General features: G+C 34.3%; 1 protein-coding gene and 1 pseudogene across 1 annotated transcript; one reads left to right on the forward strand and one right to left on the reverse strand.

The window, feature by feature from the left end:
- Positions 1–12,051: 12,051 nt before the first annotated feature.
- On the reverse strand, positions 12,052–13,440 carry LOC141691502 (uncharacterized). The gene is made up of 4 exons (XM_074496239.1): positions 13,139–13,440; positions 12,712–13,015; positions 12,559–12,609; positions 12,052–12,480 (listed from the first exon to the last, which is right to left on the reverse strand). The coding sequence occupies exons 1-4, from the start codon at positions 13,438–13,440 to the stop codon at positions 12,052–12,054; spliced, it is 1,086 nt and encodes a 361-aa protein (XP_074352340.1).
- A 38,472-nt stretch (positions 13,441–51,912) lies between these two features.
- LOC141691503 (potassium channel AKT2/3-like) lies at positions 51,913–59,816 on the forward strand (annotated as a pseudogene).
- The last annotated feature ends 4,247 nt before the right edge of the window (positions 59,817–64,063 follow it).

The raw sequence follows: 64,063 nt of genomic DNA on the forward strand, positions 1-64,063 counted from the left end.
AACTCCTTCCTAACCCAATCTGATAATTTCAGACATTTTCCGTGTTTTAACTTTTTCGATCCGGATTACAGTTTGACCTGTGCGCGTCCAGGTGCAAAATTTTCGGTACGATAATCATTTCGGTAGATCAATAAAACCCGTATTCTCGGGAGACGAGGTATTTTTACATTATTTTTTTATTGGGTGTTTTATAAGAAGATGGGTTTTGATAATTATCCAAATCTGATATTAAATTGTATCGTTTTTATAGTTACTTAGTGGCTAAGTAATATATTTTTGGATCCGATATATAAGTGTAAATTCAGTATTAAATTCCAGAATGTTTCAAAAATCATGAAACTTATATCTTATTAGTATATGAATATTTCGAGAATCTTAAAATTGTTTCGGAAATTTTTCCAGTTTTATTTACCCGCACGTTCGTTCGATAAATCGTAAAATGCGGATATGACGCACGATTTGTAAATGTTTTAAAATTATGAAAATTTTTATTTGTTAGTTTTTAAATATTCCGAGAATTTTACAAATATTTCAGTTTCATAAAAAGTATCAGACCGGGCCCCTATCGGGACGTAAAACCTCACAAAAATCAAACTTTCATTTTTATAAAATCGTGGGACTTTCAAATATTTTATATTTTCACATTTTTGAAATATTCATAATTTTTGAAAAAATTTGATATTAATTTTATATTTATTTGATTTAATATTATTCCCCGCTATTTATGAATTTTGGGCTAATTTTAATTATGTCGTATTAATTTTTAGTTAAAAGAAAAAAAAAAAGAAAAAAAAAAAAGAAAAACGTGCCACGGACCCCCGGCCCCCAGTATACTACCTTTCCCCATTTGTTTGTTTTGGTAAAAAGAGTACTCCCTCCCCTCTTCTGTTTCTTCTCTCTATCGTATATTTATATACTTTTAATTTTCAAAAAATCATATCTCTTCAACCGTTCGTCAAAATTTCAATTGTTATATATATAAACGATCATCGCTTGATACCTACGCATAGGTATATATATTTCGAGGTTTTGAGAAGAAAATTTGCGGAGCATATTTTCCGTTTTAATTTATTTTCGGGGAATAAAAAAGGGGTTTGACGGTGTTGATTACTCCACATGGCATCTCGGCGTGTATATATCTATCGTTATTAATCTCGTATTTTTCTAGAGATATTTTCTGGACATCAGATATTCTCCTCGGGGTGATCAAAATTTATTTTAGGTAACAATTCCGAATTTCCGCCTTCGTACTTGTGTATATTATAGATTGTTAGTGTTAATATATTTATTTCATAATTTTTAGAAGTTTTTGTAGAAGTAGCTTTTGGCCGTGTTTTTCGTTTCTGGCATGTTTATACGTCCAAATATAAATTATCGTGTGTTTTAAATTTATTGATTTTATTAGAGTACAGTTGGATTGTGTTGTTTGGGATTGATTTTGAGGGGTATGACCCCGGGAGAAGTCCGTTTTACAAAGACGTTATTTAAAAAAAATTCTAAAATATTTATTTCGATTTCAAATTATTATCATTTATTATTTTCGAAAATCACAATTTGATTCAATTATTTATGATTTGTTTTGATTTATTCTTATTTTATTCATATTAAATAAACTGTTCATCCGTTTAATAGGAAACGAACGAGTAAAGACGCAGAAAACTATTCCGCTTTCATTAAAAATACTTTCTAGACCTAAATTATTTTGTTTCGGGAACTCGATTATTTTTGAAAATCATTCTGAGTCGTTTATTGATCAATAAATCATATTTTTACCCGTTTTAAATTCTTAAAGTACGGAGTCGACTATTTTGACGAACCGAGTTATGTGTTATATGAATTATGTGATACGTGAGTTATGTGAATTACGTGCGTACGTGGGTCATAGGTCTTGTATATAGATATTTTATTTAAGTGTGGGCTATCGTATGGGTAGACGGTAGGCTTTTGACGCGTAGTTCATCGAGTAATTATCGTTTAGACGATTAAAGTTATATCTTTTAATTATAGATGCGGATCATTTGATTTGATCAGGACAAGACATTGGATAAAGAATGGAATGGAATGGTATTGGATATCTGGATTCTAGCAATTGCAGGAGCAGTATATCAGTAAAGTGTTGAAAAGAAAGACAGTGATGTTTTGAGACAAAATGTTAGAATATATGTGTCATTGCGAGTGTGAGTAACTGCTAAATCTCAAAGGCAAGTATCCCTATCATCACTTATTGTTCAAGTGATATTTATTTTAAATCTTATCATGCAAGTATTGTTTCCTCAGTTCGGAATAGATAAATGTTTTACATATCACTGAATTAAATGATTTTATTTATGCAAGTACTCTTCTATTATTCTATGTTCAGAATATCTAAGTGATTTTACTTATCAAATTACTGGATTTATAAATGTTTTGGATTTTGAAAAAGATGATTTGGTTGCGAGTATTCCTACCCAAGTAAATGGGGGAATAAAATTATTTTGGGTGTCAATTATTATGACCCCTCTCAATAAAACATTTTGAAATTGGATCATAATTGCATAAGTGACCGGGACTGACGGTCCAGCGTAGGGCTATTTCTAAGTGTCATATGGAATATTATCACACAATTTTTGCCACAGGCAGGTATATTGCCTTTTTATTTGAGTACTCATGTTTTTGGGGTCATGTTTCTACGAATCATGACTCAGTGCTATCACACGGGCTGATCAGCATGTGATAGTACGTCCGTCAGAGAATGATCCCAATATAAATTATCATATTGTTTTTTATAATAATAGAATAAATGATTTATCAACTGTTCTGTTCTGAATAAAAGGTAAAATGCCCTTTTGATTTAGTTTCTGCTTGATATGGATATTTAGGTTGTTGTTAAATATCAACGGTGGTATTAGTATAGATGATTGATGTTGACTTCAGTATGGGATGTTGTGAGCATCCAAGTTCATATTGATATCTAATTTGATATGACAACAAAATTAATATTAATATCAAGATTTTGGTTTTGAATTAAGTTTATGATTCGTTCCAAAGTCATTGCTTGGTGTTATGGTTGTTTACGATATTTCCGTAAACACTATTTTACGAGTTTTATTCTCATCAAGTTTCAAAGTATTGCTGAAGTAGTTCGCTCGAAAATATCAAAAGGGTTTTGAATACAGTGCGAAACAATTATCCGATTCTTTAACAAATTTTCTGTTTCAACAATTATGATTTTAAAATGATCAACACTATTGTAGATGTCAGTTTTATATCAAAATGACCCTTTATTTGCTATAATGATTTTGTTGAGCATTTCTTTTTCTCATACTTGCTTGTTTTCAAATTTAACCTCCAGTGAGGATTAACTTGCGCAATTTAGTTGCGTAATTCGAGGAAGCAAAGAAGAAGCTTTTGGAAGGCGGTTGGTCCAGGGTTTGCGGACTAGTGTAAGTTTTATTGTATAAAGTTGTTTATATTATATTATATTATATTATATTATATTATAGTGGTGTATTTTATAATTAGGCCTAGTATACTTCTTTTCGAAGTTATACTAGCGGGTTAAGTTTTGAGATTAAGAATTGTTGAAAAGAGTTTTAAAAGAAAGTGAAAATTTTATTTATGGAATTTGGATATCTTGTTTCTAGAACTGTAACCTTAAAAGATCTTGGATTAGTTTGGGGTCATAGATGCTAAATATCTTCCGCTGACATTTGTTTATTGATTAAACATGTTAATTTGGACTGAGGTTTCATAGTGACGACCAAATCCCTTGACCCCGGATTTGGGGGCGTTACATAAAATAGTTTGTCCAATAATCATCTAAAAAGGAAAGACAGCTAGGCAAGTGTTTGCTACCAAATCAATTTTATTTGCTACCAAATTAATGGTCTCCGACATAAACTCTTAAGATTAAAGACAAAAACTAGATAATAGGATTCTTTAAATCTTTTTGTGTTACTTGTTAAGCTTTTGGGGGTGATATAGATGTTCTAAACTATTTTTTAGTTTGCCCCCATGATGGCATTTGGTCTAGTTGCATGATGGAATTGTCTAACATAAGGAAAGCAAAATCTAAGCAATAAGAAAATTTAAGGTAAAAATGAAACTAGTTCACTTGCAAATGAAGCAGTAAAAACTACTTACTAAATCTCTTAAATTAAGATGACTTGAAAAATAAGGAAAAAATTACCTCGTTGCCTTGACGAAACTCTTACCTCAAAATTCTTGAATTGTGTCTCTATTTTATCCCCCTTTAGGCACCAAGCACTCTTAGCACATGTTATGGTCACAATTATTTAGGGCAGTACATTATTGACACTGCCAGGCATCTGTCAATTGGACATTCTTTTCTTTCACTGGAGTAACATCCACTTCAGATAGCCCATTTTCTAATCCTTTGAGAAATTTCAAAAAATATCTTCAAGTTACCTTAGTTAAATTTGTAAACTCCTTATGAAAAACTTTATTAAATTCTTCTGAGCAAGCCTCATCCCTATAGTATTTTTGTAGCTTATACTCTGCATAATCATAGAGCCTTTCTAAAGCCACCACGGCGTTACCTTGTAGTTACTCAAATAGTTCTTTTTTCGTATATGCTTCTGGTGGCATAAAATATCCATAAGTATAAGTCCATTTTAACACTCACCTTCATTCAACAATCTGCTCCCAAGCTTCCATAACAAATCTTAACTATTCTCCTCGCTGACAATGCTTTTTCTTGAGTTTCTGAAGTTTCTTATGTTTTATCTCACTTTGATCTGCTAATGCTTTCTCTCTTGACTTTTCAGTTACAACCCACCTTTCGTAATAATGACCATATCTCTTGATGTATTCCTGAGCCGATGCTCTATGCCTAACAAATTTACATTCTCCTCTCCTCACAGTCTCCTAATAACCGTTACACGCCTTAGGATCATGTGTATTCCATGGTTCTAGGCATATCCAACAAAACTCGTGCTTTCAAGGACGCTTACAAGTACACAGTAGCATGCTCCAATTATACATACAAACATCAAAAGATCGTTTTCTCTGATTTATATGATAGGTACATCCAACATTTTTAATAATAATAATTATTTTATGGGCTACACATAAATATATCAATTGTATTTGCTATTTATTATATTGGGTTAAATTAATTGAACAAATAAGAAACCCGATTAATTATAATTTATTGTATGGACCTAATAAGTGGATACCTAATATCAAGCCCAATTGAATTATAATGGGAGATTTAATTAGGTGGTATACAAAAGGGTACTTGGTTGAGGAAGATAATAATCAAGAATATTATTCAGATTCAAATATCGTTACAATTATAGTCTTATGGATTCAGGTACGCTTCCGTCTTCGGTTTTAATCTCGATAATTTGATATGATGACTACGGTCCTAGTCTCTATCTTAGAGAATTATATGTTTGTAGAATTGTTAGATTCTATCAATTGGCATCAGAGCCACTTCACATTTGATTACTGAGAACTTATTTATGCGAATATGATTCGTAATTCTTTTTTAATTTTATTCGGTTATTGATTTCCGAGGCAATCTGAACAATTTTATTTTCTATGCTCTGAGGATAGAACTATATATGTTTTAGGGTACAGGACGATCATGACCATTGATTAGTTTCCCAGTCTATATGTTTACATGACATGTTCACCTTAATTAAGTATGATTCTTATAATCATTGTAAAGTGCTTTAGTATTTTATTATAAATTATAGCACATGGTGTCTTGTGTTATTATAAACTTGTTTTGCATGGGATTGGATTCAGAGACTATAATAGCCTATTGCATCAAGACTTTTTTTTAATTTTATTTTCAGTATATTATACTATCGAGTTTAATTTATTATAAGATCAAATTATTCTTTGATTAGCAGTATGAATGAAATTAGATATACTGTAGGATGTTGTGCTTGCATAATTTGGTTAGTAAGTTGCATATAAAGAATATATTATATTTTTGAATTATATTTATCATTGGAAAATTATTATTAACCTATTGATTTAGGTGATCAAATATTTTTTAAGTTAATTGATTGCAGCAATATGTCGCCAAAGTGACCTCTTTTGTATAGATTAATCAATTAAAAAATATTATTGTGACGATAGAATATTTAATTTTATGCAAATTTTATCGGCCCAAAGGAAGGTAAGGTTTGGCCAAAATTTATATATTCTTGTGATAATAAGTATATAACAATATTAAGTTTTTCATGTGAATAATAAGTCGGTCCAAAGAAAGGCATGTTATTTGACATAAATTAATTGTTAATACTTGATTATTGCGTGGAGAGTACCAATTGTAAATTAAATTTTCTGTCCAAAAACTAAAATTTAATATTACACTAGGTATCTTGTGATGGTGTTGCCAATATTTAAAATTTATCAAAGTATTGTATATACTATTATTGAGCATTATGTTGTCTATTTGTTTTCGATTACAGTTACTGCTTCTGTTAATTCTGCTTCCGCTCAATTGAGCATGATTCCAATGTTGAATGGGACAAACTATATCACATGGAAAGAGAATGTTGAAATCGTTCTTGGGTGTATAGATCTTGACCTTGCGCTAAGGAATGAGCAACCAGTTCCCACTACAGATGATCCTAAAAGGGATCAAATTGAGAAATGTGAACGCTCTAATCGCATGTGTCTGGAGATCATGAAGCGAACGATTCCAACTGGCTTTCGGGGCTTTATTGCTGAGAGCACAAGTGCCTAGAAGTTCCTCTCTGAGATTGAGCAATATTTTGCTAAGAATGAGAAAGCGGAAACGAGTAATCTTCTGTCAAAACTCGTGACCATGAAGTATAAAGGAAAGGGGAACATAAGGGGGTACATTATTGGGATGTCTAATCTTGCTGGCAAACTCAAGGAACTCAAATTAGAATTTTGGATGAGTTACTTGTTCAGTTGGTTCTTATTTATCTTCCTCCTTAGTTCAGACACTTTATGGTGAGTTATAATACTCAAAAGGAAAAATGGACTCTTAATGAACTCATCTCACACTGTGTGCAAGAGGAAGAGTGGGTCTTGCGAGAGAAGACTTAGAGTTCTCACTTGGCATCAAGCTCTCGTGATAACAAGAGAAAGAGAGGTAAGGATATTGCAAGTGGAAAACCCAAGCATCAATTGTAAGAGAAGCAGGATAAGGGAATAACCTGCTACTTTTGTAAGATGGTTGGACACATTAAGAAAGAGTGTTCCAAATATGTTACTTGGCATGTGAAGAAGGGTAAGACTTCTGTTTTTGTTTGTTCTTAAGTTAATTTCGCTTCTATACCTAAGGATACTTGGTGGGTAGATTCCGGTGCTATTACTCACATAAATGTACCTATACAGGGTTGCCCATGGAGGCGACCACCAATTGATGCCAAAAGATTCATCTATGTGGGCGAAGGCATCAGTTGAAGCTGTTGGAACATTTAGATTATTATTAAAAACTGGTGTTTATTTGGATTTATTTGAGACATTTGTTGCACCGTCTTTTAGACGGAATCTTATTTTTATTTCCTGTTTGGACAAATATGGCTACACTTGTTCTTTTGGAATTAATAAAGTGTATTTCTCTTTAAATTCAAATGTGGTTGCCACTGGTTCTTTGATTGATAATCTTTATATGTTTGATACTGTTGCTTTTAATAATGAATTTTGCACTCAAGTGCAAGAGGTACAAAGCGTAAGTTAAATGAGAATTCTGCTATGTTGCGGCACAAGCGATTAGGTCATATCTCTAAACAGAGAATTCAGAGGCTTGTGAATGATAAAATTCTTGATCCCTTAGATTTAAGTGACTTTCAAGTCTGTGTTGAATGCATTAAGGGAAAACAAACAACTTGAGAAAGTTAGGTGCCAATAGAACTATAAGTGTCTTGGAACTAATTCATACCGATATATGTGTACTATTCCCTATGGCCTCTTGGAATGGTCAACTATATTTTATCACATTCATAGATGATTACTCTAGGTACGGTCACCTATACTTGATACATGAGAAGTCACAAGCTCTGGACATATTTAAAGAGTATAAAGCTGAAGTTGAACTTCAACTAAACAGTAGTATTAAAGCTGTCAGATCTGATCGTTGTGGTGAATACTACGGTAGATATGATGGATCAGGTGAGCAACGTCCAGGACCCTTTGCTAACTTCCTAAAGGAGTGTGAAATTGTCCCTCAGTACACTATGCCAGGGAAACCAAATATGAATGGTGTTGCTTAGAGGCGAAACCGTACTTTTAAAGATATGGTGAGAAGTATGATAAATCATTCTTCCTTGCCTGAATCACTTTGGAGAGATGCACTAAAGCTCCAATTTATCCTTAACCGGGTTCCAACTAAAGCAGTGGCTGAAACTCCATACAAACTTTAGACTAAAAAACACTTAGTATTAAGCATTTACATGTTTGGGGTTGTCCAGCTGAGGCAAGGCCATATAGTCCGAATGAAAAGAAACTGGACTCTAGGACGGTCAGTTGCTATTTTGTTGGGTATCCGGAATGTACTCGCGGATTTAAATTTAATGATCCCGCTACTAGATCCTTCTTTGAGACTGATAATGCAAGATTTTTTGAGGATGTTGATTTTGGGAGGGAAGATATATGTAAAAGTATTATCTTTGAAGAAGATAGACATGATCTTATTTATGACTCTGCCGAGAGCAATGATCAAATTATGATAACTATCATTGTTCAAGGCCCTCCGGTTCAAGAAATACTGAAATTCCCTATGAGGAACAAAATGAGCAAACTCAACAACCTCATGAATCACAAGAAGTGCCACTAAGGAGATCCAATAGAGAGAGAAAGAGCGCAATTCCAGATGATTATGTTATTTTTCTACAAGAACATGAAGATGGAATTTGTATTAGGGAAGATGATCCTGTAAATCTTCAACAAGCCATGTAGAGTTCTAACTCTCAAAAGTGGATTGATGCCATGAATGAAGAGATGCAATCTATGAAAGACACTAACGTCTTGGATTTTGTCGAATTGTCTAAAGGCTCAAAACTTATTGGTTGCAAATGGGTATTAAAAATCAAAAGGGATTCGAGTAGTAACATTAAAAGATATAAGGCTTGTCTAGTCGATAAAGGATTCACTCAAAAGAAAGGTATCGACTATAATGAGACTTTCTCTCCAGTTTCCATGAAAGACTCATTTAGAATTTTTATGCCACTTGTGGCTCATTATGATCTAGAGCTACATCAGATGGACGTAAAGACGATGTTTCTTAATGGAAACATTGGCGAGACAATTTATATGGTGCAACCTGAAAACTTTGTCATTGGAGATCCAAAGACTGTGGTTTGCAAATTAAAGAAGTCCATCTATGGTCTCAGGAAGGCTTCTCGTGAGTGGTATCACAAATTTCATCATGTAATCACATCATATGATTTTGAAGTGAACTTGGTGGAACATTGTGTATATCACAAGTTCAGTGGGAGCAAATTTATCTTTCTTCTCTAATACGTTGATGACATCTTACTTGCTACTAATGATATAGGCTTATTGCACGATATCAAGAAATTTCTCGCTAATCAATTTGAGATGAAGGATCTTGGTAACAACTCTTTTTTATTAGGAATTCAGATACATCGAGATTGCTCTCGAGGTATTCTTGGATTGTCACAAAAGAGCTATATCAAAAAGATCCTGGAAAGGTATGGCATGAAAGATTGTGCACCATTGGATACACCCGTATCTAAGGGAGACAAATTTAGTCTCAAATAGTGTCCCAAGAATGAACTTGAGATAAGGGAAATGCAAAGGATACCATATGCATCGGCGGTGGGAAGCCTAATGTATGCTCAAGTTTGTACTTGTCCTGACATGGCATTCATTGTTGGAATGTTGGGAAGATATTTGAGTAATTCGGGAATGGAGCAATGGAAAGCAGTGAAATGAGTCTTACGGTATTTAAAGAAAACAAAAGACTATATGCTTTGAGGATGCAGAGATGCAGAGATGCAGAGATGAAAGAAAATCTACTTCGGACTATGTCTATCTATTGGATGGTGGAGGGATTTCATGGAGGACTGCCAAACAGATGCTCATAGCTTCATCCATCATGGCTGCAGAATATATAGCATTTTTTGTGGCATCCAATCAAGCTTTATGGCTACGAAACTTTGTCACTATTTTGCGTATCCTTGATGGTGTTGAAAGACCATTAAAGATATTTTGTAATAATAAATCAGCAGTGGAGTATTCAAACAATAATAGGAGCACTACAAATGCAAAATATATTGATATTAAATTCCTAGTTGTTAAAGAAAATATTCAGAGTGGACAAATTTTGATAGAACACATTGGCACTAACTCCATGATTGCGGATCCGCTCACTAAGGCATTAACACCTAAGGTCTTTCATGAGCATATAACTCATATGGGTGTTACCTTATGTGATACTTTGGTTCAGTGGGAGTTTGTATTTTGGTGTTTTATGTAATAAACCTTGAATTTTTTATGTTCTGTAGAATACAGTTGATGGAATTTTACTTTTGTTCAATTTTCTTATTATGGTTTAATATTGGGTTGAGAAAATTGGAAACAATCTCGTTAGAGATTTTCTAAGGACTAGTTTGAAATAGACATTATATAGATCACGTTACATGTAATTTCCATGCCACTTATCCATACATTGATTCATGTTGTTGAATATATATGTTTTGTGACCCTGGAAGGTTTAGTCACGTAGAGTTTGTGACGAATGCCGCCAGAATCTCATACATATATAGTAGACATACCAAATTGTTTTGGTAAAATCTAAGGACTATAAATAGCATAAAGTTGCGCACTAAAGTTTTGTATAATTGATTCTGGATTCATATTAAACCCAAGTGGGAGATTGTTTTTTATTATTTTTAATAATAATAATTATTTGATGTGCTACATATAAATATATCAATTATATTTGCTATTTATTATATTGGGTTAAATTAAGTGATCAAATAAGAAACCTGATTAGATTTAATTTATTGTATGGACCTAATAAGTGGATACCTAATACCAGGCCCAATTAAATTATAATGGGAGATTTAATTAGGTGGTATACGAAAGAGTTATATTCCCCAATATATCAAGTACTCTTCTACCCATCAGAGAGAGCCATTGAGAAAACCCTAAGGAGTACTTGGTTGAGGAAGACAATAATCAAGAATATTATTTAAATTTAGATATCGTTACAATTATAGCCTTATGGATCCAGGTACGCTTCCGTCTTCGGTTTTAATCTCGATAATTATATATGATGATTACAGTCCCTCTCTCTATCTTAGAGAATTATATGTTTATAGAATTGTTGGTTTCTATTAATTTATGTATAATCATAAAAAAGTTTATATGATTAAGCAACAATGCCATCATAAAATCTTACATAAGTTATCACCATCTCCCTGTATATATGATCATTAAAAGACTTGGCCATACTTTAATACCCAGATATTTTTTTTTCTAATTAGTAAAATATATATTATATTAATTAAGTGTTAAGTTGTATAAAAAATTATTAGAAAAAATAATACAAGGCTTCATCACGGTAATCTTTAAAGTAAATAATAGCAAATTGGCAATAATTAGTAAAATATAGCTAGTAAAGAAGCTAAAGAAGCTTGACAAGTAAATAGTTATAATATCGTTGATTGATTAAGCCTGCAAATTGTAAGAGAGCATCCACTTATTAGAGGCATATGTCTACAACTTTTGTAGAAAATTTGGCATTGGTGACTTGATGCAGTTAAATTTTGTGGCTTCACCCTCATAAATATATGATTAAATAACATTCAAATCTTAATTTATTGAGGATTAAAAGATATTCAAGTTTTAATTAAACAACTTTGCAAACTTAGGGGACCATTCAATTTATTTTTAAAGAGATTAAAATAATATTTTATTGAGCCAATTAACAATTAGCCATTTACCCTTTCATGAGGGACACTTGTATAGTCCAGTTTCAAAAAATCCCATATGTGTATAGTTCAGTTTCAAAAAAGCCCATATGTAGTTTTGGGAAACCACCAACAAATTATGAGTATGCATATATCTTTTTTTTGACCAAATGCAATTTATTTACTCAAAAAGATCATTCAAGATACAATGCTTAACGTTGATTGGAACATCACTCCAATCAAATATACGATCAGGATACACATAGGACACACGAGCAAGTTCATGTGCCATTATATTTGCAGACTGTTTAATAAAAGACAACCTTACATTGTTTATTTCATTAATTAACTTCCTGCATTCTGCAACCACCTTGCCAAGTCTGGACCGTAGAGGAGTCACACTACAAATCAGCTGAACAACTGCCAAATAATCTGATTCAAGCACCACTGTATTCCTACTCCACTCTTTTAACCAGCTTAAGGCTTCTTTAACGGAGAGAGCTTTAGCTAGAACCGGGTCAAAAACCTCATCATAACGCCTGGTTTTTTCTAGAATCAGATGGCCTTCATGATTACGAGCAATCAATCTTGTACCAGAAACTCCGTAGTCCTTAAATAATGTTACGTCTGCATTGATTTTTACTTCATTGAATTGTGGCTACACCTAGTAAATTGCCCCATCTCCTACCTTAGAGGGACGAAGAGGAACATTGACACACCTTCTCTGAGCTAATTTCCACTGTGAAAGATACTCATTTGCCTTAGCACCAATTCTTAAAGGACTCGAATATTAATTGTTCCACAATAAATCATTCCTTGATCTCCATATGGACCAGCATACAGTGATAATCCGTTCTGTTAATGACGTAGACTGCCCAGATAAAATCGTACTCCGCCAATCTGCAAAATCAAAACTTCCATCCGTACTAATTCTTTGGTTCAGAATTTGCCAACATGAAGATGCAACTTTAGACTGCACCAGACTATGGAAGATTGTTCGCACTTCTTCTTTGCAGACAGGACAAACATTGTCAATTTGAACATGTTTCGTTTGTAGAATAGCCTTAGTAGGTAAGCAGAAAGACGCAGCCCTCCAAACTAAGCTCAACACCTTTGGAGGGGCTTTGATGTTCCACAATTTCCTCCTGAAATTATTATTTTGAGAACCAGTCCAAGCACCATTTTGTCTTTGTAGCAACTTGTAAGCACTTTAAACAGAGTATTGTCCCGTGTTTTCAAGGTTCCAGACTAGAATGTCCCTGTCCAACTCATGCTCCACCTTAGTATTTGTGATACAGCTTCTATCTCGTTCTTCAAAACAATCGGTGATCACCTCCATGTCCCAATCTTTAGTTCCAGGATGAAACAGGGATTCTACAACTTGATTTGCCAGCACTGGGGAGACTGTAGAAACAAAAGGATTGTCTGCAATATTAAGTAATGGTTGACCAATAATCTGTATGTCTTTACCTGTACCAATTCTCCAGTTGGACCCTGCAGAAATAAACTTCTTTGCCTCAATTATGCTTCTCCAAATGAAACTTGGACTACTTCCCAATCTAGCATACATGAATTCGGTATTACTATGCATATATCTTAATAATCTAAAAATCATTGTTTCACTTTAGAAATATATTATCGACAAATATACATATACATATATTACTACTTATTTAATATTTGTCCTTATCATTTTTGTAAAACAAATGTAACCCTTACTACTAAAATAATATATTTTTGGATATGCTATCTCTTACTATCCAAAATTGCATAATATTTAAAAATGTGTGTTTTATATTGTTGTTAAGTTACATTCTACATAACATCAAAAAAATAAGTATATTGTGCATTGTGCATTCTATTCGAATAATTTATTTTTAAATATATATACCTCTCATCAATTAAAATTACATATTATTTAATAAAAAATGTGTCTTTCAAATTATTACCATAACAAAAAAGTCCAACTACCACTACTAGAAATAGTAGATACGACATCGGTGCTTAGACATCGGCATGTAATGCTCCTGATGTTAAAATGCAGTTTAACATCGCATTTACAAAAAGCGCCGTTAAATACATATACTGACATCGGTTTCACTTAGTAGGCGTTGTCTATGTTCAGCAATTTAAAAGGCCACAAATATGCTTTTAACTTTGACATCGGTTGATTTTGTTAACCGTTGTCTAAGGCCTTTTTTAAAAATAAAATTTACTTGTCTTTTCCCCCTCATTTTCGGTACACTTTCCCCCCTTTAATTTTAACAAAAATTTCACTTACCTTATTCCCCCCTTTTCCGGAATCAATTTTCCCCCCTTTTAAGTACACAATTTCCCCCTTTGCCAAAAATATTTTCCCGCTTTTAACTCATTTTTATTTCCCCCTTTCATAAAATATCTCCCCTTCTCTCTCAATCCTCAAATATCGACTCTCTCTATTTCCTCAAACCATGACTGAATCTCAAACACCCGACTTTCTCAAATCCCAACTCTTTCTCCCTCCCCTCTACTCTCTCATTCTCTCTTTCCTTTCTCTCCTTTCGAAACCCCAACTTTTACCCCTAAATCGAGCTTATTCCTATTTAACCTTAAATCATGTTTGAAATTGGTCAGATTCGTGCAAAATAACCTTGAAAGGATCTATAAAATAGTATTTGATAATTTTTTCTGTTGATTTGACTTTTTGTTCTTGTTATGCAGCCTCTGTATGTAGTGAATCCCATTCATAGCACCCAAGGTTCTTCCTCTTCATAGCATCCAAGGTTCTTCCCTTTCTTTTTGTTTATAAAATTGATTTAAATCTTGTGAATTTGTTTTTTGATATTTAGAATTTAGATCTTTTGAATATGCCTTGGATTTTTCGGGTTTTCAATCAATTTTTTGTCCTTGAGATTTGTTCTTATTTTGTTTATTATATGTATATATGTCACACTGGGTCTAATTAGAGCTATTATTGTTTGTTGTATAGAAAAAGAGTTTTGATTTGCGGCTGAATCTAATTGGAATCATTGTATTTTTAGTACAATGAGGTTCAATCTTGTGAATGAGGTTGCTTATGGAATGGGTTCAGTAGAAACCAGATCTTGCTTCTATCTTGTCTGTTTAGTGTGTGTCTGTTGGATTTTATAATTAAATAGACATTAAATTTGATATTTTAATTGGATACAGGATTTTTACGAGGACTTGTTTGAGGAGTTAAGCAAGTATGGTGAATTTGAGAGCTTGAACATTTGTGACAATCTCGCTAACCACATGGTATGTGTTTGCACTATGTCTTTTATACATATATATATATGGTTAAATTCATTTTAAATAATTTGTGTGAGCTTAATGACTTTACTTTGAACCAGGTGGGGAATGTTTATGCTCAGTTTAGAGAGGAGGAGCATGTTGCAGCTGATGTGCAAGGCCTCACTAGAAGACTCTACACAGGCTAGTTATTTTACCCATGTTTCTGTTATTTCCTATGTGCAACACTTTTCAATATTTCAATACATTTTCAGACGTAATTAAAATCACTTTGCAGTCTTTTTTTTATTGCTGTGATGAATAATGTTCATACTCTGTGTCGAGTGTATGTATTGTGTTTACTACTAGCTCAAATAAAAATGTCTTGTGATGAGTTTCTTTCTGTTTGAAGAACTAGAAGTATTTGATCAGATTTTAGAAAAAGTAAGCTGAAAAGGGACATTCCTGCTAAAGATTTTTGTACTACCCATTTTAGCCTACTTTAGTTACAGGGGTGGTCGTAGTTTCTCGATGCCAAATTATCTTTTGGACTGGCAAAAGTGACAAAGGAAATGACATTGATTTATACTTTCTTATCTATTTAATTGACAAAATTATCTTTGCTTGTAGGCTGGTTTTGGCTATTAGCAACAGCTGGTACCAGGGATGAGGCATGGTGGAGGTCCATTGCCAAATTTCTTCATGTCAATGGTGCAGCAAGGTAATTAACTGCTAATCATGAGATATAAATGGAAAAAAACTTTCACAGTCAATAAGTATCCCTTAAAATTTGAACTTAACTTTCTTTTGCTTCCAAGCATTTTTTATTGTAATATATTACCTTACATATAAGACAGTACCGAGTATTTAATCTCTTACTAAAAAATTCAAATTAATCTCACTTTCTAGTGTTTCTGCTAGGTGTTTATTGAAAAAGGGATTTTTAGTTAATACTCCTTATTTCATATTAATACATATCAAGCCAACTTGATGAAGAGCTAATATGTTAGTGTTCATGAAAAATATTACCCAGTGATATATAAATTATAAGGTTTATATTTAATGGCATAGACTTGATGGTCCTAGTAAAAACCTGAGCAAATAATTATGATACAATTTTGGTACAACATCAAAATATAAATAGATCGACACCCATAGTTAATTGGGATTTTAAAGTCACTCAGAACACTTATATATGGTTGTACAGACTGCATCTTGGATAATGTCAAGAATAATGATGGAAGAGCAGGGCCTACATTATTGTTGTGAGCCTGCAAACCGGTTGTGTTCAATCATGAAGATTTTAATGACGTAACTGAAAGGATGCATGATGAACGGTCTCCTACAGTTTTGAAGAATATTATTCAATGTTATGTCATACTGTCCGATGATCAAAGGTTAGCCAGCAACCTTTTTAAGCATATCTGTCAAGTTGTTGTGTAGTTATTGTCTTATCGATTTAGAACGTGTGTAAAAAATGTCTCTGACCTTAGGGCTTTCTGCTTGTTGTACTTAACAAACATAATTTGATATAATTTGAATGCATGAGGGGTTTCCTCCTTCTGAGAAGTTTCATTCCGCGAATATTAACGACTGCTCCATATAATGAAGACCTTTGTGTAAGTCCATCTAGATGATCTCTTATATCCATGTAAAAACTGGACTCTTTTTTCCCATCATCTACTTACCTAGTACTGCTTAGTAACATGTTTAGAGCAGATTGATGTGCAAGAATCGAAGGAACCATGTAAATTAAAGGAGCAAGTACACCCTGTTAACTGCTCATGGATTCGATGCTCCTCAGACCATTAAGGTATTGGTATTAAGCATCAATTTTATAAATTGGATCACCGAGGTGAATTAAATTTATTAAAATTAGATAAGTAACAAATATTGATGTGTATCATTTACTTGTAGAAAAACATCTATATCTAGAGTTATTTATTTTTTTTTATTTTTCGTGTTTCTTATTTTCATTTTTTTATGGTTAATTAAGTGTGCCCTTAATAAGCATATATAAATAAATAAAACTACAGGGGTGCATTCTAGAGATGATGATTTTGATGTGGCTATGTTTTCACAGTACATTACCATTGCATATAAGATCAGACCTAATTCTGCACTATTAGTTAGTCACACATTCTGCACAAATTTTTAGTTTAACTTGTTTCCTACTTAATATAGACAAGGGTAATGTAGGGTACCAAGGTGTCGCAAGCAGTCCTCTAGACAGCAAACTTCCAGACTTGGGCCAAAAAGGAAGCACCTTCAAGCCACGAAAATATACTCTTGGTTGAGGATCACATACAACTATATCATTTTCCTCGACGCTAACAACATATATTTGTCAGTTTGATCTTCATACCTCTCATATAGTGCTCGTTCATGTGGATGTGAACAGTATCAGGATGGCATGCAATATACAAAATATTAACATGACATTGGTAAATATAAAACAATGTAAAAAATATAAGAAAGACATCAGGTAAAATAATATTAAAAGAAAAAGAACTAAAAAACCAATGTGAAACAGTCATTTGACATCGGTCCTGAAAAGAAACTAAATGTATTTTAAGTCAAATAACATCGGTTAGAGAAACTGGCTGATGTTAAAAAAAAAGACTTAACATCGGTTTCGTTAAGAACACCCATGTCTTATCTATCATTTCACATCGGGGGGCTAATTTAACCGATGTCTAATCAAACATTTCACATCGGCCAACTAATCCAACCGATGTCTCATCTAGCATTTCACATCGGTTTGTTCGAAAGAATTTTAATAAATGACTTTTAGAGCTCGTAGATTTCATGTTGTAATGGATAAATACCTCATAATATACTCATATTCACCAAAAAATACTGTAATATAAGCTGAAATTTGTTGCAAAGACATCATATTTAATCTTAAAACAGATGTATAGCACTGTAATAGACATCGGCTGTTAACCGATGTCAAATGCTGATGACATTTAACATCACACACGAAGACATCGGTTTTTTTTAACATTGTTTCTTAACCGATGTCTGATCCCATATTTCTAGTAGTGTACATTATATATAAACATATGTAAAAAATTGTACTTTATTTTTTACAGCTACAGATATCACAAATTAAATGAGTATTTATGAAATTTGTATTTAAGGATGTTATCCAACTCTAAACATAGGTTATACTTTGAAATCAATGGTAATGTTATTGACTTATTTTTTCATATCCCAATCTATGTTCCTATACACAAATAACAAATTAAAAGAGTGTCCTTTTTTATGTATTCTTGTATAGAATGATAGTAAGGAAACCTCTCATATAATGATAGTGTAAAAATATTTAAATTTGTAAACAAAAATGTGTTATAGTTTATCAAATCCATATAATTTGAGGATGTTCATGGTACATCATTATATTAAAAGTAATTTTTTTAAGATAATGATGTTTCATGAACAATCCTTAGATTATATAGTTTTCTTTTTTTAACTATTGTTTTCATAGAAATAGAAATGCATATTAATTAAAGAAAATTAGTGATACAATTTTATTTTATATTATTAGTTAATTATTATTGAGGATTTATGAATGCAATGAGTTGTTTCAATAATTTGGAAACTTAAGCTAATATGATCCTAACCATATGGGAGATGGGATTGCAAAATCTTTTTGCCATAATTTTTATTTTTCTATTTATTAATTTTAATCATGTATGTTTATATTCATTGGTGAATATAATAGTGGGGTACGGTGATACATCACTATATAAAAATTCAAATATTTAAGTGACGATTTATCATACTTTAGTTTCTAATATAAATATGTATCAATGGTAGAAAAATAATTAGCTAATTTTGTGAATGTGGCTATTAAGTACTTTTGTTACAATCGATTTTTCATTTGATGAAGAGGTCTTTGGAAAATCATCCAATGTCTTTGTGGCCTATATGTTATCTAGTATATCACACCCGTAAGTCCATTGTGATCCGCTGATGTGTGTGTAACACATTTTATAAATTTTCATTTGACATGTAATCGTGGACTACGGGATAATGAGTTTTACTTATGATACTAAAGAATATAGCTTTACAACATTCAAATATGGTATCGAAGTCTTACAAACCACTATTTGAATGTGGTCAGGATGTACTATAATATCACCACAAGTGACTGGTAAATGCTAGTTTAATATGATTGCATGTCAAATGAGAATATTTTACATCGATTATCCACGCGTCAATATATTAGAGTAAATTGGGGTGTCTCATACTATATAACACTAGGAGCTGCAGGGATTGAAGTTTCTATTTTATGATGGTGATATGCCTGTAAGTAAACCATAGTAAATAAAATGACTTGTAATTAGAAATTCATTTCAATTAAATCTATTTGATGTTCCTCTCTTAGCCAAATGAATAATTATACGATGAATAGAGGACGTAAATCGAAATATTAGGGAATGCTAGGATTGATTTGCATATGTTATGATGGCACCAACAGAGAAGTAGTTTGCACAATCTACACGGGTTCAGTCTTGCTCTAGCCTTCTGTGTAATCCATGGAAGCGACAAAGACCAATTTATAATTATGGACCATGTATAATTTTCTCTAAAACAATTGGTTGAAGCATCAAAGAAGCACATATATGTTACTGAATGCATAAATTATTTAACATTAAGTTTACGGATTCTTCACTTTTTTAACAACCTTGCGTATATTCCTTTCTATTTTTGCCTATGTTCCTTTGTGCTTTGAATTATGTCTGCATTTTCTAGCGAGTTTGGATATGAAATTTAATAATAAAGGAATACGAATTTGATGGATTTCATTTAAGACTAAACAAATAAGTAATAATAGTATGTCGCCATTTATATGTATAATAATTTGAATTATTAGCAGGGAATTGGACATCTGTAGTCCGAGGATGTTTCTGTTTGTATTAGATGAACGTGTTCGAAGTGGATTGGTAGCTTAATCCATTTGTGGTTCGAGATGTGAGGGACGTTTGCAGCTCTTTCGCTCCTCATCAAAAATAAATTTCTTAATTTCTATATTCAATTGTAATTTATGATAATATTTTAGCTCCTAATATGCTTGACCCCCAGGCCACAGCCAACGGTTAGAAACAAAGAAGTAGGAGGTAACTGCTCTTTCAGTGAATTATAAGAGAAACAATAATGAATACTTTAAAATAGTTTGTCCAATAAACGTCTAAAAAGAAAAGACAGTTAGGCAAGTGTTTGCTACCAAATTACTATTGTTTGTAACCAAATTAATGCTCTCCGACATAAACTCTTAGGATTAAAGACAAAATCCAGATAATAAGATTCTTAAAATCTTTTTGTGTTACTTGTTATGCTTTTAGGGGTGATACAAATGTTCTAAACTATTTTTTAGTTTGCACCCATGATGGCATTTTATCTAGTTCCATGATTCTCGCTTAGGGCGCGAGAGGTTCTGAGTTTAATTCTCGGAATTCCCCTTTCTCCCGACTATTTTAATTTATTTTTCATTGATCAGCTTATCACAGAATACTATAAGTCTATAAATAGTTCTCCACTTTCATATGAGATGTAGAAGACTTAAAATCACTTCATAGAAATTCTACTACATAGAAACATTAAAATATAGGAATTATCTAAGCAAAAGAAAATTTAAGGTAAAAACGAAAGCAGTTCACTTGCAAACAAAGTAGTAGCAACTACTTACTAAATCTCTAAAATTAAGATGACTTGAAAAATAAGAAAAAAATTTCCTCACTGCCTTGACGAAACTCTTATCTCAAAATTCTAGAATGGTGTTTCTATTTTATCCCCCTTCAGGAACCAAGCACTCTTAGCACATGTTATGATCACAATCATTTAGGGCAGCACAGTATTGACACTGCCAGGGGTCAGTCAATTGGACATGCTTTTCTTTCACCGGAGTAATATCAACTTCAGATAGCCCATTTTCTAATCCTTTGAGAAAGTTCGAAAAATCTTCAAGTTACCTTAGTTAAATTTGTAAGCTCCTAATGAAAAACTTTATTAAATTCTTCTGAGCTAGCCTCATCCATATAGTATTTTTGCAGCTTGTACGCTGCATAATCATATAGCCTTTCTAAAGCCACCTCGGCGTTACCTTGTAGTTACTCAAATAATTCTGTTCTCGTATATGCTTCTCATGGAACAAAATATCCATAAATATAAGTCCATTTTAACACTCGCCTTCATTCAACAATCTGCTCCCAAGCTTCCGTAACAAAGCTTAGTGTTCTCCTCGCTGACAATGCTTTTTCTCGAGTTTCTGAAGTTTCTTATTTTTTATCTCGCTTTGATCTGCTAATGCTTTCTCTCTTGACTTTCCAGTTACAGCCCACCTTTCATAATAATGAGCATATCTCTTGATTTATTCGTGCCGATGCTCTAAGCCTAATAAATTCACATTCTCCTCTCTTCACAGTCTCCTAATAATCGTTACACGACTTAGGATCATGTGCATCTCATGGTCCTAGGCATATCCAACAAAACTCGTGCTCGCAAGGACGCGTACAAGTACTCCGTAGCATGCTCCAATTGTACATACAAACATCAAAAGATCTTTTTCTCTGATTTAGATGATAGATGCATCCAACATTTTTTGAAGACTACAAGTGTATCATTATTGATATTTGTATTCTCAGGACAATCACAAGAAAGTTTTTATGATTAAACAACAATGCCATCATAAAATCTTACATAAGTTATCACCATTTCCGTGTTTATATGACCATTAAAAGACATGGCCATACTTTAATACCCAAATATATTTATTTGATTTTCTAATTAGTAAATTATATCTTATATTAACTAAGTGTTAAGTTATATAAAAAAGCTATTAGAAGAAATAATGCAAGGCTTTATCACAGTAATCTCTAAAGTAAGTAATAGCAAATTGGCAATTATTAGTGAAATATAGCTAGTAAAGAAGCTAAAGAAGCTTGAAAAATTAATAGTTATAATATCATTTATTGACTAAGTCTTCCAAATGTTAGAGAGCATCCAGTTATTGGAGGCATATGTCTACAACCTTTGTGGAAAATTTGGCATTGGTGACTTGATGCAGTTAAATTTTGTGGGTTGATTAAATAAAAATCAAATCTTAATTTATTGTGAATTAATAGATATTCATTTTTTAAATAAACAACTTTGTTAATTTAGAGGACTATTCAATTTATGTCTTAAAACCTTAAAATAATATTGTATTGAGCCAATTAAGAATTAGTCATTTGACCATCCATGAGGGACACTTGTATAGTCGAGTTTCAAAAAAGCCCATATGTGTATAGTAGAGTTTCAAAAAATCCCATATGTCCTTTTAGTGAACCACCAACAAATTATGAGTAAGCATTTATCTTAATAATCTCAAGATCATTGTTTCACTTTAAAAATATATTATGGATAAATATATATATATATACATATAGAGTAAACTTCTATGGAGTCCACCTTTAATTGGAGTCCTCGGATATGTTCTGCAAGTAAAATATAGCTTAAAATATTGCAAAACATATTATTTTTCGACAAACATCACTATTCTATCAAAAATCTTGTAGATTGCATACATTTTACAAGCAGAACATTGCAAAAATATATATTCTACAAAACATGTTTAGTTTGCAGAACATAAATGTTCATGTTGCAGAACATATTGCAGAACACACATATTGTTCCGTAAATATATGAGATTTGCATGATTTTGTTGAAGTTATGCTATTTGTGTAACATATTTTGCAAAATAACACGTTTTACAATATATTTTATTTGCAGAATGTAGATGGACTCCGAGGACTCCGATAAAAAGGTGGACTCCATAGAACTCAGCCCTATACATATATTACTACTTATTTAATATTTTTTCTTATCGTTTTTTGTAAAAAATGTGCCCCTTACTACTATAATAATTTATTTTTGGATATACTATCTCTTACTATCCAAAATGGCATAATATTTAAAAATGTGTGTTTTATATTTTTATTAAGTTATATTATACATAACAACAAAAAAATAAGTATATTGTGCATTGTGCATTGTATTCAAATAATTTATTTTTAAATATATAAATACCTCTCAACAATTAAAATTACATATTATTTAATAAAAAATATGTCTTTCATATTCTAGTCATAACATAAAAGTCCAACTATTGTACTTTATTTATTACAGCTGTGTACAGATATCAAAATTTAAATGAGTATTTTGCAAATTTGTATTTCCTAGATGTTATCCAGCTGTAAATATAGGTTATACTTTGAAATCAATGATAAGGTCATTGACTTATTTTTTCATATCCCTCTATTCTATGTTCCTATAGACAAATTACAAATCAAAGAGTGTCCTTTTTTTTATGTATTCTTGTATAGAATGATAGTAACAAGACCTCTCATATAAATATAGTGTAAAAATATTTAAATTTGTAAATAAAAATGTGTTATAGTGTAACAAATCCATATAATTTGATGATGTTCATGGTACATCATTATATTGAAATTAATTTTTTTAAGATGATGATGTTTCATGAGCAATCCTTAGATTATATATATTTCTTTTTTTAACAGTTGCATTCATAGAAATAGAAATGCATATTAATCGAAGAAAATTAGTGATATAATTTTATTTTATATTAAGGTTAGTTATATTATTGAGGATTTGTGAATGGAATGACTTGTTTCAATAATTTAGAAACTTGAGCTAATGTAATCCTTAACAATATGGGAGATGGGATTGCAAAGTCATTTTTCCATAATTTTTATTTTTCTGTTTATCAATTTTAATCATGTATGTTTATATTCATCTATGAATATAATAGTGGGGTATCAGTGATACATCACTACATCAAAATTCAAATATTTAAGTGATGATTTATCATACTTTAGTTTGTAATATAAATATGTATGAATGGTAGAAAAATAATTACCTAATTTTATTAATGTGGCTATTAAGTACTTTTGTTACCTTGGATTTTTCATTTCATGAAGAGGTCTTTGAAAAATCATCCAATCTCTTTGTTGCCTATATGTTATCTGTTATCTCACACCCTTAAGTCCATTCTGATAGCTGTGTGTAAAGGGTTTTATAAATTTTCATTTGACATGTAATCCTCGACTACTAGATAATGAGTTTTACTGATTATATTAAAGAATATAGCTTGACCACATTCAAATATGGTATAGAAGTCTTAGAAACTACTTTTTGAAAGTGGTAAGGATGTACTATAATATCACCACAAGTGACTCCTAAATGCTAGTTTATTATGATTACATATCAAATGAGAATTTTTTAGATCGATTATCCACAACGTATTAGAGTAAATTGGGGTTTCTCATACTAAGTAACACTGGGAGCTGCAGGGGATTGAAGTTTCTATTTCATGATGGTGATAGTGATATGCCTGTAAGTAAACCCCATAAATATAATGACTTGGAATTAGAAATTCATTTCAATTAAATTATTTGATGGTCCTCTCTTAGCAAAATGAATAATGATACGATGAATATAGGAGGTAAATCAAAATTTTAGGCAATATTGGGATTGATTTGCAAGTGTTGTGATGGTACCAATGGAGAAGCAGTCTACATAAACTATATAGATTCAGCCTTGCTCTAGCCTTGAGTGTAATGCATGGAAGCGACCAAGACAAATTTGTAATTATGGTCTGTGTACAATTTTCTCTACAAAAATTTGTTGAAACATCAAAGAAGCACATATATGTGACTTAATGCATAAAATATATAACATTATATTTATAGATTCTTCACTTTGTTTAACAGCCTTGCATATATTCCTTTCTATTTTTGCCTATGTTCCTTTGTGCTTTAAATCATGTCTGCATTTTCTAGCGAGTCTGGATATGAAATTTAATAATAAAAAAGAATACAAAATTGATGGATTTCATTTAAGCCTATAAAAATATGTAATAATAGTATGTCGCCATTTACATGTATAATAATTTGTATTGTGAGCAGGGAATTGGACATCTGTAGTCCGATGATGTTTCTATTTGTATTAGATAAACGTGTTCGAAGTGGATTGGTAGCTTAATCCATTTATGGTTCGAGATGTGATGGACGTTTGCCGCTCTTTCGCTCCTCATCAAAAAATAATTTCTTAATGTATATATTCAATTATAATTTACGATAATATTTTAGCTCCTAATATGCTTGACCCCCCAGGCCACAGCCAACAGTTAGAAACAAAGAGGTAGGGGGTAACTCTTGTGCCAGTGAATTACGAGAACCCATAAAGAATACTTTAAAATAGTTTGTCCAATAATCGTCTAAAAAAGAAAGACAGCTAGGCAAATGTTTGCTACCAAATTAATGTTGTGTGCTACCAAATTAATGCTCTCCGACATAAACTCTTGGAATTAAAGACAAAAACCAGATAATGGGATTCTTTAAATCTTTTTGTGTTACTTGTTATGTTGTTCGGGTGATACATATGTTCTAAACTATTTTTTAGTTTGCACTCATGATGGCATTTGGTCTAGTTGATTAATTCTCGCTTAGGGCGCGAGAGGTTCCGAGTTTAATTCTCGGAATTCCCCTTTCTCCCGACTATTTTAATTTAGTTTTCATTGATCAGCTTATCACAGAAAACTATAAGTCTATAAGTTGTTCACCACTTTTATATGAGATGTAGAAGACTTAAAATCACTTCATATAAATTCTACAAGAGTCACATTCCAATCAAATAAACATTAAAATATAGGAATTGTCAAACATAAGGAATGCAAACTCTAAGCAATTTTAAAATTTAAAGTAAAAACGAAACGAGTTCACTTCCAAACAAAGCAGTAGCAACTACTTACTAAATGTCTTCAATTAAGCTGACTTGAAAAATAAGAAAAAAAAATTATCTCGCTGCCTTGACGAAACTCTTTCCTCGAAATTCTTGAACGGTGTCTCTATTTTTTCCCCCTTTACGGACCAAGCACTCTTAGCACATGTTATGGTCACAATCATTTAGGGCAGTACAGTATTGACACTGCCAGGCGTCTGGTAATTGGACATGCTTTTCTTTCACTGGAGTAACATCAACTTCGGATAGCCCATTTTCTAATCCTTTGAGAATGTTCAAAAAATATCTTCAAGTTACTTTAATTTAATTTTTAAGCTCCTTATGAAAAACTTTATTAAATTCTTTTGAGCTAGCCTCATCCCTATAGTATTTTTGCAGCTTATACTCTACGTAATCATAGAGCCTTTCTAAAGTCACCTCGGAGTTACCTTGTAGTTACTCAAATAGTTATGTTTTCGTATATGCTTCTGGTGGCATAAAATATCCATAAATATAAGTCCATTTTAACACTCGCCTTCATTTAACAATCTTCTTCCAAGCTTCTGTAACAAAGCTTAAGTGTTTTCCTCGCTGACAATGCTTTTTCTCGAGTTTTTGAAGTTTCTTATTTTTTATCTCGCTTTGATCTGCTAATGCTTTCTCTTTTGACTTTTCATTTACAGCCCACCTTTCATAATAATGAGCATATCTCTTGATGTAGTCCTAAGTCGATGCTCTAAGCCTAACAAATTCACATTCTCATGTCCTCACAGTCTACTAATAACAGTTACATGCCTTAGGATCATGTGCATTCCATGGTCCTAGTCATATCTAACAAAACTCGTGCTTCCAAGGAGGCTTACCAATACTCAGTAGCATGTGCTTTAATTGTACATAGAAACATCAAAAGTTCATTTTCTCTCATTTAGATGATACATGCATCCAACATGTTTTAAAGACTACACATGTATCATTATTGATTTATGTATTCTCAAGACAATCACAAGAATGTTTCTATGATTAAACAACAACGCCATCGTAAAATCTTACATAAGTTATCACATTTACTGGTCCAAACAGTAAAGGTTGGACTACACATGTGAAATAACTGTAAAGGTTCTTCAATTGATGATTCAAGCTTCTTTCTGAATGATGCTTTAATCTGTTTTCCCTTTTTGCAGGCATCACACAATCCATCCTTTAAAAACTCCACTTGAGGAATACCTCTAACCAAACCTTTCTTGACTAGCCCATTCATGGCTTTGAAGTATAGATGGGACAACTTCTTGTGCCATAACCAACTTCTTGCTAAATAGACAACTAACAGATTCTGCATTTGATGAGTTGAAATCACCTAAGTACACATTTTCTTTTTTCACTCCAGTGAGAACCACTTTGTTACTTCTCTTGTTGATCACAACACAGAATTCAAAACTGAAAGTGACTGAGTTGCCCTTATCACAAAGCTGGCTGATACTCAACATATTGTGCTTGAGTCCATCCACTAGGGCAACCTCTTGAATTATGACATTATCCTTTGAAATCATGCCATATACCACAGTATAACCCTTGTAGTCATCCCCAAAGGTGATACTTGGGCCAACTATTTCCTTGAACTTAGTGAGCAGGGTAGAATCTCCAGTCATATGCCTTGAGCAACCAATATCTAGATACCAAAGATTCTTTCTGTTTTCCTGCACACATTAAAATCAAATCAAGTTGATTTTGGTACCCAAGTTTCCTTGGTTCGTGCCTTGTTAGGCTTTTTTTCTTTTGTTTCTTAAGTTTGACCTTATTTGACTTTGAAATTTCAGATTCATCCTTAATCATTTGAGTTGGACCTTTGAGACCAATCATTCAAGAAAAATTACCATGCACATTTTGATTAACGGGAAAAGGCATATGTGTACAACTTCTGTTGAAAATTTGGCATTGGTGACTTGATCCACCTAAATTTTGTGGTTTCAAGCTCATAAATAAATGACTAAATAACCTTCAAATCTTAATTAATTGAGAAAAATAAAATATATTCAAGTTCAAATTAAATAACTTTGCAAACTTAGCCGCCTATTTAATTTATTTCTAAAGAGTTTAAAATATTATTGTCTTGAAGGCCCCCCAATTACCAATTATTATTGTCTTCAAGGCCCCCCAATTACCAATTAGTCATTTACACTGCCTATTAGGGACACTTTAATTCTCTAGTTTCAAAAAAGCCCATATTATTTTTGGTTATCCACCAACAATGATTGAAATTAACTATGAGTATGTATATATCTTAATAATCTAAAAATAATTGTTTCACTTTCAATATATATTATCAATAAAAATACGTATACATATATTACTACTTATTTAATAGTCGTCCTCATCATTTTTTTAAAAAAAAATTTGCCCCTTACTATTAAAATAATTATTTATTGGGTATAATATCTCTTACTATCCAAAATTACATAATATTTAAAAATGTGTATTTCATATTGTTATTTGGTTACATTGTACATAACATCAAAAAAAAATACTTAGATGGTACATTGTGCATTCTATTCAAATAATTTATTTTTAAATATATAAGGACATGTGATCAATTAAAACTTCATAATATTAAATAAAAAAATTGTCTTTCATATTATTGTCATAACAAAAAAGTCCAACTACATCATATTTAAATATATGTAAAAATTGTATTTTATTTTTCCAGCTATATACAAATATAACAAATTTGTCTTTCCTGGATGTTATCCAGCTGTAAACATATGTTACACTATGGAATCAATAGTACAGTTGACCTTATTTCTTGACATCCATGTATTCTACTTTGAATAGGTGCTCAATCTATGGTCCTCATACAAAAATTACAAATCAAAGAGTGTCATTCTTTTTATGTATTCTTGTATAAAATAATATCACAAACTAAATAAGTATTTATCAAATTTGTTTTTAGTGGATGTTATCTGTAAACATATGTTACACTTTGGAACCAATAGTACACATTATTGACCTTATTTTTTGACATCCATGTATTCTACTATAAATACTGAACAATCTATGTTCTTCATAGACAAATTATAATCAAAGAGTGTCATTCTTTTTATATATTCTTGTATAGAATGATAAGAAGAAGAGCTCTCATATAATGATAGTGTAAAAATATTTAAATTTGTAAACAAAAATGTGTTAAAGTTTATCAAATCAATATAATTTGAGGATGTTCATGGTACATCATTATATTGAATTTTTTTTTAAGATGATGATGTATCATGAACAGTCCTTAGATTATAGAGATTTCCTTCATTTTTTAACAGTTGTATTCATAGAAATAAAAATGCATATTAATTCAAGAAAATTAGTGATACAATTTTTTTTATTATTGGTTAGTTATATTATTCAAGATTTGTGAATGTAATGAGTTGTTTAGATAATTTGGAGACTTGAGCTAATCTGATGGGTAACCATATGGGAGATGGGATTGCAGAGTCTTTCTGCCATCATTTTTATTTTTCTGTTTATCAATTTTAATCATGTATGTTTAAATTTATGGGTGAATATAATAGTGGGGTAGTGGTGATATATCCTTGTATAAAAATTCAAATATTTCAATAATGATTTATCATAATTTAGTTTCTAATATAAATATTTATCAATGGTAAAAAATGATTAGCTCATTTAGTTAATGTGGCTATTAAGTACTTTTGTTACCATCAATTTTTTATTTGATGAAGAGGTCTTTGGAAAATCATCAAATCTGGTTGTCGCCTATACGTTATCTCGCATCTACCCTAAGTACATTCTCATCGGTTGATGCGTGTGTAATCAGTTTGATAAATTTTCATTTGACATGTAATCTTCGACTACCAGATAATAAGTTTTACTTATGATACTAAAAAATATAGCTTGACCACATTCAAATGTGGTATAGGAATGTTACAAACTACTATTCTAATGTGGTCAGGATGTAATATCACCACAAGTGATCATAAATGCTAGTTTATTATGACTACAAGCCAAATGAGAATTTTTAAAATCGATTATCCATGCGTCAACATATTAGAATGAATTGGAGTATTTGATACTAAATACCACTGGCAGCTACAGGAGATTGAAGTTTCTACTTCATTATGGTGATATGCCTGTATGTAAACCCGATAAATATAATGACTTGTAAATCAAAATTCATTTCAATTAAATTCATTTGGTGGTCCTCTCTTAAATAAGAAATTTTTTTATCTCGCTACCGTGACGAAACTCTTACCTTGAAATTCTGGAATGGTGTTTCTGTTTTAGCCCCTTTTATGCACCAAGCACCCTTAACAAATGTTACGGTCACCATCATTCAGGGAAGTATAGTACTAACACTTCCGGGCGCCTGTCAATTGGATATGCGTTTCTTTTATTGGAGTACCATCAACCTCAGATAGCCCATTTTGTAATCGTTTTTGGGAGTTTGGAAAATATCTTCCAGTTACATTAGTATAATTTGTAATCTCCTTACCAAAAACTTTAAATTCTTCTAAGCTAGCCTCATTCCTAAAGTATTTTTGCAGCTTATTGTCTGCGTAATCATGGAGCCTTTTTAAAGCCACCTCAGCCTCATCTCGTAGATGTTTTCGTATGTGCTTCTGGTGGCATATAATATCCTTAAACATAAGTTCATTTTAACACTCGCCTTTATTCAACAATATGCTCTCAAACTTTCATAACAAAGCTTAAGTGTTCTCCTCAATGACAATGCTATTTCTCGAGTTTTTGAAGTTTCTTAATTTTTATCTCGCTTAGATCTGCTAATTCTTTTTCTCTTGACTTTTTATTTGCACCCCACCTTTCATAATAATAAACATATCTCTTGATGTATTCCTGAGCCGAAGCTCTAAGACTAACAACTTCACATTCCCTCTATTAAATAAAATGAAACTGCAATGAACACAAAGATCAACTAACTTAGTTTTACTTAAATCAAAGCTAGTGTATTACCAACTTACTTGAAAAAGAATACACTAAACGTTGTTATAGAAACTAACTAACTGAGTGCTAGCAAAAAATCAGGAGCACATTCCTGTTTAAGCCACACAACTCTCCTAACAAATCTCAATGACTACAGACCTATTCAACTACAACTACTTGCCAGGCAGCTGACTTATTCAAAGAAAAAACACAATAATACGTTTAGATTAATAAATAATCCAACATATTCCCCTTAATCTAAACGTGTTCAAGGTTCTTCACTACCGGTAGTTCACGCATCTTCTCAAACATGGTAATAGACATAGGTTTTGTCAAGACATCTGCTCGCTGCTCATTTGTACCAATCTGCTTGATGATGATTGAGCCTTTCTCCACATATTCTCTAATGAAATGATAGCACACATCTATATGCTTGCTACGGCCATGAAAAATAGGCTTTTTAGCAAGATCAAATAGCTGACCTATTATCTATATAAATTATCATAGGTCCAACTGGTGTATTTGATATATGACTTAGCATTTTCTGCAGCCAAATCCCTTGACACGCTGCTGCTGTGGCAGCCATAAACTCAGCCTCACATGAAGATAACATCACGCACCTTTGCTTCTGTGAGACCCATATGATCAGTGACTCATCCAAGTAAAACGCCATGCCACCTGTGCTTTTCCTATCATCCAGATTCCCTGCTAGGTCACTATCTGAAAATCTTGACAGCAAATAATTCCCACGACCTTTCACATATGTTAACCCAAACTCCAATGTGCCCTTTACATAACATAAAATTCACTTGGCAGCATTCATATGTAGTGTTGTGGGTTTTTCCATGTATCTGCTGACCACTCCAACTGCGTAGGCTATGTCTCGTCGAGTATGTACCAAATACCTCAACCCTCCCACCATACTCTTAAAGTCTGTAGAATTAACTGGACTACCATTTGCATCCTTGTGTAGCTGGAATTTTGGATCCATTGGGTACCCAGCTGGGTTACACTGAGCCATACTAGATTTTTCAAGAGCTTTCTTCATGTAAGATATCTGTTTCAGTTCTATAAAATCATTCCCCTGTTTCACTTCTAGACCAAGGTAATATGTCAGTTTACCGAGGTCACTCATCTCAAACTCGTTTTCCATATGCGTTTTGAAGTTTACAATACTTGTCACACTTGTTCCAGTGATGAGTAGGTCATCAACATATACTCCAATTATAAGAGACTCATTCCCTTCACGCCTCGTGTACACTATCTGCTCAAATGGACACTCACTACTAGAAAAAGTAGAATAGACATCACCTCTTAGACATCAGTTGCTTTTTTGACCAATGTAAAAGGTGTTTTCTACATCGGTTTTTGGCAACCGATGTCTTTTGTTGTTATAAACATCAGTTTTTTAGCCCAAGTGATGTTATATGTTTGTTTTAAAAAAATTAATCAACGCACCTTCCCCGTTCCCCCCCCTTAACCAAATTTTTCATTCCCTCCAAGTGTTTCCCCCCCTTGTTTTTTGACTTAGTAAAATTTTCCCCCTTTTTTCACCCACATCCTCCCCCTCTTTTTTATTAAAAAAAATAAAATTAAAATCAAAAACTGAAAACAAAAAAAACAAAAACAAAAAACGTATTCATCATTTCATCACTCTCTCATCTCTCAGTTCATCACTCTCTCATCTCTCATTTTATCCCTCTCTCAGCTCTCATTTCACCTTCCTGTGTAGATTTCACCTTGCTGCTCTCATCAAGGTTGCTCTCATTTCCCTAATTGCTCTCGTAGATTTGGGGGTTTCATTGCATTAAGTCAAAGTTGGAGTTGAAGTTCAACTCAGAGTTTAAGGTTGAAGTTTAAGTCGGAGATTGAAGCTAAGTTGGAGGTTAAAGCTTGAATTAGGTAAGTATTAAACCCTAATTTCAGAATTGGGGGTTTCAATTTGAAACCCTAATCTTTTAGTTTTTAATTAGTTTAAGCTTAAACTATCTGCATCTGCTTGTTTGAGTTGCTTGTTACAGATTCTATAGTATGGAAATTAGTTGTTTGTCATATAGAAAACCCTAATTTGCTTATGCCTGTGTCTTTATTTATTTTATTTTGTTTAAATGATAGGATTTTTGTTGCTCTTTTCTCTTTTTTCTCTAGGAAATGCATGTTATTTTCAGTTAAATAATGTAAACATTATTTTATAGTTAGGGGATGATAGACGAAATTCGCTTTTGTTCTGTATATGTTGGTACAACATATATTTTACATATAAAATGACAGGAAGATGGTTCTGTGTAGAATTTATAGTATAATGTAAAAATCTTTCATCAATTGATAGTATAATGTAAACATTAAAATGCATGCCCTGTCTTGTACTACCAAATCGATACAAGCAGATTACTGAAAAGGATAATTACATTACCTTTTCAGTAATAAAAATCAACTTTGATTTTTGATGTCATACTTGGAATAAAAAAAATTATAAAAGAACACTTCACTAACACATACATATGGTGCTTATAAAGAAAAAAATTACCTGGTAGAGAAGAAGGGTTACCTGGGAGGAGTTAGAAAAGCAGAAGTGGTTGGTTTGGGAATGTAATCTTTGAGCAAGTACTTAATAAACTGTTAGGAATATATGTGCATTAGTTTGATGATATGTTTAACAAAACACTTAAGTAGAAATTTAGTGTCTGTAGCCTCAACGGATAAGACCACTTTGGCTATCCGTTGATGGTGTAGCTTTACTTAGAAATAAGTCTAGTATTGTAGCATATTTCAGTCTCTGTATTTAAAATTGTAATTCTTAGAAGTTGAGAGAAACTATGAGTCATGTTGACTACTAGATGATATGCAGATAGGAAGGCCAATTGTAAATATTTCATGCCTTGTAATTTTGTATAAATGAAGTGGTATCAACGGATGACTTAAAAGACCTTCAACGGATGAGAAGCTAAGCTTCAACGGATGTCTCTAAAGCTTCAACGGATAACATCCTTCAACGGATGAGAGCATCAACGGATGAAAGCTTCAACGGATAACATCCTTCAACGGATGAAGTCATCAACGGATGAAAGCTTCAACGGATGTTCTGCTAATCAGCCGTTGATAAGTGGTAGTTGTACCTACAAGCAGAGGCACGTGGGTTGACAGAGAAAACTGAGATGTGGTAGCCGAATTTCAGGATCAACAGAAAAAGCAGCCGTTCTTCTTTTGTACAAAGTTGCAATAGTCAACAAAGTACTTGAGTGAACAGGAAAAGAAGCAAGTGAAGAACTTATTTTACTATTGTAATTTTATATTGTTTTTCACTTGTACACTTGGTAATATATATGAACCAAGAAGAAGCTAGTAATTAGATAGATTTTTCCAGAGCTGTTAAGAAATATCTTGAGAGAAAATTCATCTAGTTTGTACTAGGATGCAGCTGTGATCAACATTGTTGAACACAGATTTTCTAATATACCATCTCTGGTGGAACAACAAATCCACCAGAAAAGTTTTTAAGGTCTGTTGTGTTCTTTACATTTGTGCTTGAATATATATCTGTCTGTATTAGCTTAAAGCAATTCACACACTTGTTCTTCTTGAACACACAACTTTATAAACTGCTCAAAACTTGAAAAAGTTTTGAGATTTACATTCAACCCCCCTTCTGTAAATCTCATTGTTAGTCTTCTAGGAATAACAATTGGTATCAGAGCAGGCTCTTGACACACAAAGAGTTTAAAGATCTTGGAATCTAACAAAGATGAGTAAGAAGGATATTGGAGTAAAGATCCCAGTTCTTGACAAAGACAGTTATCACCACTGGAAGGTGAAAATGCACCTTCATCTACTCTCCCAAGATGAAGGTTATGTAAACTGCATTGAGAATGGTCCTCACATTCCCCACAAAGTAGCCACAGTTGCTACGGCCACAATTGCTGTTGGTCAATCCATTCCAAAACCCAGAGCAGAATGGACAATGGAAGACACAGAAGAAGTCCACAAGGATAAGAAGGCTATGAACATTTTGTTTAATGGTCTTGACAAGGATATGTTTGATAATGTGATAAATTGTTCAACTGCCAAAGAGGTTTGGGACACAGTTCAGCTGCTGTGTGAAGGTACAGAACAAGTAAGAGAGAACAAAATGCAGCTTCTCATTCAACAGTATGAGCACTTTCATTTTGAAGAAAATGAATCTTTAAATGACACATTCAATAGATTCCAAAAACTGTTGAATGGACTGAAGCTGTATGGTAGAGTGTACCAGGTGAAGGATTCAAATCTTAAATTTTTGAGATCCTTACCAAAGGAATGGAAACCCATGACTGTTTCCTTAAGAAACTCTCAAGATTATAAGGACTTTACTCTTGAAAGATTATATGGAATCTTGAAGACTTATGAACTAGAGTTGGAACAGGATGAGGTATTGGAGAGGGGGAGAAAGAAAGGAGGTTCAGTTGCATTGGTAGCTGAAAATGAGAAAGAATGCAGAAAAGAAACTGTGAGATCTACATCAAGCTCCAAAGATGGTGTAAGAAATCCAGAATCAGACAAGGGTAAAGGGCAAGTTGCTGAAAATGAAGACAACTCCAGTCAAGATGACTCTGATGGTATTGATGAGCATCTTGCATTTCTGTCCAGGAGATTTGCAAAGATGAAGTTCAGGAAAAACACTAGAGCCACTAAACCCCATAAGAACATGGTGGACAAATCCAAGTTCAAGTGTTTTAATTGTGGTATGAGTGGACACTTTGCAAGTGAGTGCAGAAAGCCAACCTCTGAAAAGAAGAAATTTGAACAAGTAGATTACAAAAAGAAATATTTTGATCTGCTCAAACAGAAGGAAAGGGCTTTCATTACTCAAGAAAGAGACTGGGCAGCTGATGGAGAAGAAGAGGATGAAGACATGGAATATGTTAACTTGGCTCTCATGGCTGATTCTGAGGAGAATGAAGTTAGTTCATCAAGCAACCAGGTAATTACTACTGATATAACACAGCTTACTAAAGAAGAGTGCAATGATGCTTTTAATGACATGTCTACTGAACTGTATCATTTGCGTGTATCTCTTAAATCTCTTGCTAAAGAAAATAGTAGGATTAAAGAGAACAATCTGTTTTTAAGTAATAGAAATGCTGTGTTAGAAGATAAGTTAATTGACCTAGAAAAGACTAAGCTGCATTGTGTATCTGTTGAAAATGAACTAGCTGAATCTATTAAGAAAGTAGAAATACTTTCCAATCAATTAGAGAAAGAGCAAGAGGTGATTAAAGCCTGGAAAACATCTAGGGATGTAAGTGCTCAAATTGCCAAAGTCCAAGGAATTGAATCATTCTGTGAAACTGCCTGGGATAAAAATAAAAAGAAACTGGAATTAATTGATGGACTGTCAACGGATGTGGAATCAACGGATGATGAAAGTTATCCGTTGAAGGAAGAAAAGGAACATCCGTTGAAGGTTCCTCAATTAAAACAGGCAGATGTTTCTAAAAGAGAAAATCTAAAGAAACTCAACAAAAAGTTTGGTTCAACTTCAAAGAACTTTGTCAAAGAAGGAGCAAGCACATCCAAAGATGTCAGAAAGGTGAATGTAGGGCACATGACCTTAGAACAGTTAAACAATAGGCTCAAGATGGTTGAGGATAAAAAGGAATCCAAAAGGAAATCCAACAGAAATGGGAAGGTAGGAGTTAACAAACATAACAATTACACACCTGACAAGTATGCTCCTAGAAAAAGCTGTGTGCATTGTAGTAGTGTTAATCATCTATCTGCTAACTGTAAATCTATTAAGAAATCTCCCATAACTGTACCCTCTTCCATGCCTAACATGTCTGTATCACCTCTACATGCTCTGCCTGTTATGTCTCAACAAAATCCTTATGCACATTTTGCAAACATGCCATATTTTAACAATTCTTATCTTGCTGCATTCAGTATGCCTCAATTGCCATACAATATGCCAATGTGGAATAACATGTATGCACAATCCATGCCTAATAATACTATAAATGTGCTGGATAATGTTGTGACTAACCCTACACCTCAACCAACCACATCTAAGACCAAGGTTGACTCAAACTCACCTAAGTCTAAAGATGCAGGAGGAATGAAGTCTAGGAGAAAGGCTAACAAGAATGGACCCAAGGAAACTTGGGTACCAAAATCAAATTGATTGATTTTGTGGTGTGCAGGAAAATAGAAGAAATCTATGGTACTTGGACAGTGGCTGTTCAAGACACATGACTGGAGATTTCTCCCTGCTCACAGAGTTTAAAGAGAGAGCTGGCCCCAGCATAACCTTTGGAGATGACAGCAAAGGGTTTACTATGGGATATGGCTTGATTTCAACAAGGAATGTCATCATTGAAGAAGTTGCATTAGTTGATGGTCTCAAGCACAACTTACTGAGTATCAGTCAACTATGTGATAGAGGGAATACAGTTTCCTTCAATTCTGAAGCCTGTGTTGTCACTAGTAAGAAAGACAACAAAGTGGTTCTAACTGGAGTTAGAAAAGGAAATGTGTACTTAGCTGACTTCAACTCTACAGATGCAGAATCTATTACTTGTCTTTTCAGCAAAGCAAGTTCAGTTGAGAGTTGGCTATGGCACAAGAAGCTATCCCATTTGAATTTCAAGACAATGAATGATCTAGTCAAAAAGGACTTAGTAAGAGGAATTCCTCTTGTTGAATTCTCAAGGGATGGTCTGTGTGATGCTTGTCAGAAAGGCAAACAAAGGAAAGCATCATTTCAGAAGAAGCTTGAAACAACAATTGATGAACCATTACAGCTGTTACATATGGATTTGTTTGGACCAGTCAATGTATTGTCAATAGCAAGAAAAAGATATTGTTTAGTGATTGTAGATGATTTCTCAAAGTTCACATGGGTCTGTTTTCTTGGATCAAAGGATGAAGCAAGTGAAATCATTATCAATCACATCAGGCAAGTCAATAATCATCCTGACTTAAAAGTAAGAAACATCAGGAGTGACAATGGAACTGAATTCAAGAATTTGACATTAAGGCTGTTCTGTGAAGAAAATGGAATCATGCATGAGTTCTCAGCTCCAAGAACACCTCAGCAAAATGGGGTAGTTGAAAGAAAGAACAGATCTTTAATTGAGGCTGCCAGAACAATGCTTGAAGAATCAAAGTTACCAACATATTTTTGGGCTGAAGCTGTTAATTGTGCCTGTTTCACTCAAAATATTTCTCTGATCAATCAAGCTAAAGGCATGACTCCTTATCAGTTGTTCAAGAAAAGAAAACCAACTCTAAACTTTCTTCATGTCTTTGGATGTAAATGTTTTATACTAAGGAATCAATCTGACCATAAAGGGAAGTTTGATGCAAAGGCTGATGAAGGAATATTTGTTGGTTATTCAGCTGGAAAATCTTATAGGGTCTACAATCTAAGAACCAACATTGTTATGGAATCTGTGCATGTTGTGTTTGATGATAAAAAGATTGATGGACTAACAGATGAGGAACATTATGAGAGACTCAAATTTGACAATATTGAAATATATTGTGATGATAGTGAAGAAGAGATTGATGGAGACGACACTTCAAAAGGAATACAAAATTTGCTCCTGGATAATGCACAAAATTCAGCATCCGTTGAAAGACATTGTGCATCATCCGTTGAAGTACTTAATGAAACATCCGTTGATCATAGCTCATCAACTGATAATCAATTTACATCATTAATTGATGGAACTCCAAGTTCCCTGCAAAGGACCAACAACTCAGGGGGAGTTTCAACTAATCAAAACTCTATCTCACATCATGACAATACTGAGATCACCTCATCTAGAGCTCATCTTCCACCTCAAAGGAAATGGACCAAGAATCATCCCTTTGAACTGATCATTGGTGATGCATCATCTAAAGTGCAAACAAGAAGAGCTACTCAAGATGAATGTCTGTATAGTAGTTTTCTATCTCAGGAGGAACCTAAGAAAGTGGAAGAAGCCTTATTGGATCCAGATTGGATATTAGCTATGCAGGAAGAGCTAAACCAATTTGAGAGAAACCAAGTTTGGAAGCTGGTACCCAAACCAAAGAACAAGAGTCCTATTGATACAAAATGGGTATTCAGAAATAAGATGGATGAAAATGGCATTATCATAAGGAATAAAGCCAGATTGGTTGCTAAAGGCTATTCTCAGCAAGAGGGAATAGATTTTGATGAGACATATGCTCCTGTTGCAAGACTTGAAGCTATCAGAATCTTTCTAGCCTATGCAGCCCATGCCAATTTCAAAGTCTATCAAATGGATGTCAAGAGTGCATTTCTAAATGGGAAATTAGAGGAAGAAGTCTATGTAAGTCAACCTCCAGGATTTGAAGATCCAAATTTTCCAGACTATGTGTATTATCTGTTGAAAGCACTCTATGGACTGAAGCAAGCACCTAGAGCCTGGTATGAAACATTATCAAAATTTCTTTTGGAGAATCACTTCACTAGAGGTACTGTTGATAAAACTCTCTTCTTTAGAAATGTTAATGGCTCTAGTATACTTGTTCAAATTTATGTAGATGACATAATATTTGGTTCTAAAGATAATAATCTTTGTAAGAAGTTTGCTAAGCTAATGCAAAGTAATTATGAAATGAGCCTAATGGGAGAACTAACCTATTTTCTTGGTTTACAAATTAAACAAGTTAGTAATGGAATTTTCATTAGTCAAACTAAATATATTCATGATCTTTTAAAGAAGTTTGACTTAATGGAATGTTCATCTGCAAAAACTCCCATGGCCACTGCCACCAAACTTGAATTAAATAAGACTGAAAGGTCTGTGGACATTACAAGTTATAGAGGCATGGTTGGTTCACTTTTATATTTAACTGCTAGCAGACCAGATATAATGTTTGCTACATGTCTGTGTGCGAGATTTCAAGCTGATCCTAGGGAGTCTCACTTAATTGCTATCAAGAGAATTTTCAGATATCTCAAGGGTACACCAAATTTAGGAATTTGGTATCCTAGAGAATCTGGCTTTGATCTAATTGGTTATTCAGATGCAGACTATGCAGGTTGCAAAATAGACAGGAAAAGTACAACAGGCTCCTGTCAATTCCTGGGAAACAAGCTTGTATCATGGTTTAGCAAAAAGCAAAATTCAGTCTCTACTTCTACAGCTGAGGCTGAATACATTGCTGCTGGAAGTTGCTGTTCTCAAATGTTATGGATGAGGAATCAACTCCTTGATTATGGACTTCATGTTGATAGAATACCTATCTTTTGTGACAACACAAGTGCCATAGCCATAACAGAGAATCCTGTGCAGCACTCAAGGACCAAGCACATTGATATTAAGTACCATTTCATCAGGGAGCATGTCATGAATGGTACAGTAGAACTACATTTTGTTCCAAGTGAACAACAAATTGCTGACATATTTACCAAGCCACTTGATGAATCAACATTCACAAGATTGGTAAGTGAGCTAGGTATGCTTAATTACTCTTAAAATTCATGTCTTCTTTGCAATTTGATGTGGAGCCTGAAATATATTAGTTGCTAGAACAAATTTGACTTTTAACAAAGTTTATTCCATCAACGGATGTTCCCTATCCGTTGAAAGTCAAAATTGCTCTATCAACGGATATTCATTATCCGTTGAAAGACAAGTATATCTCTGGAACTTTTATCCGTCAACGGATAAAGCTGAAGTACCTTTCAACGGATGACAATTTACATTATCCGTTGAAATGTCACATCAGACGTTTGAGGTGTTTCACAGCCGTTGATTCTATTTTCTTAACCGTTGATACCATACATACATCTGTATGTATTGGTTTTAAAGGTAGTTATTAGAATACTTACAGTTTATTCTTAAACGGCTGAAATTCACCAACACCTATTTATTGATTAATCCTTTATTTATTTTTTTTTTAAAAGCATATAAGCCCTTCTGATTGTTCATTATTACTTTACGCTTTCTTAGAATTTCAAGCATTTACCATTTTCTCTCTGCAAAACCCTCAAGTTATTCTCTGCAATTTCTACTCACAACAATGGCACCAGTCGTGAAGATTATGTCTCAATCTGGGTTCATCTACGAGAAGAATAATTTCATAGCTCTGGTAGAGAAGAATGAAGCCCACTCAGATTATCACAAAATGATGGACTTCATCAAAAACTGTAAACTTAGCTATGCAATGCTGGAAGCCCCAACGATTTTCTGTGAAGTAGTTGAGGAGATTTGGACAACTGCTGAGTTCAACTCCATGGATATGACTATCTCCTTCACTCTCAAAGGTAAAAATCACTGTATAAACTGTGATGACTTACAAGCATGTTTTAAATTACCTGAGAACAATGCCATGACACCACACACTGATAGTGATGTATCCAGCATGTTAGATTCCATAGGTTACTCTCTTAACTCTGCTAATTTAGGGGGTATTAGACGAAAAGGCCTTAGGAAAGAATGGAGTTTTCTTGGGGATGCCTTCATAAAGGTTTTCTCTGGGAAAATTAGTAATTTTGATGCCATAACTTCATCTCTTGTTAACATGTTCTATATGCTTGTTTCTGATAGGTACTTTAACTTTAGCAACTATGTGATGCTAGAATTAGGTACTAGATTAGGTAACAAAGCTAATAGACCTAATAACATCTATTATGCTAGATTCTTTATGTTATTGGCTAACCATGTTGCTGAAGGTTTAGTCATAATCAATGAGAATAATAAACTCAAGTGCTGGGCACAAGAGAAAAGAGTTCTTGCAGACTTGAAGAGAATGGATCTTAACAGCAGTGTGCAATTGGTATATTTACCAATCATGAATGCACCCCAGGTAGGTGAGGTAATTGCTTCTACAACTCCTACTTCTTCCAACCCCTCTATTTCTTTATCTTCTAGTGTGGCCATGAAATCTGTGTCAATGCCCCAACAGATTTCTACCAAGGTCGCCAAATCCAAACTTTCAAAATCCAAGACAAAGAAAACCACCTCTGTTGTTTCTCAAAAGACAACAGTTGTAACAACAACCATTAACCCTGAGGGAAGTGATCAGGGTGTGAGTGGTGAGGGGAGGGGTGAACATCAAAGAAACCCCCAGGATAAGGAAGGAGAGTTGAGTGCTTCCCAAGCTAGCCAAGCCCCAGTTTCTCAAAAAGCTGTGGTGGTTGAAAAGGTCTCTAGCACATCCCTAGTAGCATCCTCCCAAAAGGATGTTACTATTGAAAAGAGTTCCCATCCAGGAACACAGAACAAAAGAGGGAGGGACACTAAAGCCAAACACTCACCTACAAAAGCCTTTATTAGAAGAAAGAAGGCTAGAACCCAATCTTCTACACAGGGTGCACACACTGCACAGATACATCCATCTGTCTCTGTGCCTTCTCAAACTCAGTTTGATGTGACTCCAATAAATGTGGAGTCACAGCCCCATTCTCTCACAATAACTACACATCAATCACCAAATACTTCTTCACCATCTCTGGATGTGGATATGCTATTCCCATCAATTCCTGATTCTCCCTCTTTACAACTCAGGGAGAAGCCCCACTCAAATACAGGTGATCATCATCTTTTAGATGATTTGTTGGATCACCCGCAAATTCTTTCAGATATAATTGAAGGATCTGTATCAACACATATCAAATCAATCTATACAGATTCAACAGTTATATCACTTTCAATTTCATCTTCTTTTCCTTCTTCAATGGATATCACTCATCCGTTGACAAGTGGTTGCTCTTCAACGGATAAGCTTAACAGCAGTTATCCGTTGATAACAACAGTTTCAACTTCAACGGATATTCCACATCCGTTGATAGTCTCTACACAAATAACTGAAATGATTCCAAGTGTAGAAGACATGAATACTGTGCAATCACTTTTAGGATTGAGGGCAGGGAGTGAAAATTTGAGTGAGAGGCTGGGTTGCTCCCAGGCAAAAGGAGAGATTGAGAGCACAAAAATGCATGCTATTTCTTCCAGCATGGCAAAAGTCAGTGAGTGGAGTACCACCTTAGAAGGTGAAGGTGAGGGAGTGAGATGTGTGAGCCAGGGGGAGCCCCTGATGCAAGAACATAGAGAAAAAGAGAGAAAAGCAGGTACAGTTGATACAAGGGTGGAACCAGCCATTGCTCATGAGTCAATGATTGTGGATGATGCTGAAAAGGAAAGACAATTTCAGCAACATTACAAAGCTGTAATTGATAACATTTCCTTGGATGCTGACACTTTTACTCATCCTGTGACAGCCTATCAACTGTTGGCTGCTCAGGGCAATGAGGAGGCAGAGAGGACACTACATCTAGTGCACTCAACAGAATCTCTTCAAAGGGATAAAGCTGCTATTAACAGGATGCCTTCTACAGCTGGTGAGCCATCTGAGGAATTTGGAGTAAATTCTGATGATGATGACTCTATTTCTTCTGATGGAAGCATGAACATAGGGGGAGATGAAGACCCTAGTTCCATTCCTAATCTACCTGAATGGGCCCTGACTAAGGAGCATAGAACAGGTGAATTCAATGTCCACCTGGTCAAACAAATCATCACTATTCAACAGGCCATTCAGAACACTTCAAATGCAAATATCAAGGCTATCCTCCAAGCTCACCTGGACTCACTGCATCTCATGAAGTTGCAGAAAGTAAAGCAAGATATGAGTCTAAATGATCTCAGGAAAGATATTGCTGACTTGAAATCCTTCACTTCAGAAAAATTGGATTCAGTCATGCCCTATGGTACTTTGCAGGACTTGGTTTCGAGATTGAAAAAGGAATCAGTTACTGAACAAAGGCTGGCCAAGTTGGAAGACAGAGTTCAAGGAATTGAAGATTCTGTGGCCACCCTTCTTCTCAACCAACAATCTCAAACCAATCTCCTAATGCAGCTGGCAAAAGCACAAGGCTTGACCCCTCTCCTTGATGATAACAAAAAGGGGGAGAATAAAAGGGAAGGGGAAGGAGAGCCCTCTACAAAGATTCAGATATCTAAAGTGCTAGTTCCTGCCATCACTACCTCTCCAATCATTCAAATCAAGGGAAAATCTGATGGAATTGATTTGATTCAGCTAGCAGCAGCTGAAATACAAATGAAAGAACAATGGAGGAGAATTGATGAGAGGTTGCAATTGGTGTTTGGTTCTACACAAAATAAATCAACATCTGTGAAATTTAGCACAAAGATTGAACCAATCAACATGGAGCTCATGCCAGTAGGGAGTCTTAAGGATGGAGAAGCTTCTTCCAAAGAGCTACAAGCTATAATCCTCAAGCCCAATGAAAGATCCAATAAGGACTCAACAAAGAATCCTTTAAAAGAAGTGGACTTTCCTCCTTCAAAAGATGATGAGAACAAGATCTTAGGCAGGAGTATTGCCTATCTCAAAAAGTCCATGGATGAGGCTGTAAGGAGAAATAGAGCTATTATCATTAGAGAGGGAAAGAGCATATGTGTGATGCAAGGACATCCCAAATTCTCAATAGCTAAGAAAGAAGAAGCCAAGCAATTAAAGGCTGACAAAAGAGCACAAGCAAAGCTTGAAAAACAGCTAAAGTCAAGCCAAGTTGAAGAAATGAAAGGAATTGAAGTCAGGGGTGAAGAAAAGATTGCTAACTTAGATGAGGTTCTTGGGAGCATATTTGGTGAAAATATGGAGGAAAGAGAGGAATGGCAGAAGGGAAACAGAAGAAAGGCCAAGGCACACAGAAGGAGTGAAGATAACCCTGAAGATACCAAATCTACATCTAAACCACTACCTTCCATACCTGAACCTTTTGTTACTGATCCCTCTATAAATATCCATGGTGAACCAATCATTCCAAAAGAGGAACCTATTGATTGGGACAACATCACATTGCCTACCTTTCTAACCACTCTTCCACCACCAAAGAAACAGAAAAGAAAACCAAAATCTACACCTCCCACAACCTCTAAGAAATTCACTCAAAAACAAAAACCTAAACCTAAGTCACCCATTTCTAAAGATGATTATGTTCACATCTGTGACATAAAAGAAATTTCAGACATTGAACTCTATCTGGATGAGCTGGAGGATGTAAGGGGAATAGCTGCCTACAGACAGTTACCAGAAAGATTAGTGTTCAGATATAAAGGAGCTGGGGAAAGAACATGGCCTCTCCACAGGATTCTAAATGAAGGCTACTCTACCTTGATCAGAGTCTTTTCAGCCATCAAAAAGGATTCTGGCTTTACCAGAACAGCCAAGACTGAAATTCTCAACAAGATTGCCAACATAAGGAAGACTTGGAGGGAACCAAATGCTTTACCCAGAACCTTACTCATACAAGAAAGGGGAACTAAAATTCACAAATCACCTCATTGGTTGATGGAATTTAGAGATGACAAAGGAGTCAGAAGATTTTTCAGACTTGAAGACCAACTCAAGATTGCCAGCAATGAAACTCTCAAGGAAATGCAATCTAAGTTGGATATCAGTGATGAAGATGAAGCTGAATTCTTCAGAAAACTCCAACTCCAAATTGAGGGAAATGACAAAGGGCTAGGAAAGAAAACCAGGGAACAAAGAAGAAAATGATGTTTTGCTCAGGCTAGAGGAGCACCCTTGGAAATACTGTAAATCTTCAATTACCTCCTAGTACATACACTTTTGCAGCACTCTTTATATTTCTACTTAGTTTCAATTCAAATATTTGTTAAGTGTTTTGTTATCATCAAGTTAACCCTGAATTTATGCCTACAGTTCTTATAGACATAAATAGGGGGAGATTGTTAGGAATATATGTGCATTAGTTTGATGATATGTTTAACAAAACACTTAAGTAGAAATTTAGTGTCTGTAGCCTCAACGGATAAGACCACTTTGGCTATCCGTTGATGGTGTAGCTTTACTTAGAAATAAGTCTAGTATTGTAGCATATTTCAGTCTCTGTATTTAAAATTGTAATTCTTAGAAGTTGAGAGAAACTATGAGTCATGTTGACTACTAGATGATATGCAGATAGGAAGGCCAATTGTAAATATTTCATGCCTTGTAATTTTGTATAAATGAAGTGGTATCAACGGATGACTTAAAAGACCTTCAACGGATGAGAAGCTAAGCTTCAACGGATGTCTCTAAAGCTTCAACGGATAACATCCTTCAACGGATGAGAGCATCAACGGATGAAAGCTTCAACGGATAACATCCTTCAACGGATGAAGTCATCAACGGATGAAAGCTTCAACGGATGTTCTGCTAATCAGCCGTTGATAAGTGGTAGTTGTACCTACAAGCAGAGGCACGTGGGTTGACAGAGAAAACTGAGATGTGGTAGCCGAATTTCAGGATCAACAGAAAAAGCAGCCGTTCTTCTTTTGTACAAAGTTGCAATAGTCAACAAAGTACTTGAGTGAACAGGAAAAGAAGCAAGTGAAGAACTTATTTTACTATTGTAATTTTATATTGTTTTTCACTTGTACACTTGGTAATATATATGAACCAAGAAGAAGCTAGTAATTAGATAGATTTTTCCAGAGCTGTTAAGAAATATCTTGAGAGAAAATTCATCTAGTTTGTACTAGGATGCAGCTGTGATCAACATTGTTGAACACAGATTTTCTAATATACCATCTCTGGTGGAACAACAAATCCACCAGAAAAGTTTTTAAGGTCTGTTGTGTTCTTTACATTTGTGCTTGAATATATATCTGTCTGTATTAGCTTAAAGCAATTCACACACTTGTTCTTCTTGAACACACAACTTTATAAACTGCTCAAAACTTGAAAAAGTTTTGAGATTTACATTCAACCCCCCTTCTGTAAATCTCATTGTTAGTCTTCTAGGAATAACATAAACCCACTAAAAGTTCTGATTCTTGTTTGAGAAATGATAGTTAGCATGTGAATAGAGTTTTCTTGGCCTATGGAAGCTAATTCTTTATGAGCATCGGCGTCGGGTGGTGTTTGATTCTGCTCATTACAAATTATATTAATTTGCTATGTTTATTGTCTAGTGGCGTGCACAGTATTTTACGTTGTTTTTTTGAAATATTTGATATGAAAATTAGGTAGGAAATAGGTTATCCTATGAATATGGAGAAAGATTGGATTTCAAAAGAGAGGGATTCATTGGAATATGAATTCGGGGTTGAAAAGTTTTTGATTTACGCCGAAGAAAATTGTTAAAATCCTAAAAAATACCTTGACCCTGCTGTAAATATATTAATTTTAAGAAATTTACGGTCAAAGTAATAAGGGGTCATCTCTACGAGAATGGTTTTAGTCTTGGGTATGTCGATTGGATTTGGCACAGATTCAAGACTGGTAGGTCGTCTGTTGGTAGCACAGTGCCTCCTCATGAAGAGGAGCAGAATGCAGATGCATTTAAATCAGCCTTTGAAGCTGCATCAGAAGCGGCTGCTGCATCGGAAGTGGCGGCTGCTGGTGCTTCACAAGCTGCTGTGGTTTGTGAAGTAGCATATCGTAATCCGGGGGGTAAATCAGGGGGCGATCACTACGATAAAGACTCGTATGATTTTAAGAGGTTTGTGGCCGATGCTCAACAACCTTTATTTGAGGGCAGCGACTGCACAAAATTAGATTCAGTGTTAAAATTACATAACTGGAAAGCGAGATTCGGTGTGAGTGATAGAGCATTTAGCGATCTTCTCTCTACAATTGGCTCATCCCTACCTCAGGATAATGCATTACCTGTTAACGCATATGAAGCAAAGAAGACTCTTTTGAATTTAGGCCTCGAGTATACAAAATTCCACGCGTGTCCCAATGAATGTGTTCTATACAGGGGTGTAAATGAGACTGCTTCGGAGTGTCCAAAGTGCAAGCTATCTCACTGAAAGGTGGGTAAGGATTGTAGAGAAAGGTATAAAATCCCGGCAAAAGTTATGTGGTACTTTCCGATCATCCCGAGATTTAAACGGATGTTTAAATCTTCTTTGACAGCTGAGTTGTTGACATGGCATTCCAACCAAATAATTCATGATGGCCAGATGCGATACCATGCCGACTCTCCTTCTTGGCGGAATATCGATTACAGGTGGCCTACCTTCGGAAGTGAGCCAAGAAATCTTCGACTAGCTTTGTCGGCTGATGGTATTAACCCACATAATAATGGGCTGACTAATCGGTATTCTTGTTGGCCGGTAGTATTGGTAACATATAATCGTCCTCCGTGGTTATGTATGAAGAGGAAATTTATGATGTTAACTATATTGGTCTCCAGTCCACATCAACCAGGTAACAACCTTGATGTGTTCTTACAACCGTTAGTTGATGATTTGAAAAAGCTTTAGGAAGAAGGTGAACCGAATGTATACGATGCCTTCACAAAAACTTTTTTCACTTTAAGGGCGACTTTGTTATGGACGATTTCCCGGCATATGGTAATTTGTCTGGCTGTGTCAACAAGGGTTATTTGGGTTGTCCAGTTCGTGGTGATGATATCGTTGCTAACTATTTACCTTATAGTAGGAAAATATGTTACCAAGTTCATCGTTGGTATTTGCCTAGGCATCATCCATACAGGAAGAAGAAGGTAGCCTTTAATGGTCAACAAGAGTTTGGATAGCCAAGGCAACCCCTTTCCGGATAAGAGGTGTTGGCACGAAAAGAAAATATTAAATTTTCTTATGGAAAGGAAGTAAAGAAGTCGAAGAAGGTGGACTGTGCTTGGAAGAAGAAGTCGGTATTTTTTGAGTTGGAATACTCGAAATTCCATCACGTTCGTCACTGCCTCGATATTATGCATATTGAGAAAAATGTGTGCAATAGTCTAGTTGGGACGTTACTGAATTTAAAACATAAGTCCAAAGATAGTGAGGCATCTCAGCTAGATATGATGGAAATGGGGGTTAGAACTGATTTAGCTCCAGAAGTAGGAGAAAAAAGAACTTACCTACCTCCTTCCAGTTTTACTCTAACAAAAGCTGAAAAAAGAAAAGTGCTGAAATCACTTTCATCAATGAAGTTGCCATATGGGCATTCCTCAAACATCAGAAATTGTGTATCCATGGCGGATTTAAAGATATTTGGGATGAAGTCTCACGACTACCATGTACTCCTTCAACAATTACTCCTGGTCGCAATTCGTTATGTACTTCCGAAGAATGTTAGAGTTAGCATAGTAAGACTCTGCTTCTTTTTCAATACTTTGTGCAACAAAATTGTTGATGTATCAAACTTGATAAATTGCAAGCTGATGTGGTATTAACCTTATGTGAGCTCGAAAAAATATTTCCGCCTTCTTTTTTTGATATAATGATACATCTAATAGTGCACCTGGTCAGGGAATTGCATTTATGTGGACCAGTTTTCTATAGATGGATGTATCCATTTGAGCGTTTTAATAAAGTGTTGAAAAGTTACGAGCGAAACCGTTATTTTCCAGAAGGTTGTATAGCCGAAGCATACTAGAAAGAAGAATCTGTAGAATTTTGCGCTGAGTTTTTTAGAAATAGTTTCATAACTGCCGGTCTTCCGAAGGACTAAGGCAAACTTTCTTGTTCATTATCGGCTGCAACAGTTAAATTTGTTAAAGAGAAAGAACAAGATGAGGCGCATTTACACGTCCTCTTAAACAACAGTGAAGTGTTTCCATATATTAAGTAAGTCACTTTTCTTTTTCTTTTATTGATTAATTTTGTATAAGCATTATTTTAGTTTGTAACCAAAAAATTTATGTATTTTCAAAGGATGCATAAGGAGTTGCTTGAAAAAATTTATGAAGGAAAAAAAAAGACTATTCAGTGGATGATTGGGGAGCATAATAGGCTATTTGCTGAATTGTTTGAGAACAAAGTTATGACTGAATTGAACGAGAAAGTCGAAGGTGTTTCTGAAACGATAAGGTGGCTAGCAGGAAAACATCATTTACTATTTTGACTTTCTAGTGCTAAGGATTTAAATCCCGTAGAGAGTGATATGATATTTTACGGGAGGATTGAAGAAATATGGGAATTGGATTACCACTCATTTAAAGCCCCGTTGTTCTTGTGCAAATGGGCAGACTATGACAGAGGCGTAAAGGCTGATGAACTTGGCTTCACACTTATGGACCTTAGTCGAAAAGGCCACAAGAATGACAAATATGTGTCCGTTGATCAAGTGAAACAAATTTTCTATGTTGAAGATCCCGTTGATTCTAACTCGTCAGTCGTATTGACCTCAACAACTAGAGACTATCACGAGATATTCAATGATGATGATCTTGGAGACACAATTCTAGAAAACCCTCCATTCTGCTCTAACATCCCCATAGTTGATTGTGGTGTTGATGACGGCGAAGAGTCTAATGTTGGCAATAAAAGAAAGGACGGCGAAGGAATCTAGCTGAAGAAGCGATCCAAGGATTAAAAATCATATTCACTTGATTTATAGTTTTGTTTAAAAATAGGATTCTCAGAATTATGTAAAATTAAGTGTTGTAGTGTAGAATTATGGATGGTATCGAAAAAACTTGGAGTTTATTTATCAACTTTTTATTGTAGAAATGTATGATATAATTACTTGGAGTTTTATTATTAGTGTAAGTACTAGAATTTGTAGAAGCAACTGATAAAAATATCTCTTATCTCTTATTTCTACTCCTTTTGGTTAATGCAGGAAATATAATAAATATAGAAAAAAAATCTAAAAAACATTCTAAAGAATCATTGGATGAAAATCACATTGTTCCAGCGGACACCATTGTTCCAGTGGTACCAAATCCTGACCCGGTTGCTCTTGCGGACACCATTGTTCCCCAACAGACAACTCCACAACCCACTGAAAGTACTACACAATCTACCAAAAGTAGGACATCTGGAGCAGCACGAGGCGTTTGTGCTATGCACAAAGTGGTGATGAAGAAAGCGCGGGGAGAGAAATTGAATTTTCGGTTCAATCGAGTTGCAGTTCCAGTTGGAGACGAACGGCACAAACTGCAGTCCTACATAGGTATGTTGGCAAGGACAATGGTGCCAATTGACATTCCGACTTGGCCGAAGGTTGACCCTGAACTGAAACAAGAAATATGGAATGATCTTGAGGTATGTCATTTACAATCGCAATTGACATTAATCTCATGGTTTTTATTTAAAAAAATTTGCACTGTCTGAACTTGTTAAATTTGTGCTTCAGGATACGTTCGAACTGATTCCTGAAAGTCGGAAGAGGATTTTACAGTCGGCAGGCGTAAAATGGAGAAATTTTAAGGCTAAACTAACAGCGGAACATGTGATGCCTTTTTTTGGGCAGAAGAAGAAGTTACAGAAGCCACCAAAGCAATATGCTTTTGTCGGGAAGAAAATATGGAGACGATTTGTTGCAGCTAGAGTCACAAAAGAGTGGGAGGTATGCATTACTTTTATATATATATATATATTTATTTAAATTTAGGACCATATTTTTTTTTGGTTTTTTGGGAGTAGATTTAATTGTAAAAATACAGTAATCAACAAGATTTATTTTGTATACAGGAAGAGAATAAAAAACAGAGTGAAAGAGTGGGACAACGGAAATATCCACACCGAGTGTCAAGAAAAGGATACATCGGATTGGAAGAAGAAGAAGTAAGAGTCTTATCATTTTTCTTATAGTATTCACATTTTCAATTTTATGAATGTATCTTAATTTTTTTGTAAAAACGCTCGGGGAGGTTGGAGCCTGAAGAAAGGCCAGATAGGGCAATTATGTGGAAAAAAGCCAGTATGACAGAAGATGGGACTCTTGACCCAGAATTGGCAGAAAAAATTCAACAAATTGTAAGACTTATTATAATTTTTTGCTTCTTTAATTTTCCAATCATACCTAATTACTCTCATGGTTTTAACAGGATTCCTTACTCGAAAAGCAAAGAAATGGTGAATTCAAGCTGGATGGAACTAATGATGTACTCACCACTGTATTGGAAACTCCCGAGCATGCAGGAAGGGTTCGTAGGGTTGGAAACTTCATACCTCCAACATTGTACTTCTATTTACCAAAACAGACAAGAAATCACATTACCAAAGAGCGGTTTCATAATCTTGAGTTGCAAATTGCTGAGTTGAAAGCTTTGGTTGCTGGGGGCAATCTACATTCACCAATGTCTGAAAAAGCAAGTTGTCCTGGGGTAAAAGAACAAGAACAAGAACAAAAGAACAGAAGGAAAGTTGTATAAGATTTGATGGAAGATGAATTGATGACCGTTGAGGATAAAGATGATGCATATTTTGTTGTTATTATTCCTCCTCCAGGTCCACTGGGACAAAAGGTATACAATTACAGTGTATACTTGATTGATTTCTATGATAATATTGCATGTTATTAAATTGTTTGAGCCAATAGTGTCTATTTTGATTTATAATTATAAACTATAGGGTCCTCGCAAATGTGAAATGGCAGTGGAGAGCATTGATAACAAGGTAGCTTTTGGTGTTGTTTTTGATGACAGAGATGGAATGAGTAGAGCGGTACATGGAGTGCCTCTAGAACCAAGATTTGTTCGTGTGGGGGTGGACGGAAGCATCCAGGATGATGCTTTGGTGCCTGTTCCTATGGTTGGTGAGATAGAAACCGTCCAGCAAGCCATCGGTTCTCATTTGGCATGGCCCAAAGACATGATCATATACACCTCCACTATTGGTTCCGAGGTATATAATTTAATTACAAACAAAGTGTCATTATTTTTAGGAGGTTGTACAAATTTGCATTAAAGTGAATAATACCGGTTATATGCTTAAATATTTATTTACTATAAACAGAAAAATGCGCGGAATGTGTGTGAGGTGCAAAGCATGCATAATGCATTTAATTCTGTGAAGCCAAAGGACAATGTGCCTCCTCGCTTTAGGCTTTTGTACAAATTTGCATCGACAAAGATGAAGGAAAGTGGAAACTCGATACCAGTTCCATGTGATTTTCAAATCTTTGGAATTGAAAGAACTATATATTTGCTTCATGAGAACAAACTTGAATTGCTAGAGTTTAAAATGATTGGACAATCTGCTATATCAACATACATGGCGTAAGCTTCTTTTTATACTTTTTAGAATCTGATCTCATTTTATATAGTAATGATCTATTTACAGAACATGTAATTTGTCTTTTTTTTTTTTATTTTTTAGGTATTTGTATTCAGTGTTTCGGGATACGCCGAATAGAGATTTGTCAGCGATGTTTGTTTTTCTTCATCCGTCCACATACAAGTTGAATGATGACTTTAATGAATATGTTCTGCAAAGGCTGAAAGATGGAGTTCTTCGGATGAACTTTATGCCTTATAACTATAAGTATGTCTCTTTTTGTGCGTCCTATTTTAAAATATTGTATGGCCTTGATTAGTCATATAGTTGTTGATAAATTAATTATAATGTATGTAAATTTGTCGGATATGTATTTTTTTAAATTGCATTTTGCTCACTTTAATTTGTTTATAATGAAAACAGTTTACATTGGATTTTGATTGTGTTTTGGGAATCGGAAATTTTCATCCTTAATCCATTGGCTCATCATCCTCATCCCCAGGACCTTGAAAAGACTTTAATGCGGTAATTTTTTACTTCAATTTACAATTATATATTGAATGTAATCGGTAATTGACGGATTTGACACTGTATTTTATAATTATAACATTTACAGGGCAGTGAGATCTTATAATGCTCAAGAAGGACGGGTAAACAAGAATCCCAAAATTAAAAACCTTGTTGTGAGTATTTAGTCAATTTTTTAATTTTTCATTTTTGTAAAATATGGAATTATGATTAATCTTCGATGTCACTAATTGTCAACAATTTATTGGAATGTATAGGGATGCCCTAAACAACCAGGTGGTACATAATGTGGATATGTGGTCATGCGATATATGAAAGATTTAATGGAGGACCAGGAGATGAAGCTGCTAGACAAGGTACATTTTTTACTTTTCTTAATTCTATAAATATTACTTTTCAGTTGGTTGAGGAATGACATAGGTTTATTTGTGTTCCAGTGGGCCTCCAAGAGTCGCAAGTCTTATACAGAGGAGGACCTTGACGTCGTTTTCTATGAGACGCTTGATTATATCCAATCCATCATGTAGTTGTTGGCGACTCTAGCTTGGCGACTGGTACCTATATTGCAATCTAAAAAACACCTTTATTTTGGTTACATGTATTCGGATTGTAACTAGTAATTAGAAAAGATTATGGATGAATGTCTAGTACTTCATGTTTGGTGGTTTAGATTTGAAACTATGTAGCTAGAATGGTAGGATGATAATTTGGATGTTTGGAGATTGGGATGTTAATTTGGATGGTTGGAGATTGAATGATAGTTTGGTAAATATTGGAGCTGAATTTGGTTGTTAAATGGCAATTGCTTGGTTTTCTGGAAATTTTTTGGCATCTGTGTTTCTGATTTTTTTATCGATAAAACAGGTGATCAGACATCATTTTATAAAAACCAACTGATTTTAAAACAAATCCATTTATAATCTTTTTCTTGACATAAAACTGATGTTAATGTAATACTATAAAAATCTGCTACGAAATAAAAAAATGTTGTCTATCAAAGCTTGATACATCAGTTCTAGTTGACCATTGACATCAGTAAAAATCGATGTTAAAGACTACAACAAAAAAAAACTTGAAACAAAAAACTGATGTTATTAAGCATCATAGACATCAGTTTGTCACAAATAGACATCAGTTACCAATGAAGAACCGATGTCAAAGCTACTATTAACATCGGTTGTTTGATGAAAACTGTTGTTACTAGTACTACTAACATCAGTGTACTGGTTAAATTGAAAGATTTTGCTTAGCTCACATATATTTAAATTGATGAAAATATCATGTTATGATGATATATGAAGATTAGATATGCATGCGAATTTTAATATCAAGATATAGAAATCAATTTTAAATAAAAAATTGATGTTATATGTTGTTTTAACATCAGTTTAAAACTGATGTTAAATGGGGGGGTCTTTAACATCACCCACGAAGACATCGGATTCTTGCATTCATAGACATCGATTTTTAGCCGATGTCTATTGACGTTTTTCTAGTAGTGACTTCATGAAACCTAGCTTCTCCAAACACTTGTTCAATTGTACATACCAAGCCCTGGGGGCTTGACGTAAGCCATACAATGCTTTGAATAGTCTGTAAACTTTCTTATCATTGCCTTCTATCACATAACCCTTTGGCTGGTTCACATAAACATCCTCTTTCAGTTCCCCGTTTAAAAATGTTGTCTTTACGTCGAGGTGGTGTATCTCCCACTCATTTTTTGTTGCAAGAGCTATCAACAATTGAACTATTTCTAATCTAGTAACTGGAGCGAACACCTCCTCATAATCGATTCCGCACCTCTGTACGTAACCTTCCGCGACTAAACGGGCTTTGTGTTTTACAATGTTACCACTGGTGTCCTTTTTCAATTTGAAGATCCGTTCTTCTCAATGGCATCGAGCTCAGCTTTCATGGCACTTCTCCAATTTTTTTCCTTTATTTCTTGACCATATGTCACTAGTTCATCCACATCCAACAATATCAGTTCATCAGCAAGTTCCACTTCCTCCGTGTTGTTGTATATGTCACTAAGTCTTCTGAATTTAGTTGGTCATTGTTGTTATTGCTATCACCTCACTAGTACAAAAAGTACTTTCTACAACGTAGTTTTAGCATTGGTTCTTTAAAGAACCGACGCCTAAAGGTATTTCCTGCGTCGGTTGCAAGATTGACCGACGCAAATAGGTATATGTGCACGACATTTGGTGTCAGTTATTAATTTAACCGACGCTAAAAGTTTTAATAGCATCGGTTCTGTAAGTAACCGTCGCTTAAAAGTATTTATGGCGTCACCGTTTACAACCGACGCTAAAAAGTATGCTTTGTGCTACGGGCTTCTAGTTGGCCGACGCTATAAATTTCTGCTTTATGCTACGGGCTTTAATTTAACCGACGCTAAAAGTATTAGAGTAAAAAATTAATTGGACCAGGGATGTCACGACACTAAAGGTGTTCTTTTAAATTTTTTATTTTTGTATAATTATTGTTTATTCACATATTTATCTATTTATCATATGTATCTCATAATCTTTTTTAATTTGAGTTATGATATATTTGCTAAAGTTAAAAGACTTCCAAAAATAATTTTTTTTTTGTTTTTTTATATCGAAATGTTAAATAAAATAAAAGTAATAATATTTCTATATTGTTGATAGTCACACAATATTGAATTTTGTTTACTCCGTTTCAAAAATAAATGTCCACTTTTATGAAAAAAAATTGTTCAAATTAGTTGGCTACTTCAACTTTTCAATTAATTTTTAAACACTAATTACTCTTTTTCATCGACAATTATATACCCGACGTATATATATTATTATTAAAATCAAACCATCAATTTTTTACCTTATAAATTTATATGGCAGCTTTTATTAATAAATTAAAAAAACATACTCATTACATCATGTGGTTTACAATCCATCCTATAGTTAGTAGTTCTTCCCCAAATTAATTTCTCTCCACGGTGCCCTACATCTATATATTCTCTGTGATAGTTCCCAATTGAAGAGCTTGAAACTTCCGCACTCCTTCTCAGGTCTCTCTCTCCCGCACTCTCCCTCTCTCTCGCACTCTTCCTCTCTCGCACTCTCTCTCTCTAGCACTCCCCTATATATACGTATATACACGCTCATATTATTATTTTTTCATTTTCACAGCCTATTTACCTAATTGAATTCATATCTTCTCCTGTGTTAGCCCTGCTTCACTGTAATCGGTAATCTCCTCCCTCTCTCCCGGTATGTCTCTCCTTCTCTCCCTCTCATTTTTTATTTTCATTTTTTAATTTATTTATTTTCATTAACAATATAAATTTTGAGATTTGTTATTATTTTAGTTCAGCTTATTTTCTCTAAATATACTGCCATGCATTTGTATAACATAATTAGATTAAATTTACCGTGTTTGCTAATCTTGGTTCACCAAGGATATTAATTTAATACATAAATTTGTTGGTTTATAAAATTTAAAGTGCAAGTGTGGCCTAAATTGATTATATCTTCCTTTTATTTTTTGTGATATGTGTTAGCATTACTTGTGACTTTTTGTGTTGATCTTGATTAATACTGGTTTATTTCTGGTAGTAAAATGAGTTGCTCTGTTATTTAGAATCAGTTGCTCCCTTAACCGGAAACATATATAAAATTTTAAATTCTTCTTCATTTAAGTATGAATACTAAGAACAAGACAAACTTTATAATTTTATCTTCAATCAGCTTTGGGACATTGAAACTTGTAGCTAAGAGCGATGTTGATGCATCGAATTTAACAGCTTACATTATTGGCAAACACACACACACATGTACACAATAATCAGCTGTGTACATGCTCATCAACCTTGGCTTAACAGCTTACATTATTGGTAATATGACAAATTTAGTCCTTGAAGGCACTAGTCGTACCATGGAATTTGTAACCCTCCTTTTTATCTCTTCTATTTTGCATCGCAAGATGTTATGAGTCTTGTTGTCTAGGCTTAAATCAAGTTCAGAATTCAGGAAATTTTCTTGTGCTTGTTTTGCAGAGGAATAACATTGAAGCAGCGTCAAACTTTGAGCAGAAACCACTTGCCGGTCAAACTCAGGGAGCAGATACTAGCTTATATGTGCTTGAGATTCAAGGCTGAGAGCTTGAACCAGCAGCAACTGATTTAACAACTACCAAAAACCATTATCAAAAGCATTAGTCAGCATTTGTTTATTCCAACCGTCCAGAGGGTCTATCTTTTCCAGAATGTATCAAGGGAAACTCTCTTGCTTTTGGTATGATCATCGACATATGCTTTTTCACGTGATTAAAATATGCGCCTTTTACTAGCTTTACTTCATAAGTTTCCCAACCTCAGAAAGTTCAGAAATGACAGTATCATTGGACTTCTTGATTCTCATGTGCATATGACACTATTTTTATCTGATTAAATAATTTAAAACTGTGTAACACAGGAAGTGTATATAATTTAAGACAGGTATTTAATGTAATGACATTGTCTATTTTTCATAAGGCTGTGGATATGAAGGTTGAATATATACCACCTAGAGAGGATGTGATATTGCAGAATGAAGCACCTGATGATGTTTATATAATAATGTTAGGGGAAGTGGAATTAATTGATCACTCTGAGATGGACCAGAAAGAGGAAATTGTTGGGATTTTGCAACTTGGAGATATGTTTGGAGAAATAGGTGCACTGTGCTGTAGGCCACAGGCTGTTACATATCGAACCAAGACTCTTTCACAGCTCTTGAAGATGAAAACTAGTGCTCTTATTGAAGCAATGCAAAGTAAACCAGAAGACTATGTTGCCATTCTCAAAAACTTCCTTCAGGTAATTTTGTCATATGTTCAGCTTCAATATTGTTTCAAACTCCTTCAGAGAGGAGAAAATTCTCTCAAATATATAATTCATCTTCTCCCATCCATCCTACAATGAATTAGATATTTAAGTAGTTCCCAAAGTAAGTGTTTGAAAATAAAATCATCACAGATGAACATAAACTACACCATATTAAAATGAATGACTAAGACTAAATTACTGTGTGCGATTAATTTTCAGCATCATAAAAGGCTGAAGGAGTTGAATATAGGGGACTTGATAGTGGATAGTGGGAATCAAGAAGATGATGATCCTAATATGTCGATCAACTTATTAACAGTTGTCGGCACAGGAAATGCTGCTTTCCTTGACGAACTTCTCAAGGCAAGATTAGACCACGACATAGGAGATTCAAAGGGAAGAACACCACTCGTAAAATAATTATACTTACTAGTTTATAACTATAGACTGCAAACATAATCCCAAGTAAGGACACACATATCTGGCATTCAAATATGAAATCTGTTTCGCTTTCTCTGTTGTGCATCAGCATATTGCGGCATCAAAGGGGCATGAAGAATGTGTATTGGTACTCCTCAAGCATGCATGTAACATACACCTAAGAGGTAGATATTTTTAGCAGGCTTATAATTTTTGTTCATCTGTTAAGAGAAAATAACTTTTCTCAAGTTTCGGTGTCAATCATAGGTATCAAGATCACACTCTAATTATTGACGTAGCTGTCAAGGAGGAATGATGTAGCTGTCATGAAAGAACTCCTGAAGTACGGTTTGTTTGTAGATTCAAAAGATCGTCATGGATTAACACCTATCCAAATTGCGATGGAGGAAAACCATTCGGAAATGGTCGAGCTTCTTGTGATGAATGGTGCAGATGTCAATACTGAAGATGTACATAAATCTAATAACAAGTTTTTGTCTTCTTTAAATCTGGATGAAATGTTACAAATATGAGAAGTAGGCCATCGGATAAGAATGCTTGACAACATCGTGGACAAAAGGATTGTAAAGAAATCGGAGGATGAAGATCCAGCTGAAGAGATTAAGAAGGAAAAATCATCAAAAGGAATAACATGTTCTATTAGAGTTAGTATATACAGAGGACATCCTGTAAAGAGAAGAGAAAATTGTTGAACTGAAGCTGACCGACTAATTACACTGCCTTCTTCACTGGAAGAACTCAAATCTATAGCAGGTACTTTGTTATATGTAGATAAAAGATGTTAGGACTTGTTTGTGCATTACTGTTAGAATTATGAGCAAAATTACACGTTTCTTGAAATAATATTCTAAGAGATATGTTAGCAGTAAATCACATGTTTTTAAGCAGAAAAACTCATAGTTCTGTTTGTTGTGAACCTTTTTATAGGTAAGAAGTTTGGAAACATGTGTGTGTGTTTTTAAGCAGAAACATGTGTGCGTGTTTGTGATTTTGGCTCACCTTTCTTATGTCCAAACAGAGTGGAGAAGAAATACCCTGGGTGGTAATTATTTCTACAGAACAACTTGTATACACATTTTACTGTTACAAGTCTACAATAGGTTTTGAAATCAAAAAAATACTTCTACTTCTTCCTCACTTGTTTATCTTATATTGTTGTAGGTAATTGCTATGGATAAAGATAATGCAGATAAAGATAATGCAGAGTCCAGTTCCAAGAAAAGGACCAGAGGTCCAACATTATGCAAAAATTTGAAAAGATAGCTTGAGACCTACTTTAATTTCAATTTGATTCCTAGTTAATTTGATTATTCAGTTATATTTATGGGAATGCTGGTATTTGTAAAAAGCAGGTTCAGGATATCAATAAAAATGAAAAGAATATTTATTTTTTTACAGTACTTTAGGCGTCGGTTTTATTGAACAACCTACGCCTATAACATACACATATAGCGTTGGCTTTTTCAACGACCGATGCCTTTAACATAAACATATAGCGTCGGCACTTTTAACAACCGACGCCTTTAATATTAACTTTCAGCGTCGGTTTTTTGATAAACCGACGCATTTAATTACAACTTCCAGCGTCAGCACTTTATTGGACTGACGCAATTGTCCAAGCAAGAGCGTCGGTTAATGGCAAATTTGAGTCGGTCATCTAACCGATGCTAAAAACTTTTAGTGTCGACTAATTACCCGACGCAAAAAGAATATATCTTTAGCGTTCGCTGCATATACCACGCTGAAAAACCGACGCTAAAGGCCTATTTTGACCGTGGCTAAAAGTCATTTTTGTACTAGTGCTTGATGCTGATGCTACTCGCGAGTCTTCACTCATCTACTGAGATGCAGAAATCTGCTGTGAGTTTGATATGCCTGTGCCACTATATGAACCACTGTATGGAGTTGGTGTTCCACTGTCGCTTTCTGCACTTTCTATATGGCTTTCCCCAAAATCTGCATCACCATTTCCTGAAATTTCAGTCCTACCTGTTTCAGTTTGATAGCCACCAGTCACAGTGAAAATACTAGTGTGATGCTGATTTTCAATTTCCTTTTCCTTCCACTGCTAACCCTTTACCTCTTCAAAAATTATGTCACGACTGACATGTATAGTTTTTATGTTTGGACCGTATAGACGGTATGCTTTCATCCCTGGTTCTCTCCCTAATTACACAACCATTTTGCTTCTGTCATCTAATTTCTTTACATGCACATTTGGCACATTCATATGAGCGATACATCCGAAAACTTTCAGGTACTCAATATGTGGCTTCTTCTTCGACCAAGCCTCATATGGGATCACATCTGTTAAGGCTCTCGTTGGTAATCTATTCAGTAAGTACACAGAGTTTCTCACCGCTTCACCCCACGTAAACAATGGTGTATCAAGTTCTTTCATTAAACTTCTAGCCATTGCAACCACAGTCCTGATGCGTCTCTCCACGACCCTGTTTTGTTGTGGAGAGTTAAGGAGCTGTAAAATATCTTGTTATTCCAGCATTCTCACAAAACGTTGTATATTCTTTTGAACAAAATTCGCCCCCTTTCCGTTCTCAGCACTTGTATTACTTCTTTTGATTCTTTTTCGACCAATGCCTTAAATTTCTTGAACATTCTAAGTGCCTCATCTTTTGTTTTGATCATAAAAACCCACATAGCACGGCTGAAATCATCAACTAGTAGTAAAAAATATATGTTCCCAGCCGGGGTTGTTGGCGTGATTGGACCACAAATATCCCTGTTGATCAGCTCTAGACGTCTTATAACAGCAAATCCAGTCTTAGAAGGAAATGGTCGTCTTGCCTATTTTGAAAGCAAGCAACCATTGCATGTTTCTTTTGGCAAAACAAGGTCTGGCAGGCCTTGCACCATTTTACTCATTACATGGAAATTCACGTGCCCTAGACGCAAATTCTAGAGCCACGAATTTTCTTCTATTTTTGATAACAAGCATGCATCAATACCATCCTCAATAATTATCTTGTATAAACGATTACAAGTTTTCTTTACTTATATAAACAACTTGCCATTTATATCATACACCCACAAGTACTCACCATTCAAGATTACTTTATTGCCATTTTCAGATAATTGTCCTAAACTTATAATGTTATTGCAAAGTGTAGGAATATATACCTCTTGTAAGGCTCGTTCCTCTGCATTTTTGTAAGTGAAATGCACAGTCCGTCTTCTCTTTATATCCACTGTAGATCCGTCCCCGAATCTCTCCTTGCCAGTTACTCTTTTATGCAAATTTTTGAATTTTGATCGTTGTCCAGACATATGGGTGCTAGCCCCATTATATAAATACCAAATGTTTGACTCCCCAGTTGAGTTGCTGGTATTTGCTTTTATTTTGGGACTCAGGCCATCTTTATTAAGCAACACCATGCCTTTCTTATTGCCTCCACGCTCAAGTACAAGAAGTGCAGGTTCATCATCAACCGCCTGAGATAGGTTCACTTAAGATTTCTGTTCCTTTTCTCGCTTTGGTTTTCGACACTCTGCTGCATAATGTCCATAGACATTGCAATTGAAGCACCTCACTTTACTTCTGTCACGTGGTCCACGTACATAGTCTTTATCACGATTATTTCGAGTCACTCCTTTATTAACCTTTCTCATCCACTCTTCTCGTGACAAAAACAACTGTCCTTCACTGGTTTCTCACATTGCCCATTGTTCCTTAGTCAATAACAGTTATTATCCTTCATTGGTCTCTGTCTGTCCCCTCAGTCTCTCTTCACGGGCCTTGAGTGAACCCACGATTTCTTCTAAAGACATAGTATCCAGATTTCTGAATTGTTCAACAGCCGAGGCAATCTGTAAGAATTTTGTGGGTACTGCTCGCAGCATCTTCTTAACCACGTATGTTTCTTCGACTACTTCACCTAGTGCTCGAATGTTCGTTACCACGCCACCCAACCTCGCACAAAAATCATCAAGTTGCTCTGTTTCTTTCATGTTCATCGACTCAAACTCAGCTCTAAAAGTTTGAGCTTTTACTTTCTTCACCTTATCGGCCCCCAGACACAGTTTTTATCGTATCCCAAGCTTCTTTTGCCGTTTTCTTTTCTGCAACAGAGAGGAATGTGTCCTCACGAATGGCGTGATATATTGATGTCATCGCTATCTTGTCTGTTCTGTCTTTCAGTGTCTCCTTTGGATCCTTATGCTCGATTGCCTCCCTCAGGCCATGCGCTTGCATGAACACTTTCATTTTCAGAGCCTATGTTGTATAATTAGTTTTCGTGAGCATTGGGTATGTCAGGCTAGTTGTGTTTTCTTTGGTTTTACTTGGCTCCATGGATGTTGATTTTGGCATATACTTGGGCATTCACTAGGTATACTAAAGCTCTGATACAAGATATTAAATAAAATGAAACTGCAATGAACACAATGATCAGCTAACTTGGTTTTACTTAACTCAAAGCTTGTGGATTACAGACTTACTTGAAAAAGAATACTCTAAATGTTATTATAGAAACTAACTAACTGAGTGCTAGCAAAAAACGAGGAGCACGTTCATGTTTAAGCCACACAACTCTCCTAAAAAATCTCAACGACTACATACCTATTTAATTGCAACTACTTGCCAGGCAACTAACTTATTCAAAGAAAAAACATAATAATACGTTTAGATTATTAAATAATTCAACACCCCCTCATCACAGTCTCCTATGAGTGATACTCGCCTTAGGATCATGTGTATTCCACGATCTTAGGCATATCCAACAAAACTCGTGTTTGTAAAGAGGCTTACACGTACTGATACCATACTATAACTCTATATACAAACATCAAAAGGGCATGTTCCCTGATTTAGATGATAGATGCATCTAACATGTTCTATAGACTACACGTGTATCATTATTGATTTCTCTATTCTGAGGAGAATCACAAGAAAGTTTCTATGATTAAACAACAATGCCATCATAAAACCTTTCGTAAGGTATCACCATATATGACCATTAAAAGAGTTGCCCATATTTATCACCGCCATATATTAATTTGATTATCTAATTATTAGAAAATATATTATATTAATTATGTGTTAAGTTATATAAAAAAGCTACCACAAGAAATAATGCAAGGCTTCATGATGGTAATCCTTAAAGTAAATAATGGCAAATTGACAACTATTACTAAAATATAGCTAGTATAGAAGCTTGACAAGTAAATAGTTATAATATCATTGATTGATTAAGCCATCAAAATGTTAGAAAGCATCTAGTAATTCCAGGCATACGTTTACAACTTTTGTGAAAATTTGGCATTGGTGACTTGAAGCAAAATTTTATGGCTTCATGCTCATAAATATATGATTTAATAACATTTAAATCTTAATTGATTGAGAAAAATAAAATATATTCAAGTTTAAATTAAACTTTGGAAACTTACACAACTATTCAAATTATTTTCAAAGAATTTAAAATAATATCGTGTTGAAGGTGGCCAATCAACAATTAGTCATTTAACCTGCTCATTAGGGACACTTGAACAGTCCA

The sequence above is a fragment of the Apium graveolens genome, chromosome 10 (genome assembly GCF_009905375.1).
Source record: "Apium graveolens cultivar Ventura chromosome 10, ASM990537v1, whole genome shotgun sequence".
Classification (NCBI taxonomy): domain Eukaryota; kingdom Viridiplantae; phylum Streptophyta; class Magnoliopsida; order Apiales; family Apiaceae; genus Apium; species Apium graveolens.

Coding starts and splice junctions, on each gene's coding strand:
- LOC141691502 (XM_074496239.1), bottom strand. CDS start 13,440: ATGTATGCTAGATTGGGAAGTAGTCCAAGTTTCATTTGGAGAAGCATA. Junction 12,610..12,711: donor TAACAGAACGGATTATCACT/GTATGCTGGTCC, acceptor TATCTTTCACAG/TGGAAATTAGCTCAGAGAAG. Junction 12,481..12,558: donor TTCCTCTTCGTCCCTCTAAG/GTAGGAGATGGG, acceptor ACATTATTTAAG/GACTACGGAGTTTCTGGTAC.